At 34.7% G+C, this 72,089-nt stretch overlaps 3 protein-coding genes across 3 annotated transcripts; 2 read left to right on the top strand and 1 right to left on the bottom strand.

The window, feature by feature from the left end:
• The first annotated feature begins 7,807 nt into the window (after positions 1-7,807).
• LOC112802009 (sodium transporter HKT1) lies at positions 7,808-13,406 on the top strand. The gene is made up of 3 exons (XM_025844988.2): positions 7,808-9,094; positions 12,181-12,396; positions 12,996-13,406. The coding sequence occupies exons 1-3, from the start codon at positions 7,908-7,910 to the stop codon at positions 13,192-13,194; spliced, it is 1,602 nt and encodes a 533-aa protein (XP_025700773.1). The 5' UTR covers positions 7,808-7,907; the 3' UTR covers positions 13,195-13,406.
• A 29,163-nt stretch (positions 13,407-42,569) lies between these two features.
• Positions 42,570-46,775, top strand: LOC112799771 (sodium transporter HKT1). Its single transcript, XM_025841801.2, has 3 exons — positions 42,570-43,720; positions 43,852-44,067; positions 46,456-46,775. The coding sequence occupies exons 1-3, from the start codon at positions 42,570-42,572 to the stop codon at positions 46,652-46,654; spliced, it is 1,566 nt and encodes a 521-aa protein (XP_025697586.1). The 3' UTR covers positions 46,655-46,775.
• A 305-nt stretch (positions 46,776-47,080) lies between these two features.
• On the bottom strand, positions 47,081-51,556 carry LOC112802008 (ethanolamine-phosphate cytidylyltransferase). Its single transcript, XM_025844987.3, has 10 exons — positions 51,359-51,556; positions 50,518-50,954; positions 49,651-49,886; positions 49,418-49,569; positions 48,894-48,965; positions 48,695-48,762; positions 48,476-48,596; positions 48,293-48,352; positions 48,075-48,197; positions 47,081-47,472 (listed from the first exon to the last, which is right to left on the bottom strand). Exons 2-10 carry the CDS (start codon positions 50,835-50,837, stop codon positions 47,398-47,400), a joined length of 1,227 nt encoding a protein of 408 aa, XP_025700772.1. The 5' UTR covers positions 50,838-50,954; positions 51,359-51,556; the 3' UTR covers positions 47,081-47,397.
• Between the last annotated feature and the right edge of the window lie 20,533 nt (positions 51,557-72,089).

Here is a 72,089-nt window from a genome sequence, read left to right as displayed (position 1 = left end):
TTGGAAAAGAGGCATCTGTGTCTCTTATATTTGGTGAATCTTGATTCTTTGGCTGCCAAAGGGATCAATCTGCATCCTCTGTTTGAAAATCTCAAATGGTCCCCATTGCTTCTCATTCACAAAATGGTTTATCCAAGGTTGGTAAGGTAGTTTTATGCTAATCTGCGACTGATTGATGGTAGTCTTCACTCCTATGTAAAGCGTATGCACATCACTCTGAACGCTGAGACCATCGGTGCTGCACTTGGCTACACGAATGAAGGACCAAGTATTTACATATCTGACAAATGGGACTCACACATTGGGTTTACATACAAGCAGGTTCTCTCTCGTATCTGTGCAAATATGTCTGGATTGGACGGTACTGTTCCTACTCACAAAGTTCTTAGACCAACCAACTCACTACTGCACCGTATTATAACTCACATCTTGACCATGCAGAGTGGTTCTCATAACAGGGTAACAGTATCTGATTCTCTCATCTTATTTGCTCTTGTTACTTCATCTCCTATTTCATTTGCCTACCTCATGAGTAGACATATGTGGGAATTTGTAAAAAGTACCAAGAAGGAAAATTTACCTTATGGAATGTTTCTCACGTGTATTTTTGAGTACTTTAAGGTAGATTTAACAAATGAGGATGTAAAAAACAAAATCTCTATGATCAAAGGAGGCGGAGCTACAGGAACCAAGGGTAAGAAATCAATGCCAACGGATAGCGACTTTGAGAGTTAGCCTGAATCCTCCAAAGCAACCAAATCAATAAGGAAAATTCTCACCGAATTCTCCAATATGTCTAAGCTAATGGTGCAATCTCATAGGGCGGCTCGCAAGCTAGCCTATGAGAATAAAAGGACTTGGGGGAGATGTAAAGATAGAGTGGGACTAATGCTGGAAAACTTGGAGAAGGATCTGGACATTGGTAGCAAAGAAGGCACTGAAGATTGATTTTAATCTTTCTGATGATTAATTACTGTTTTCTTTGATATTGGCACTCTTAGACTCAATCTGATACTCTGTTTTGTTAGGTTGGATACTGTTAGTACCATAACCTTGTGATACTTTGTGGATACCTTTGAATTATACTTTGCATATTCTGTTCTCTATATCCATATCTGTTTTGCAGGTGCCCCTTTGATGATAAAAGGGGAAGAATAAATGTTGAAAATTGAAACTGGAAAATAGGGAATGAAATTCTCTTTGAGAATTCATGATCACCCCTGTTAGAATGATACACTTGATAATGCATGGTTGATTATCATTCTGATGCATCTGTTTTGATATCATGGCTGCCTGGTTGTTAACATGAATTCTTGTGGTTTGAAAGTAATGAATTTATCTTGATGAATATGCTTGCTATTAGTGGAATAGGAATACTCTGATTCATCTTGGTAAACATGTTTGTAGAATACTTTATTTTTGGCAGTTCCTTTAAACATTGGGTATGAAAAATAAATGTTAAAAAATTTGCTGTGATCATGTCATGATTAAAAATATTTTCTTTCCATAAGTATGTTGCTCTGATTTGATTGGAAAATATTTTAAACAGCAATTTACTTTCAAAAGATTTTTTGATTGATCATTGTTTGAGCAGAAAATCAAATTATTGATAACAAATGAGTTTTGATTATCATCCAACTCTGCTCATAAATCAAGCATTCAACATTTCAAAATTAATATGTTGAATAACATTGTTACTTCAAGCTTGATTTCAAAATTGTTATAGGTTAGTGCTTCCCTTGGTAAAAACAGTATATATTAAGGGGGAGCTATGTGACAATTAGAAAGGAGAAGAAATTCATATTCAAAGGGAGTACTTTATACTCAAATCTTTAAATTTCTTTCCATTTCAATTTTAAAAATGTTTGTCATCAAGGGGGAGATTGATGAGTTTGGAAAACTCTAAATTAATATTTGTGATGACTAAACTTTATTAAAATAATTAATTATAAAATTATTAATTTAATTTTCATGTAACATATATTAATTAATAATTTTGTGTTGCAGGTTTCATAATTGGGTCGAAAATGAAATTCTGGTGCAAGCCCAATATGCTTATAAACTTTCAGCCTTGATGTTAAATTATTGTGATCATAGTGGCTGAAACAATGTGTTGTTAATTGGGCCAAATTAAAGCTATTATTGTTACAAGCCCAAATTAATATTGATGCTACAAGACCCAATGCATGATCCGAATCCACTAAGCATAGAAAGCAAAGTTCCATTGCTTCCAACAGAACTCATTTACTCATCAGGAAGTGGAATTCAAAACTTTATTAAGTAGAGATAAGAAATGCATGGAAAATATGAGAGAGAAAGTGTGATTGACATGATTGATTGCATTGAAGATACACGCTACTCGGTATAGAGGAAAAGCAACTCATTACAATTAATTTATTCTATTTCATTTAATTGCTTTCCTTTCAAACTCCATCTTCTCTCTCATTTCTTTCTTTCTTTCGGTCAATACCCACGAAACCATAGAAGCAAAAATGAGCTACCAAAAGAAAGGAAGAGTAAGTATCAAGACCATCATGATGATGGCAAGAAAACATAAAAAAACATAAAGTATGCGGTGGCTGAGATCTTCAACCATGAATGGTAAGATATGGTGATGAGATCTTGGATTCTTCATACCAAAAAAGGTAGAAGGAGATTCGACCAGTAAAGAAAAGATCATTGGAGGCATAGCTTATCTCTGATTCTGCTCAACTACCACATGAAGTAGCTAGAGTGGCGAAGTGATGGAAGAGGCAGAGATTGGAGCAGATAAAGTCATAATCATCATGAAGCATCAAAGGCCAGAAATCCATCTTGGAGAGCAAGACAAGGATGGAGAGCTCGGATTGATGAAGAGTGATGACCAAGGAAGAACTAGAGGTATTTGCATGTTGGGTTTTGCATGGGTTACCTCCTTTCTTTCTTTGGCCGAACCGGTTTTGTGTGAAGGAAAAGAAGTTAAACTTGGTTTCTGTTTCAACTGTGAAGGCTTCTCCTCTTCTATAAAAAGGGTGAACAGTCACAGTTTGATTCAAGGAGTTAGAAGTAAGTAGTGAGAGTGCAAGGCACAGGATTCTCATAGCTACCTAAGCTTACAGATTTTCTTCTCCTTCAATGTATTCTATTTAGTATTTTTTTGTTTAATTTTGTCATGTCTTGAGCCTCATGGAAAAAGAAAAACAGTGAGGTTTGTATGAAAAAGCCATAGAGCGGAAAAAGGCAGAGAGTGCAAAATTAAAAGAAAAAGCCATAGATGTCCTTAGAGTTCCTTTGTTCGTCTATGTTGTGTTTCATGATTCTGTAGGAATCCCCTTGTAAGTTGGGTTAGCACTTTACAGTTTGTAATCAGGTTGATTATAGTGAAATTCCATCATTATTGTGATGGAGACTGGATGTAGGCTGCATTGCACTTAGCAGCTGAACCAGGATATATCTGGGTGTATTTTTTTTCTCTACTACTCCATTTCTATTTCTACTGTACAGGAGCTAAAACCAAAAATATCTCGTGCCAAGTGACGAGACAAAAATAAAAGTCTCGTGATTAGGGACGAGACAAAAACAGAAAAGTCTTCTCAAAGACCAGAAAATGTAATCAAACAAAAAGGAGGCTAAGATTCAACCCCCTCCTTCTCTTAGTCACTGAAACCATCAGTGTATATGTAATATGATTGTTGTGCAAATCATAGGTTTGGTTAACATCGTCTTTCGGTGTTTGATCTGTGAATTTGTTAGTAATTTATTTCTAAATGTATTGGAGTTTAATTTGTGGTTTAGTTGGGTTTGATCAATAGCTCAAATCCTGAGTTTTGATAGGGGGTTTAGTTAGAGCTCGCGCCATCAATAGTGTGAATCATGACTTTGATAGTAAATGTTGAAAATATATATATTATTTTTTAGTTATGTTAGTTTTTTTTTTTTTTGAGTTTATTGGATTTCAATTCAGGGTTTAGCTGCATGGGGTTTTTTTTGGGTTTAGTTATTGTCATAAAAGTATTTTTTTTAAAGTTTAAGAAGATAGAAAAAAGTATATAAATGATTGTATTTTTAATATTTTCTTTCACATAGAGTCGCTTTTGGATTTATATTTTTTTTGGGGTTCAATAAGAATTGAACTGTATATTTGTTGGTCATAAAAATTTTGATATCATATTATGAAATTATTTCTTTCAAAAATTTAAGTTAATAAAAAAAGAACATAAATAATTATATTTTTAATAATTAAAAAATTTTCTAGAGTTTGATTTATGAGTTTGTTAGTATTTAATTAGAAGTGTTGTTGAGTTTGATCAGTAATGTGGATCATGGTTTAATGGTAGGTTTTTTTTTGTTTTTTTGGTGACTAACGGTAGGCCTTTTGAAGTTTGATTTATGGATTTATTAATATTTAATTTCTGGATAGGTTTTGCTAAGAAGTTTAATTGCAGTTTGATTAGAAAATTATGTAAAATATATTTTAGGATTTGATTTGGGAATTTGATAGTTTTTAGTTGAGAATTTTATTAGATTTCATCCGTGCAAATTATAGATTTGATAGTAGATTTTTTGGAGTTTGATTTGCTAGTTTGTTAACATTTGATTTCTAGATTTATTATGTTCTTGTAGGAAGTTTCTTTGGGGACTTGGGATTTTGACTTATAATTTTGAAATTTTAATTTTGATTTAATTTTAAGAGAGATTTAAAGAGAGCGTGTGGTTTGTGTATCAATAAAAAAAATTAAATGAGTTTGTTTTTCATGAATTAGTTAAAAGGGTATATATATGTAATGGGATGTTATAAAATTTACATTTAGTGTAAAAAAATTTAAAGAGCTACTACATATTTAAGTATTTTTGGTAATTAAATTTAATTAAATTTATTTAAATTTAATAAAAATTATTTTCATTATACATATAGCGTGTATACAGTGACTGACTCACAAAATTTTAAAAGTGAAAACAAAAATATATACATTAAAATAAATTAATGAACACTTTTATTCTTAAAATACTATTCATTATATATAATTTATAAAAAAATATTTTTTATTTCTAAAACTTGAAATTAAAACATTTTAATTAAATTATAGATAACTTGTTATCCTAACTAATTTTTTTATACACATTTAATAATAAAAGATTAGATCAATTGACACATTAAAAATTATTGATATACTAGTATTTATAATTTAAAACTAGAATTATATATAAATATTAAAAAATTAAATATATATATAAAAAGTATGTTTATATAAGATAATAGAAACTTAATTTATAATTTTTTCTTTCTTTTTAAAATAATTAAATTTGTTATATATTTTTTAATTTAATTTTGATATAATGTTAGATACAAATTTTATTTATTTGTTTAATTATGTATTGTAATTAAAATATGTTGTCATTACTATTTCTAAAAATAAAAAATATATTCTAAATTAGTAAATTAATTAATTTATTTTAAAATTTTATATGCAACATAAGTGCATATAGTAGAATAAAAGATAAAAAATAAGTAATAAAGATGAATAAATTGAGAACAAAATAAAATATATAAAGTCATGAAGAGAATAAAATATTAGATTAATACCTAAACGGTAATTGTTTGAATTAAAATTTACAATTGAAAATATCAAAAAGAAAACCAATGAAATTGGAAGATACATAGAGTTATAAAAAGCTATATAAAAAAATATGGAGAATTTAAAATTTACCTTTTGATGAACAGAAGATAATTACTAGACATGAAATAAAAAAATGTTAAAAATATAAAAAAAAGAGGATTTAAAGGAATAAAGGAGTGATGACACAAAAATTAAATTTAATTTGGTTAAATAATACTCAAAATAATAGAGAAATAAAAAAGTAAATTTGGGACTTTAGCCAATTGAATTTAATTTATATGTAGTAGGATAATTTAAAATTTGAAGTGGAGACATATTATATATAATTATTTTTTTAAAAAATATTGAAAACCCGGTGGGGGCAAATGCCCCTCATGGTTGTTATTGGGTCCGTGCCTGCATGTACACATGCCGCACTTCATTAATGCAAATGAAATCCCGCTTTACTTAACGTTTGTTTTTCGTGCACCTCCTTTTTTTTTATTGGTGATGTTGTTGCTGTATTTTATTTTTATTTCTTCTTCTCCTCTTTTTCATGTTATTCCAGTCATTTATTTATTTACTTATTATTTCTCAAGAGAGTAAATCAAGAAGAATTTGAGAAAATAAAATAAGAAGAAAAAATAAAAAAAAGAAATAAAAAAATAGAAGAAGGCGCAACAAAAGATGAGGAGGAAGAAGAAAAAAAGTTTTGAATTATGCAAGATAAAGAGACTAAAAGCATCGAAATTAAATATGAAGAAAAAAGATGAAAGAGAAGAAAAAGATGAAGCAGAAGATGAAAAGGAAAAGGAAGAACAATTTTGAATTATGCAGGATAACAAGACCAAATACACTAAAATTACTTAGTAATTGCAACATAATTAACTCAGAAATGCACCGAAATTATAGGAGTTTCTGAGTTTACAAAATGCACAATTTTGGTTTATTTTTTATTATGCAATGGTGTTGTTATAATAATATTTCGGTTCATTTACAATCCACGTATGTTGTTGATAAACAATTTGTCCCAAAAATTGAGATGACTTTCAAGGCAAATTGAATGGAATGGAATCTAATGCAATTGAATAAAGTGATAATGAATAATTCTATTCTTCTTTGCTAAAAAATTTGGTCAATACTTACCAGCAGCATAAAGTGAACTTTAATTAACACACAAATGAATCGAAATTAGTTCAAATTTAAAAAAGCAGTAAAAAAGACTTCATCATCAACAAAAACATATCGAATTCATTTTTGGATCCAAATGAACCGAAATTAGTTCAGATTTTGAATAAGCAATAGAAAAAGACTCAATCATCAACAAAAACACATCGAATTTATTTTTGGATCTAAATAAATCTCAATTAAACTAAGAAATGAATCGAAATTATTTAAAGAATAAAAAATTTGGTCAATACTTATCAGCAGCATCAAATAAAGCTCAATTAACACACAAATGAACCAAAATTAGTTCAGATTTAGACAAGCAGTAAAAAAGACTCAATCATCAACAAAAACACATTAAATTCATTTCTGAATTCAAATGAACCTCAATTAAACTAAGAAATGAACCGAAATTATTTAATGATCACACCAGAAAAAATCAGAACCAATAAGTATGTTAGCAAAATGCTGGTGTTGTTGATGATGACGATAACGAAAGAGAAAGATAATGAAAAAAGAAAAGAAGAAACGACGGTAATAAAACTTGCGTGCGTGAATTTAAAATACTTGGTTAAACTTAGTTAGGTCATGACTTAAATATAAAACTTTATTTAAAAAATTATTAAATATATAATTATTTATGTACTTTTACTTAACAGCTTTAATTAAAATTTTAAGACATTTAAAATAAATAATTTTATAACATAATATCATAATCTCTACCATCAAAATATCTTGAATTTGATTTTTATTACCATAAAAAAATTGATTCTAATATAAGATAAATTGAAAAAAAAAACTCTTAAACTTACAAAAACAAGTGGTTTTAAGATAAATTTCTCTCCCCATCCCTTGTGTATAAGCATTGTAAGCATGTCAACATTACATTTTTGCACTAAGATGCACATTGATGATGTTTAAGATTTTTTTTTATTATTATTCCATGAGGAATTAGGAATTTATTATATACTTGCATGTTTACAATATGCTTCTTCTTTTTAAAGGCCTATCACTTGCTACCAACAATGGAATTGGAGAGCCCCACATCATGAACAGGAAAGAGCACATACCATTGCTCCTTCCCCAATGCCTTTATAAATTCCTTCAATTCCCACTCCAACTTGCCATCCAAAAGTTCCCACCTTCAATTTGAAGAAACACAAAATGATGAACTTTTCCTTGTTTGGTAGAAAGTTACAACATCTTTGTAGTAGCCCTTATTTTCACCTCAACTTCAGCTCATTTTTCATTCAACTTTGTTATTTCATGATCCTTTCTCTTTTTGGTTACTTGGGTCTCAAGATATCAAAGACAAGAACTCATGTTAAGCCCAATGATTTTGACCTTTTTTATACTTCGGTCTCTTCCTCTACTGTGTCTAGCATGACGGCGGTAGAAATGGAAGTTTTCTCTAACTCACAACTCATTCTCATGACCTTTCTTATGTTTGTTGGTGGTGAGGTTTTCACTTCCTTATTAGAACTTATGTTTGCTAGGTTCAATAATAATAACAATTATAATAATTCATCCACTTCGATGAAAAATAGTCTTCCAATAAAAGTGGTCAATGATCAAATTGAGCTTGGCTTAGTTTCTAGTCCTAATCATCACTCATCACAAGACCATAAACAAATCAATGATGTCAATGGTATCAATAATAATAATAACAACAATGTTCCAAGTGGCACAATAGTCTCCTATAATAACAATAAAGATATGCTACTTAGGTCTAACTCCCTTAAGTATTTGAGTCAGGTAGTTTTAGGTTACTTTTTGGTGCTTCAATTTGTTGGCACTTTCTTGGTTTCTATGTACATGAGCTTCATACCTAGTGCAAGGCAAGTACTTAGAGAAAAAGGTATCAAAACCCTAACATTTTCTTTATTCACCATAGTTTCAACTTTTGCAAGTTGTGGCTATGTCCCCACAAATGAAAATATGATAGTTTTCAAGAAGAATTCAGGCCTTCTTATTATTATTCTCCCATATATCCTTCTTGGTAACACCTTATATGCACCATGCTTGAGGTTTGTGATTTGGGTTCTTGAGAAAATTACCAAAAGAGAGGAATTTTCATACTTGCTTAAGAATTCAAAGGAAATAGGTTATGGTCATTTGCTACCTGCCCTTCATTCTTGGCTACTTGTTGCTACCGTTTTGGGGTTCAATATAATTCAATTTGTGATTTTTTGTTCCATGGAGTGGGGAACACAAATCATGGATGGTTTGAATCCTTATCAGAAATTTGTTGCGTCTTTGTTTCAAATCACAAATGCTAGACATTCTGGTGAATCTGTTTTTGACCTCTCTACCATCTCTTCAGCCATATTGGTCCTATTCGTCGTCATGATGTAAGTCTATTTCTTTTCATAAATTATTAAGGCCTTATTACTTATATATTAACTTTTTCATATAAAAAAATTCAGAGGTGTTGCGAGAAAAAAATTAAAATAAGATAAATGTAAATTAAATAAGACTATTTATTTTTAACTCAATATCTTTGTATTTCTATTTAGGGGTGGCAACACTACCCGAACTCGTGGGTACCCATCCCGCCTCTACCCGTTTGGGGCGGGTAATTACCCGCACCCGCACCGAAGCAGATTTTAGCGGGCTGGGTTCTTGGGCGGGGCGGGGCGAGATCGGGTTTACGTTAAACCCGTCCCTACCCGCCCCAATATATATAATAGATATATAAATATATATATTTTTAATATATAATATATGTAATATATATAAAATAATTAGTAAAATGATTAATAATATTGTATCATATTTAAATTTTTATTTTAATTTATGTTATGAATGTAAATAATGGTTATATAATTTTTAAAATTTTATTTTATTTTTTGGATTTAATAATTATTGGGGCGGGTAGGAGCGGGGCGGGTTAGGGTTTAACATTTTACTACCCGTGAGTAGAAGTAGAGCGGATTCGATGTGGGTTTTTGTTGAGCGGGGCGGGATTGGGTAGAGCTAAAACCCGCCCCTACCCGCCCCGTTGCCACCCCTATTTCTATCTTAAGATGAACTTATTAAATATAACATTATAAGACTATTGAAGGAGATAATAATATAAAATTATCTTATTTAATTTAATATCTATAATTATATAATATTTATAATTATATATTTATTATATTTAATATTTTTTAATTATTTTAACTATAATTAAGATATATAAAATAAAATAATTTTAATGTATTTTAAAGATTTAATTATTCTGTTGTTCCTTATAGTTTTGTAAAATTTTTAATTAGATTTCTATACATTTTTTTTAATTGAGTTCTTACATCATTTTTTCTTAATTAGATTCTTATACTTTTTTTCCTTTTAGTTAAGTTCATACACTAATTTTTTTTAGTTAAATTCCTATAAAATTAAGTCAGTTATTGTTAAGAGGGATCTAATTGAAAAAAAAATTAGTGCAGGGATCCGATTAAAAGAAAAAAAAGTATAAAAACTTAATTAAAAATTTTGCAAAACTATAGAGACCAATAAAATAATTAAACTTATTTTAAACTAATATTTTATTATTTCTCAAATATTTTTTATATGAATATATAATATAATAATTACCATCATAGATGTGATTCATATATATATCAACATACTATTTCATTTATCATTGAATTTTATCTGAACTTTATTTACACTGGAATTCGTATATGATTCAGTAATAAGTAAACACTATATTGATCAAGAATCCAATAATAACTATACTCCATACAATGAGCTTATTAATTTATTATATCTCTAAGAGTCTAGAACACATGCTTTTTTTAGCTTATATATTACCATTGGTGTTTAAACTATATTATTATATATTGATAGATTGAGTACCTAACTAAATTATCTTCTACACGAACCGAATCCAATGGATTGATATTTTCAAAACCTTAACTTATTAATTAAAAACAATAACTTTGGCCTATATTGTATAAACTCATTTCTTATATAGACAAAAACTAACATATTTATCAAAATTATGCAAAATTTGTATTATATTTTCTGTTTTTCGTGCCTTTTTTTTCATATTGCCCCTTTAATAATACTTAGTATTCCACCAAAAAGTAAGTTGAAAAAATGGTAGTATCATGTTTCAGAGGGAAAACATATTTATTGAGTTCCTTTGTTTAATACTGATAAATACATAATTTTTAAAATTATTATATTCTAACCAATAATTTAGTCTCATTCTAACGATTCTATTAGAGTTTTCTTATAACAATAATAATAATAATAAAAAAGAACAAAACATATTGGTGTTACAAGATAAGTCACACTGAGTCATTGAAATGAAAGCACTACCCTTTCTTCCCTATGCAGAGAGATAACATTAGAATAGTAGTATTCATTATATGTGTTTTCTATTGACATTAATTATATATTGCTTGATTGGACGTGAAATTAATGAGAAAAACTTATACCTTTTTTCCCCCCTTTAAATTGCAAACAATTACATGATTAGTTACTTGCCACCTAATTTTTCTCTTACCCAATGCTAATATAATGTGTGGAAATTGAGTTAGATTTTCTAGAAACAAAATTAAGTGATCTCAGCATTGCCTCAGATATATGTCCTTAATTATACTAATATTCATGCCCACAGCTCAATAGGTTTATTTCATTTTTCTTTTAGTTTTCTTGGATTTCTTTACTAGTTTGATACAAAAACTTAAACATTAAATAATCTGTTTATTAAAGATATATACATATAGAGGAGATGATGTTAAATACTCAAATAATTAATATAATGCATATATCATATTATTAGCTTTCTCCTTAGGACAAATGAAGAATATTCAAGGGTTTCTTAGCTTTCTTCATCAACAAGATTATTGACCAGACCAGATATCCCTAGTAAATTATTATTGTGTGCTAATCAACAAGATTCTATAACCGTAGCTTCCTTTTTATTGCACTTAGCAATATTCCACACTTGATTCGATTATAGAGCCTTTTTTTTTCCATTCTTTTTTCTTTTTCGTTTTTTGGTGAAAGCATATGAGAGCAAAAATATTATGGATATATTCCTTTTATTTTCTCTATTGATTGTTTTGCATAAATTCTATCCTCCCACTTATGTGGAATTGGAATATATTTTTAGATTTGGTGACTACTCAGTATTAGAATATATCTAAAGAAGCTTACTTAAGATATGATTATTGACCATACGCACATAAATTTATTAAAATGGTCAATATTCAGTTTGTGAAATTAAGGCGGTGGGAATTTTATAAATTATCTTGAAAATCTATCTCTTCAGTCTTCATGATTTCTTTTTTTTAAAAATCAAAATTGATAATGCAATGTTAATTGGCTTTTCAAGAATCAAGAAATATATAAAACTATGAACATGTGGAGGGGTTTTTTTCAGGTTAATTAAACTTATAATAATAATAATTTGATATTGATAGATTGTTATGTGTAACAGGTACCTTCCACCATACACAACATTCTTGCCCATAATGGACCACGAAACCGAAAATGATGCCAAGAAAGACAAAAGAAGCCTAGTGGAGTGCCTTGTGTTCTCTCAACTTTCATATTTGGTTATTTTCATTATTTTGATTTGCATCACTGAGAACAAAAGCCTCAGAGACGATCCTCTCAACTTTAATGTTTTCAATATCACCTTAGAAGTCATCAGGCATGCCACTTTAATTTCTTTAATTTCTCTCTTCACTTATATATATTCTTTCTCAACTATTAATATTTTTTTTATTGAATTCCTTTATTTTGTTTATATTATCTAATCAATTTTAAATGGTTATGTTAAGTTATCCTGAACAACCCATTTTTGCACTTTATTTGGATTATAGTATAATATTTGTCATTTTAATCATTTGCACACTAATAAAAAATTTAATATTGATTATAAATTTGTTTACTAAAATATATTTATTTAATAAATCAGTTACTAAGTCTTAATTTTTAGATTAATTATTTATTGTACTTAAAATTATATTGAGAGAAGTTGAAAATAACATAATGAACAAAATATAAAATACAAAAAATAAAGTAAATTACACTAGCCTCTTATTAAATTATTTGAGGATAATAATATAAATTTTTTAGTTCAACTGGATATATATTTCTACAAATTAAGAAATATTATGATGATAAATAATGCTTAACATTGAACAACAGGGGAAGTAAACGTAATTTTTTTTTAATTTGTAAGTCTATTTAAAATTTATTAATTAAATATTAATTAACAAGTATTAAAAATTGTTTGGAATGGTGCAGTGCGTATGGGAACGTAGGTTTCTCAATGGGATATAGCTGCGCAAGGCGATTGAAAGCGAATGGTAGTTGCAAAGATTTATGGGTTGGATTTTCTGGGAAATGGAGCAACAAAGGCAAGTTCATCCTTATTCTTGTCATGTTCTTCGGAAGGCTCAAGAAATTCAACTTGAAAGGTGGCAAAGCTTGGGACCTATCCTAGCTAATAATTCCTAGGTATATAGCACACCACAATTTAATTATTAATTTGCTCCAACATGTGCCACATACATTATCATAATCATCATAATACTATACTATATACTCGTTTATGGTAGAATCAATAAAGAGCTTCTAGAACTTGTACGAGATTTTGTGATAGTTGCACAGCGTCAGATTCCATGTAAAGTAAAAGAAGCATCTCTATTTGCTCAACTTGTATGTCCTAGTTTTAATGTCCTTTTTCTGTTTTTTTTTTCCACAAAACTTCTCTTGTAAAAAAAAAAAAAAAAAAACTTTTGTGGAATGCATAGCATGTATGATTTTTCTACTCAGCTATATTTATTTCTATGAAAAGACATTTTAAAAATAAAGAAATTAATACTTTAATTATTAATTAACCTTATTTATTATTATAATTTCCAATTTATAAAAAATAAATTAACAAACATATTAGTGCCCATTAATAAACTATTAAACCATAAATTGCTCTATTAATTTACAAACTTGATCAAAATTTCCATTACAAAAATAAGAGGTTAGTTGTTTCATATAGACAATTTTATTCAATTCGCCATTAAAAAAAAAAGTATTTTTGAAATTATATCAAAGAATTAGCCACTTATATAAGATAACTAACGTTAAAAATATCGAAATTATTGTTGATTTTATCATTGGACTAAAAACCTCAGTAAAATTCACTCTCTTTATTTGATGATTAACCAATGCTACTAAAAGAGTTTTGTATCTAGTAATATTTACTAGTGACTCTTTTTTATTACAAATACCCCACTTTGAGCCAATTATGATGCTATTAGAGGGAGGTGTGACTATATCTCATGTTTGAGTATTGTGCAAGGCACCTAACTCACCCAACATGGCTTGCTTCTAATGTGAAAATTGAAGTGCTTTCTGAGTAAAAGATGCTATATCTGCAAAAACTCAAGATCAGGATTAGTAGTAGAAAGTATTGTACGAAAAGCTTTTGGTTTAGAATATCTAGATTTTCATCTGATTATCATAGGATGATCTTTTTCAGAGAGAGAGAGAGAGAGAGAGAGAGAGAGAGAGAGAGAGAGAGAGAGAGAGAGAGAGAGATTAATTATTGTTATAATTGTGTGTGTGATACAATGCCTCACTCAACTATATAAAGCTATATATATTAGAAGTTTGCAACTGAATGTTACTAGATGAGAAATCTTCTAACTACTTAATAACAGAATCTGTTGAGTTGTTACTCCAGTTAAATTCAAAGAGATTCATGTCCAAGTCCTTCCCACCAAGCACCCAAATTAAACTTCAGGAAGTTACTTACTCGTTCATGGGTGGCATTTTCACTTTTTCACAAGAATATATATCTAACAGCAGTGGAGTTTTTTTTTTCACTTTTAAGTTTCTCTCAACAAGAATGTGGCTTTTTTTTCTCATTAATTTTTTAACATCAACTTCTATTATATTGACTTGTATTTTTTAGCGGGGAATATTGTGACGATAAATTTTAGAAGGTTAAATTTAACAGTGTTTGAATAATTTTCTGGAGTGTTTGAGAATGTTCTAAATAGTTCTGGAACGTTCTAGAATGTTCTAGAAGGTCCCGAAATGTCCTAAAAGATTCTAGAAGACCCTGGAAGGTCATAGAATATTCTAGAAGAGTGTATATGTATATAGAAGTATAAAGAGTGATATGAAATAATCTAAAAACATTTAGAAAGTTGTGGTAGGATAGATATTTGTAAAGAAGGTTCTGGATGATTAATTTAAATCGTTGATTAGATTTAATCCTAACCATCCAATCATCCATTGAGGAGGTAGATGGCTATAAATAGGGGTGAGAGCTAGAGTTTGTGTGTGTGAATCACTTGTAACAAACACTTGAGTAATAAAGTGCTCTTTCCACCAAAGTTTCATTTCTCTTGTATTCTCTTGTGTTCTTAACTTTCTTGCTAAGTATTTGAGGGTTAGGCTTACTTGGTCTTAGCTCAAGAAGTTGAGTAAGTCCGAGTGCCGACACGGTAGCGTTGGAGTGTGTCCAAGGCCGTGACAATTTGGTATCAGAGCAAGGTTTGAGAGGGAGCACAAGTGGTTTGTGGGTATGACTTCTAGTGTAACCATGGAGCATGTTGAGTCTCAAAGGGGAAGAAATGCTATTCCTTCTCAATGGGGAGGCAAGAAGATTCGTTCTTCAAGTGAGCCTAGAGGTAAGGACTCTAACTTCCTAGAAGAGAGAGTTTCTGTGTTGGAGAATGTTTTATCCTCTATGGATGAGTATTTCCAAAGGATAGAACATGATAAGGAGACCCTCGAGGCTCACGTGTTGGGAGAACTAGATGCTTTCAAAGAAAGCATGCACCAAATCGAAGAGAAGCTTGAGAATTTCTTGAAACTATTTGAGGAAGTTCGATTTTGGTTCGAGAAGGCAAAATCTCGACCAACCATTATAAGGGAAACGACAAAGATTGATCTCCCAAAGCCAAAGGAGTTCAAGGGCGTGAGGGACGCTCGAGAGGTGGAGAACTTCCTATGGCAAATGGAGAGGTACTTTGAAGGCCAAGGGGTTGTCAAAGAAGCAATAAAGGTACGCACTGCATCTCTCTGCCTTTCTGATAATGCTACTTTATGGTGGAGGAGAAAGTGCGTAGATATGGAGAAGGGTACTTGCAACATAACCACATGGGAAGATTTCAAAAGGGAGTTGAAAAGACAATTCTTCCCTGAGAATGTGGTTTATGAAGCAAGGAAGAAGTTGAGGGAGTTAAAGCACAAGAGTACGATTAGCGACTACGTAAAGGAGTTCACTACTCTCACGCTTCAAATCCCCAACTTAGCATCAGAGGATGCATTGTTCTTCTTCATTGATGGACTCCAACCTTGGGCAAACAAGAACTACAATGAAGAAATGTTAAGGATGTCGATGAGGCCATCGTCGTGGCCGAATCACTCACTGAGTATCATAGGGGAAACTCTAAACCCAAGTCTTCCTCTAAACAAGTTAGGTGGCAAGATTTCTTGGCTCAGTTTGATTTCGAATTTGAATACAAGTCAGGCAAGACTAATATGGTAGCAGATGTGCTGAGTCGCAAGGCTGAGTTAGCGGCCATTTCTATGGTTGAAGGAGATATTATGCATACCATCAAGGAAGGGTTGCATCACGATCCATTAGCCAAGAAGTTGGTGGAGTTGGTTAGAGAAGGTAAGACCAAAAGATTTTGGTTAGAAAATGACATTCTCTACACTAAAGGGAGAAGACTATACGTCCCTAAATGGGAAAATCTAAGAAGAAAATTAGTGAGAGAATGCCACGACATCAAGTGGGCTGGTCACCAAGGTCAGCGAAGGACCTTAGCACTTATTGAATCTTCTTATTATTGGCCTCAAATGAGAGACGAAGTGGAGAGCTATGTGAAGACTTGTCTTGTGTGCCAACAAGATAAGATTGAAAATAAGACACCAAGTGGGTTGTTGGAACCTCTGCCTCCATCAGAGCGACCGTGGGAAAGTGTCTCTCTAGATTTTATCTCTGCCTTACCGAAGTCCGAGGGGTTTGGATCTATTCTTGTGGTAGATCGATTTTCAAAGTATATTACTTTTATACCCGCCATTACCGACTGCACTACAGAGGAGGCAGCACGACTATTCTTCAAGAATATGGTGAAGTACTGGGATTGCCTAAGAACATCATTAGTGATCGAGATCCACGCTTCATAGGACGACTATGGATAGAGCTGTTCAAACTCCTTAGGTCGGAGCTTCATTTTTCAACAAGCTTCCATCCTCAAACCAATGGACAGACTGAGAGAGTGAATGCCTTACTCGAGTGTTAGTTGAGATTTTGTAAGCACTAATCAGAAGGATTAGACAAAACTCCTAGACATTGTTCAGTTCTCATACAATCTGCAAATGAGTGAGTCTACAGGGAAGATCCCATTCGAGATTGTGATTGGACAACAGCCGCTTACACTTCACTCTCTTTCTTCCTCTTACTCAGGGAAGAGCCCTTGAGCTTATCAATGATTAAGTCATGGGAAGAAAAAGCAGATGTCACTCGTTTTTACCTCGACAAAGCTGCCAAGAGGATGAAGAAATGGGCAGATAAGAAGAGGAAGCATGCAAGCTATCAAGTGGGAGACAAGGTAATGATCAAACTTCTTCCACAACAATTCAAAGCCTTTCGCAAAATTTATAAGGGTTTAATCCGCAAATACGAAGGGCCATTTAAGATCATTGGAGTGTTGGGGAGGTTGCTTACAAAGTAAAACTCCCTCCCTCTATGAAGATCCACCCGGTCTTCCATGTGAGTATGCTTAAACCATATCATGAAGACCAAGACGAATCAAGTAGAAGTGACTCGAGTCATGCTTCGCCCGTGGTGATTAGATCCTTTGATAAAGAAATCAAAGAGATCTTAGCTAATCGCATCGTGCAACGAAGAAGAGTACCACCAAGTATCCAATACTTGATCAAGTGGAAAGAACTCCCGATAACCGAAGCTAGATGGAAAACTCGTGAAGATTTGTGGCAATTCCAAGAACACCTACGACGCTATCATGAACAGAACGCAACGAGGACGTCTGCGCATTAGGTGGGGGAGAATGTCACGGTAAATTTTAGAAGGTTAAACTTACCAGTATTTGTATAGTTTTTTGGAGTATTTGAGAATGCTTTAGATAGTTCCAGAACATTCTAGAATGTCCTAAAAGGTCCCGAAATGTCCTAGAAGATTCTAGAAGATCCTAGAAGGTCATAGAGTATTCTAGAAGAGTGTAGATGTATATAGAAGTATAAAGAGTGGTATGGAATAATCTAGAAACATTTAGAAAGTTGTGGTAGGATAGATATTTGTAAAGAAGGTTCTGGATGATTAATCTAGACCGTTGATTAGATTTAATCCTAACCATCCATTAAGGAGGTGGATGGCTATAAATATGGATGAGCGTTAGAGTTTGTGTGTGTGAATCACTTATAACAAACACTTGAGTAATAAACTGCTCTTTCTACCAAAGCTTTCTTTCTCTTGTGTTCTCTTGTATTTTTAGCTTTCTTGCTAAGTATTTGAGGGTTAGGCTGACTTGTTGTTAGCTCAAGAGGTTGAATAAGTCTGAATGTCGACACGGTAGCATTTGAGTGTGTTCAAGGCCGTGACAATATGATGACTAGAAAAGAAAAAATATGTTAACTAAAGTAAATATTTAAAACTTGTTAAGTACGTAGATAAAAACTTACAATATAATTAAAAACATAAAAAATTAAAATACATTTTGATTGGCACTGCTAGGGAAAAATAATTATATCACTTTGTTTGCTTAGTTTATAGTAGTGCTAGCATTTTTTGTTGAAGATTTTAAGGGGATTTGATAGCTCTTAAAAATCAAACGTTATTTAATTATTGTAAAAAAAAATAAAAGGTACAAATGGATTTTTTGGAATGAATAGCACTATAAATTTATACAATAAAAGAATTTCAAATTCATTTTAAATTTTTTTTGGACTTGATTGTGTTTTTATTATGTGTTTAAATGGGACACTGAAATAAGAACATTAAAATACAAAATCGTATTTAACAGTGAGATTGAACATAGACATTATGTTTATCCTGATAAAAAAAATATAAAAATACTAATAAAAGATACAATTTATTTTTTATTTTTTATTATTTTTATTAATTTTATAATTATACATTTTATTATTATATTTTTTAAATTTTTTTAAATAAAAAATAATATAAATTAAATTTTTATAATTTGTTTTATTTTATTATTAAATAAAATACAAAAACACTAAATTTTATATCTCTATCTTTTATCTCTTATTATTAATATCTTATCAATGAAACATACAATACAAAAACAAACACAACCTTATCTCCCTCCCACGTTTCTGATCGGCTTATTCAATGAAATTTTCATTCAGAAACAGGAAGTAGGGGTGTGCATGGATCGGTTGGAACCGAGTTTGATGTGATCCAAATCCGATTTGAAATATGTACCGGGCCCATTTTTAAGACCCGAATTCGACCCTAAACCCGATGAAACCTATACCCTTTCGGGCTACAATTATACCGGGTGAAAACCGGGCCGTTAACATTATATTACCTTGATACCTTTTTGTAAATTAGCATGTAAAAATATTCAAATTTTCAAGACTCCAATCATTATTTGACATGGTAAAATTCACTTAGAAAAATATAACAAGAACTAACTCTTCTCTAAAATTAAAGCATAACCATAATCAATACTAATATTGCCTAATAACACTAAATATTTAAATCAATACAAATAACACAATATTATGCATTAGTCTAAAGTCTTATGCATTTTAAATATAAAACATTAACTTATAATCTTATATATAATGACTAATAACACAAAATATTAAAGTTTACAATACTTAAATTCCACATAATAATAGCCATTATTCATCACTAATAATACAAAATATTTATTGTGTATGGTGATCAGACCACCGGGACGATTTCGAGTGACCCGAACTATGACCCGAATCCGACCCGAAACAATGATCGGATCTATTTTTGAGATCCTTACCCAGCCTTAGACCCGATGAAATCACACCAAGTTAACCCTTAAAGTGTTCGAGATTGGACCAGATCTTCGAGACAAATCGGGCCATGCTCACCCCTAACAGGAAGACAAGGCCACCGCACAAAAATTAAAAAAATAAAATAAATAAAATAAAATGGAGAAGAAATACTCATTTTTAACCGCTCCAAAATGATAAAAATAAAAATACTAATCCCGAAACATCCCCTAAGAAAATGCTAAAATTTGGAGTTTCATGTAGTTTTGATATATAATATTTATATTTATATTTTAAATTAATAAAAAATTATTTTTATTTTTTTGTTTTATTTCATTCCAATTAAACAAAACAAGGACTTAAACGAAAAATTAAAAAGTGCAAATAGTTGTTGAATTGTTGTTAACTTTTTTGGTGACTAGACTTGTTGTTAACTTGTTCGTGTGTTGTTGGCACTTGGAATTTTATTTAAGAAAAAGTATATGAACCAATTACAAATTAGTAAAAAATGGAATAACTTAATTAATTATAAATATAGTAATTAATTTTATTTATTTAAATATTAGTTATTAAATGTTTTACCACATTCAAATTAAAAAGAGATACGTTCAGTATTATTGCAACGTGAATTACAAAAACTGATTTAATTAGTTTTCGTTTCTTCACCTTCCTTTTCTTTTTAAATGCTTAAAATATGATAAATTTAGAATCATCTAATTTACAAAAAAAAAAATTTTAATACCTAACATAAATACTATCTACATAAAAATTTTAGATTCACCCAAAAATATTTAACTAATTTTTGGCTAAAACTATCTTAATTTCCTAACATTATTATTTATTTAATTATTTTGTTGTCACACTTTCTCCTATTTCACAAGGCCAGATTCTGCACGAGATATTATAAGAATAATACAATGAATATTAAAAAATTTCTATTATAAAAAATATTGACTTGCTTTATTAATTAGGAGTGGAAATTAATCGAATAGAGTCAAATTTTAATTTAAATAAGTCTGATTTATGTTGTAAATATATAATTTGAGTTTAAGTGTGTTATCTTTTATCATTTGTTTTATATTCGAGCTAATTTAAATTTAACAAGTCCATGAGCCTAGTTAAAAATTCTGTTTTATGAAATATAATTTAAAATAAATTTAAAAAATCTAAATTGATACTAAATACACTTTAGAGTTTATAACTTATAATTATATATTAATTGTTAGTCATATATTATAATTATACCTAAAATTCATAAACATAATTTTTTTTAAAAAATATGCAATTTTGATTATTAGTTTGACTATTGATTTTTTAATTTTATTATGAGTAAATATTTAAAAATTCAAACTAAAAATAATTTATTTTTAGAGAAATAATATTTTAAGGAGTTGGCTCAATAAATTTCATAGACTTTTTTTAAAGAATATGGTATGTACCAACAAAAAAAAAGACTATGACATAAATATTTTAAGAGTATATACTCAAATAGATTTTTAAAAAATTTTATATTGGACGTCTTGATTTTCAAAAAATTTTTATTACATAAAGGTCATTCTTAAATTTTATAAAAGTAAGACATATAAATTTTTTTTATTATACTTTTAATGATCTATTTGTCTAAATAAAAATAATGAATCTAATTAAAATAGAGACTTATTTGTCCTAATTTTATAAAATTTAGGAATCTTAATATAGTAAAAAAATTTTTGGAAATCAAGACGTCCAATATAAAATTTCTTAAAAACCTATTTGAGTATATATTCTTAAAATGTTTATGTCATAGTCTTTTTTTTGTTGGTGCATGCCATATTCTTAAAAAAAGTCTATAAAATTTATTGAGCCAACTTCTTAAAATATTATTTCTCTAAAAATAAATTATTTTTAGTTTATTACATAAAGGTCATTCTTAAATTTTATAAAAATAAGATATATAAAATTTTTTTATCATATTTTTAATGATCTATTTGTCTAAATAAAAATAACGAATCTGATTAAAATAGAGACTTATTTATCCTAATTTTATAAAATTTAGGAATCTTAATATAGTAAAAAAATTTTAAAGACAAAAATATTTGACATAAAATTTTTTAGAGATCTATTTAAGTATATATTCACTTTTTAACTAATTAATAGACTACTTTACAAAAGATTCAAACTTAATTTATTTAATAAAAAGAAAACGATGTTGATGAGTCATGAGTCCATGTTGGGTAATCTGACAGGCCCAATTCCACTCCTATTTACAACCATGCTGTATAATTAAAATATTAATCATCAATTAATTACGTATATATAAAAAGAATTATTCTTCACATTCAAATAATTTTAGCATCTAAGTTTATTCAAATGATAATTTAGAGCCACACGCATCTTCTTCTTTTTCTTCTTTTTTCACGTTTGTTTCAAATTCATGCATATATTCTTTTCCCGTTGATGATAATCAATGGCTAAGAAAAAAAATAGTTGAATCTTAGCCCCTTCTTTTTACTGAATATTAATTTCTGCCTTTTCAAAAAAATTTTCGGAGATATTTTTACTTTTATCTCATAACAAGTTAAGAGACATTTTCTTTTTGTCTCGTAACGAGTTAGGAGATATTTTTTATTTTTGTCTCCAACACAACAGAAATAGAATAGGAGTAGAAGAGAAATTAAAGAGAAAATCACACCTAGATGTATCCTGGTTCAGCTGCTAAATGCAATGCAATTTACATCCAGTCTCCATCACAATAGTGACGGAATTTCACTATAATTATCGGATTACATACACCAATTCTTGCCTAGGATCTACCCAATCCTATCTGGGACAAATCCAGATTCTATCCCCAAATCTAAATTTGACTTGGACTCCTACTAAACTTTCAACCGCAAAGTACTAACCCAACTTACAAGAGAATTTCCATTGGATCATGAAACACAACATATAGATGACAAAAAAATTCTGAGACATCTATGGCTTTTTCTTTAATTTTGCTCACTGTCTTTTTTCTCTCACTGGATTTTTCTTACAAACCTCACCACATTTGCTTTTTACCATGAGACTCTGACAGACAAAACTAAAGAAAAGAAAACAAAATAAAACCCATTGAAAGAGAAGAACTCTGTTAGCTTAGGGTAGTTATGAGAACTCTGTGCTTTCTTTTCTTGATCTCAACCCTTGCCCATTCACCCTTATTATAGAAGAGAAAGCTTCCAAGGTTGAAACCGGTTCAACCAAGCAACTTCTTCTCCAACCTAGAGTAGCAACGGTTCAGACAGAGAGAAGAGAGAGGAAAAACCGAAACAAAACCAACATTCATGTATCTCTCTCAACCCTTTTCATCAAGTTCCTTCACTCTGAGCCCTTGATCTTGACTTTGGTGTAACACCCTACCATACAGAGTCTTATGCTTAAGTCATAATTCAGAGATGGCAATGTATTACGACCTCTAAAATAAAAATTTAGTACAAATAGTATTGTGAAAAATGATTATAACTAGGAGCCTTTTTAAGAAAAAGGGGTAAAACAAAAATCGTAACTCGAAAAGCGCAACACTCCGATTGATAACGTAACGAACAAGGATTAACCAACGCGAGATTATATATATACAAAAGAGTGTCAAAATCGGGAATATCAAAACTCAAAATCCGGTTGGGAAGATAACCGGTCCGAGCATAGCAGCATATAGATATACAAGTAAATAAAATAGGAAACCCCAAGGAAAACCCAAAGGGACACAAAAACTGAGAACCTATTCTCCAAAAAATCTCCTATAAGAGGAGTCATCACAGTTGTATTATTCAATGGAGATAAAAGTATCTAAAAAAATCATAAAATCAAAATAGAGTCCCGAGAATAAAGGATCTTCGCTAATCCAGAAGTCTCCAGCATGCTTCAGCGAGAAACCTCACGTCCTGCATATGAAAACCACAAAATCCACATGGATGAGAACCAGAGGTTTCCAGCATGGTAACAACTTCCACATATATAACATATAATAATAGAGGAAAGCCGAAGGCAATCCTAGAACTTTCTCCAGATAAAAATCAAAGCTTATAAACAAGCTAAACCATAAAGGGCATCTGACTAAAGATCCTTCAGTCTAACTAATACTTCTCTTTCCAATTTCTTCAGACCTCCCAACCACCAGTAGGAGTATAATATAGCAAACACAGTTATATCAGACAAGAGATATACAAATAGGAACAAATAAGGCATTTAGACAAATAGCAAGTAATATGCAGTCAAATAGGCAATCTCAATCAATTCACATAGTATGCATATGATTAATGCCTGTCCCTAATGGCTGATGACGTCATCTGTCGGTTATAGAGCCAATCCGACAAGTCCTGGTAGCTAACCATTGGACTGTCCCTCTGTCGTGTCTCCCCAACTCGAGTTATACTCAATATAAGCTTGATCATAATCATGATCCATATCCATCACCCTCACTGGTGAATATTTATGGGGGTGAGCTCATCTGGGGCTTTCACAGTGCCCGGCCACCCTGACGACATAGGGTCAAAAGAGTTTCGAGTCTCAACCTGGTGCACGTGGTGGTGAGCCACTGCTTCCTCCTAGGGAAACACTCATTTCCGATAGTGGAAGTGCAAACATTCACAATTCATTCAACAGCATATATGCATTTATACTTAGCCATAATCATGGCTCCGCCGTAACACGGCAATAATCTAGCCATCCGGCTCACGGTTAAATCAATAACCAGCCAATTCATTAACAATTACGGCCTTTCGGCCCATGGCATAACAAGCACTTCCACCGTCATCCTCCGTATCTCACATAATCATCTTTGATCCTCATTGATCATTCATTTTTCCCTTGCTTCACTCGCAAGTTACCACATTCACTAGCTCTTTTCCTCATTGCTAGGCATATCATAATGATTTAATACACAAGTGGTGGATCGGAGGCTTAGAAGTATGAAATTTGGCTTTTAAAACTCAAAAATCAACTTTGGGATGAAAACAGGGCAACGCGTACGCATACTCCACGCGCACGCGTGGATGGCCACAAAACTCATCGATGCGCAAGTGTCATACACGCAAACGCGTGGATTGAAAATAGCTAAACGACGCGTACGCATCAGCCGCACGTACGCACGGGTACATTTGTGCCCCAGGCACAAAACAAGCACAACTCTGGCACAACTCTCAGGAAAATGGCTGGGCATTGGGTGCATCACATCGACGCGCCCACGCACACCACGCGCACGCGTGGATGGTGCCTTCTTGAAGAACGATGCGCACGTGCCAAGTGAGCCTACGCGTGGGGGTCATTCTGCTAAAAAAAATTTTCTAAGTTAAAAGTTGCAGAATTCATAGATTCAACCACCAATCTTCCGATGGACATAACTTTCTCATTTTAAATCGTTTTTTGCCCGTTCTTCGAACGACATGGACATCCCGGATCAATTTCATTTCTAAACAAGTTTGGTACAAAACGGGGATCTGTAGTCCAAGTTATGTCCCATCAAAGTATGTCCAAAAACTATATTTTCATACAAAACCACAAGGTGTCATTTTCAAAATAAGCCATTTTCAACTCTTTTCAAAATCAACCAAAACATGCCAATTTCAACCCTTTTTGAAATCAATCAAAATGTACCAAAATCAACATTAAGCCTCCTCAACTCACACATCAACACTTCACTGCAATTCACAAAACATCATCCCACCATTTTAACACTTCTCAATCAAATGGCTAAGAGACAAACACATAGACATGTCATACATACTTTCTCATCCCAATTTTCAATAATACCATTTTCAATCAACCATCATTGTACATAATCAATAACATACTCACCATCAACATGGTTTCACCCACAATTCAACCTTGATCAACCATCAAGCATATATCACAACATGCATATTTCTCATACAACATACCATCAAGGTATCAATAATCATCATCTCATATATGACCACATCATATATCTCAACCATTCAACAACATCAACAATTCAATGCATATCTTAGGACCTCTAGCCTAAGTATTTCCTACCACATTACATATTAGATACGAGAAACTAAGACCATACCTTAGCCGATTTTCCAAGCTCAATCGGAGCACTTCCAAACCACTTTTTCTCAAGCTCTCAAGGCCTCAAAACCTCCAAGAACATATTTTTGCATACAAAACCCTCTTCCAAGCTTTTTCAAATCACCAATCAAGCTCCGATACACATATATAAAATGCCTAAGCCACAACATCATACCAAAATACAAGAGCTCAATACCCAAAACCACAAATTCAACATTCTCACTAGAGTTTGAGATATCTTACCTTACCCAAGAACCAAGGGATCAAGAACAAGCCTTCCCTTCAAGCTAATGTGATCCTATAACACAAGGGAGCTCAAAACCTCAATATTTTTGCCCATGAAACTCGAAAACAAGGGCTGGAATTCAAAGAGCAAAACGTGGCTTACCTTAAGATTGATGGTATGGGTTTTGTAGAGCTCTTCGCGATGAACACGTGACTGTAAATGGTGCGGCAATCGGAGCTCTAGATCAAAAGTTATGGTAGTTTGAAGATCAAGTGAGAGAAAGAACTTGAGAGAGTGTTCTTCCCCCTATGGCCTCCATTTTCAGCGTGTAAGAGTGTTATATGAGGAGAAAGAGTGCTGAAAACTAGGGTTTTGGTTTATTTTAGTTGGGCCAAGGGCCTACTTTGGGTCCAGTTGGCCCGGTTTGGCCCGTTCGGTCCAATCTTGGTCCGATTTCTATAAAATTGGTACTGAAATTCTCGTCTCAATCTCCTTTTTCATATTAAGCCATAAAAATAACATTTTTGGCTTTCTAGAATGAATTCTCATTTATGGGTTAATTAGCCATTAATTAACCGGGTCTTACATTCTAACCACCTAATTGGGAATTTTACCCACAAAATTCAAATTCAATTACCTGAGAATAAGTGCGGATAATCCGTTCGCATCTCCGACTCAAGTTCCCAAGTGTGTTCCTCAACACCGCCTCAACTCCATGCCACTTTGACTAATGAAACCTCTTTTCTACGCAACCGTTTGATACTAATTTCATCAATTCTGACTGGAGCCACTGGAAGCGTCAAATCTTCTATTAACTGAACCGATTCAGGTTCTAACACATGGCTAGCATCAGAAGTGTACTTCCGAAGCTGTGACACGTGAAACACGTCGTGCAGGTTCGAAAGATGAGGTGGTAGAGCCATCCGATACACCACCGGTCCGACCCTCTCCAGGATCTGAAATGGACCAATGTATCGAGGATTCAACTTCTTTGCTTTAATCGCCCTACCTACTCCCGTGGTTGGAGTAACCTTAAGGAAAACATGGTCTCCTTCCTCAAATTCCAAGGGCTTTCGCCTCTGATCGGCGTAACTCTTCTGATGACTCTGCGCTGTAAGCATCCTATCTCGGATTTTCTTGACTTGTTCAATGGTCTCAACTATCATCTCCGGCCCCAACAAGCCTTTCTCTCTAGCTTCATACCAGCATAGCGGAGATTGACATTTTCTCCCATACAAGGCCTCATACAGAGCCATTCCAATGCTCGCATGGTAACTATTATTGTATGCAAACTCCACTAATGGCATATACCGATCCCAACTCGCCGGTTGGTCCAAAACACACGCTCTCAACATATCCTCTAGTGTTTGGATCATCCTCTCGAATTGACCATCTGTTTGAGGATGGTAAGCTGTACTCAAGCTTAATCGGGTTCCAAAAGCTTTCTGAAATGCACCCCAGAACCTCGAAGTGAAACGAGGATCTCTATCAGAGATTATAGTAGTAGGTACACCATGAAGTCTCACAATCTCCTTTATGTATAACCGTGCTAGCTCCTCAAGGGTATAAGTCATCCGAATGGGCAAAAAGTTAGCTGACTTCGTCAGTCGGTCCACAATCACCCAGATAGCATCAAAACCAGCCCTAGTCCTTGGCAATCCCGACACAAAGTCCATTGCAATACCTTCCCACTTCCATTGCGGAACCTCTAAAGGTTGCAACATTCCGGAAGGTCTTTGATGTTCAATCTTTACCTTTTGACAAGTTAAGCACTTTGAAACATATTCCGCCACATCATTCTTTATACCTGGCCACCAAAACATCGCCTTTAAATCATGGTACATCTTAGTACTTCCCGGGTGAATGGAGAATCCATTTTTGTGTGCCTCCTTTAAAATATCTTGCCTCAAAGTGCCAACATCCGGCACAATGATCCTACCTTTGAATCTCCATAACCCATCTTTTTCTTCCGACACTCTCCACTGTTTTCCTTGCTCAATAGCCGGTAACACCTTCCATAACGCTTCATCATTTTCATGAGCCTTTAGGAGTTCGGACTTAAAGTCACTTGAGATTTCTAATCGGCTCAAACACAGAGTTCCAGATACTTCTCGAGCACAAATTTTTAGACTTTCAAATTCTTCGAGCAACTTCTTTTCTTGAAGCATCATCCAAGCCGCATATAACGACTTCCGACTTAACGCATCCGCCACTACATTCGCCTTTCCCGGATGGTAATTCAACTCAAAGTCGTAGTCCTTCAATAATTCCATCCACCTCCTCTGCCTCATATTAAGCTCTTTCTGATCAAAGTGATATTTCAAGCTCTTGTGATCGGAGAAGACTTGGAACTTAACCCCATAGAGATAATGCCTCCACACCTTCAAGGCAAACACAACTGCAGCGAGTTCCAAATCGTGCGTAGGGTAACTAACTTCATGAGGTCTCAACTGGCGTGAGGCATACGCCACCACATTATGATGCTACATCAGCACGCACCCTAGACCCTTTAATGAGGCATCATAGTACACCTCAAAAGGCTCGTTCGGTTCAGGTGACACCAACACAAGTGTAGTGGTCAACTATTTCTTCAATGCCTGAAAGCTCTCCTCGCACTCAGGAGTCCAAACAAACGGAGTGTCTTTGCGGGTTAACTTTGTCAACGGCAAAGCTAATTGCGAAAAGCCTTTGATGAACCTTCGGTAATAGCCAACTAAGCCCAGAAAACTCCTTATTTCAGTTACCGTAGTTGGTTGTTTCTATTCCATCACTGCCTCCACCTTAGAGGGATCTACCGCTATCCCTTGTTTGCTCACTACATGCCCCAAAAACTTTACCTCACTCTTCCAAAATTCGCATTTAGACAGTTTTGCATAGAGTTTCTTTTCCTTTAGTATCTGCAACACGGTCCTCAAGTGTTCCGCATGCTCCTCTTCAGTCTTAGAATAAATTAGTATGTCGTCAATGAAGACAACAACAAATTTATCTTGAAACGGACGGAAAACTCTATTCATGTAATCCATAAACACTGCAAGAGCGTTCGTTAACCCAAAAGACATTTAGTGTACTCGTAATGACCATAACGAGTCCTGAAAGTGGTCTTAGGGATATCCTCATCCCTCACCCTTATCTGGTGGTAACCGGATCGTAAGTCGATCTTGGAGAAAATCCCAGCTCCTTGTAACTGATCCATGAGGTCATCAATCTTCGGCAACGGGTACTTATTCTTTATCGTGACCTTGTTCAGCTGCCTGTAATCCACACAGAGCCGCATGCTCCCATCTTTCTTCTTTACCAGTAGCACTGGCGCACCCCACGGTGATACACTTGGTCGGATAAAATTTTTACCCAACAGATCCTCTAACTGAGACTTTAACTCATCCATTTCCAGTGGTGACATCCTATAAGGAGCACTTGAGATTGGTCCAGCCCCAGGCACCAACTTGATTGCAAACTCAACCTCTCGGTTAGGTGGAAATTCATCAATATCATCGGGAAACACTTCCAGAAACTCGCATACAACCGGAATTTGCTCCAGTCTTTGATCATCACCCGAAACACCCGCGGTCAACAACAGAATACCCTGACATTTGGTCCCAGAGCAATTCACCATCATAGAGTTTAAAAATAATAACTATTTACCACAGCTGGTCCTTCTGTACCTTCCAGCATGAAGCACACTATTTTTGTAGAACAATCAAGCAGGACATGGTTCTCAGACAACCAGTCCAATCCCAAGATAAGATCAAGATCGATCATCGGTAAGCAGATTAAGTTATGGACAAAATCACACTGCTTGAACCTAAAGCAAACTTTCGAGCATCCTAGCCTAGTTACCATGGCTTCATGGGTAGCATTATACACTTTTAAGTCATAACCTAAGGTTACAATCTTCAATCCTAACTCATGGGCTATCTCAAATGCTATGAATGAATGCGATGCTCCCGAGTCAAATAAAGCATTTTAAAGTTTGACCAGCCATTTCACAGTTACCTCGGATAAGTGCCTCAGATCCCTCAACGCCTACATCTGAAGTAGTGAACACTCGACCAGTCTGCTGTGCCTTCTCGGCACCTTGTTTCTGCTTCTCCGAACAGTTTGCGGCTTTATGCCCCACCTTTCCACAATTGTAGCACAAGCCCTATCCAGCCTTGCACGGGGTTCTTGGATGGTGACATCCACACCTAGCACAAGCCTGCTCATTTTGTGGCTGCTTCCCAAACCTTTTCCCTTGCGAGTTGTTGTTATTGGGCCTCCTGAAAGAGCTTCCCCGCTTGAAAGGTGGACCTCTAGGTGCAAAGCTCTTCCATCGGTTCTGTGGGAATGATCTTTTGTGACTTCCTCTCTCAGCGGCTGCCTTCTTCACACACTCTTCAGCAACCCTACACTTGTTCACTAACTCGGAGAAAGTCCTAATCTCTATTGGTCCCACTGAACTGAAAATATCGCTCCGGAGTCCTCCTTCATACTTAATACACTTCCATTCTTCATATTCCACCGGAGTCCCTTGAGACATACGAGAGAACCTGAACAGCTCCTCAAACTTGTCAGTATACTCAGATACGGACATAGTACCCTGCTTCAGCTACAGTAACTCAAGCTCCTTGGCCGTCCTAGCAAAAGTCGAAAAGTACTTCTTATAGAACTCCTCTCGAAAGACATCCCAGGTGATATAGTCATCACCCTGCTGTAGGAGACGTCGGATACCTTGCCACCAATGCAACGCCTCACCAGTGAGCAAATAGGTAGCAAACTCAACACGTTATCCTTTTGGCACCACTTGCGCTTGTAGTGCCCGCTCCATAGCCTGAAACCATGTATCGGCTTCAGTCGGACTAATAGTTCCCTTGAACTTAGGAGGATTAACCTTCAAGAAGTTTTCCAGTGTCATTGGGCCCTGAGCTCCACCTCCGTCATTACCATGGTTATTCATCTGTTGACCAAGAACCTCAGCAGTAGCTTGCATAGCAGCAGCCATGTTCTCCAACGTAGTCATAAAATTCACCGGGTCATTAGGGTTATTCTCCGACGCACGAGCATTCGTATGACCTCTCCCACGGCCTCTACCGCGTCCACGAGGCGCCATCTGGTTCCTATACACACCAAACAATCGATATTAGTTGATCAGTCTCAATACCGGAAGTTTAGTGCTTCAAGGTTCCAAATGCATGCTCATGAACGTTTATGTCAATTATATCAACTAGATATACTAATAGCACATAACACACATACAGAGAATGCACAGAAGCATAGTCAGTCCGTCCCTCAGGCTCTACAGGAATGAACTGCTCTGATACCATAATTTAACACCCTACCATATAGAGTCTTATGCTTAAGTCATAATTCAGAGATGGCAAGGTATTACGACCTCTAAAATAAAAATTTAGTACAAATAGTATTGTGAAAAATGATTATAACTAAGAGCCTTTTTAAGAAAAAGGGGTAAAATAAAAATCGTCACTCAAAAAGCGCAATACTCCGATCGATAACGTAACGAACAAGGATTAACCAACGCGAGATTATATATATACAAAAGAGTGTCAAAAATGGGAATATTAAAACTCAAAATCCAGTTGCGAAGATAACCGGTCCGAGCATAGCAACATATAGATATACAAGTAAATAAAATAGGAAACCCCAAGGAAAACCCAAAGGGACACAAAAACTGAGAACCTATTCTCCAAAAAATATTCTATAAGAGGAGTCATCACAGTTGTATTATTCAATGGAGATAAAAGTATCTAAGAGGAATCATAAAATCAAAACAGAGTCCCGAGAAAAAAGGATCTTCGCTAATCCAGAAGTCTCCAGCATGCTTCAACGAGAAACCTCACATCCTGCATCTGAAAACTACAAAATCCGCATGGGTGAAAACCAGAGGTTCCCAGCATGGTAACAACTTCCACATATATAACATATAATAATAGAGAAAAGCCGAAGGCAATCCTAGAACTTTCTCCAGATAAAAATCAAAGCATATAAACAAGCTAAACCATAAGGGCATCTGACTAAAGATCCTTCAGTCTAACTAATACTTCCCTTTCCAATTCCTTCAGACCTCCCAACCACCAGAGAGAGTATAATATAGCAAACACAGTTATATCAGACAAGAGATATACAAATAGGAACAAATAAGGCATTTAGACAAATAGCAAGTAATATGCAGTCAAATAGGCAATCTCAATCAATTCACATAGTATGCATATGATGAATGCCTATCCCTAATGGCTGATGATGTCATCTGTCGGTTATAGAGCCAACTCGACAAGTCCTGGTAGCTAACCATTGGACTGTCCCTCTGTCGTGTCTCCCCAACTCGAGTTATACTCAATATAAGCTTGATCATAATCATGATCCATATCCATCACCCTCACTGGTGAATATTTATAGGGGTGAGCTCATCCGGGGCTTTCACAGTGCCCGGCCACCCTGACGACATAGGGTCAAAAGAGTTTCGAGTCTCAACCTGGTGCACGTGGTGGCTAGCCACTGCTTCCTCCTAGGAAAACTCTCATCTTCGATAGTGGAAGTGCAAACATTCACAATTCATTCAACAGCATATATGCATTTATACTTAGCCATAATCATGATTTCGCCGTAACACAGTAATAATCTAGCCATCCGGCTCACGGTTAAATTCATAACCAGCCAATTCGTTAATAATTACGGCCTTTCGGCCCATGGCATAACAAACATTTCCACCGCCATCCTCCGCATCTCACATAATCATCTTTGATCCTCATTGATCATTCATTTTTCCCTTGCTTCACTCGCAAGTTACCACATTCACTTGCTCCTTTCCTCATTGCTAGGCATATCATAATGATTTAAGACACAAGTGGTGAGATCGGAGGCTTAGAAGTATGAAATTTGACTTTTAAAACTCAAAAATCAACTTTGGGATGAAAACAGGGCCATGCGTACGCGTACTCCACGCGCACGCGTGGATGGCCACAAAACTCATCGACGTGCAAGCGTCATACACGCGGACGCGTGGATTGAAAATAGTTAAACGACGCGTACGCATCAGCCGCGCGTACGCACGGTACATTTGTGCCCCAGGCACAAAACTGGCACAACTCTGGCACAACTCTCGTGAAAATGGCTGGGCATTGGGTGCATCACATCGTGGCGCCCATGCACACCACGCGCACGCATGGATGGTGCCTTCTTGAAGAACGACACGCACGCGCCAAGTGTGGCTACGCGTGGGGGGTCATTCTGCTAAAAAAATTTTCTAAGTTAAAAGCTGCAGAATTCACAGATTCAACCCCCAATTTTCTGATGGACATAACTTTCTCATTTTAAATTGTTTTTCGCCCGTTCTTCAAACGGCATAGACATCTTGGATCCAATTTCATTTCTAAACAAGTTTGGTACAAAATGGGAATCCGTAGTCCATGTTATCTCCCATCAAACGACTCTTTTCAAAATCAACCAAAACATGCCAATTTCAACCCTTTTTGAAATCAATCAAAATGTACCAAAATCAACATCAAGCCTCCTCAACTCACACATCAATACTTCACCACAATTCACAAAACATCATCCCACCATTTTAACACTTCTCAATCAAATGGCTAAGAGACAAACACATAGACATGTCATACATACTTTCTCATCCCAATTTCCAATAATGCCATTTCCAATCAACCATCATTGTACATAATCAATATCATACTCACCATCAACATGGTTTTACCTACAATTCAACCTTGATCAACCATCAAGCATATATCACAACATGCATATTTCTCATACAACATACCATCAAGGTATCAATAATCATCATCACATATATGACCACATCATATATCTCAACCATTCAATAATATCAACAATATCAACAATTCAATGCCTATCTTAGAGCCTCTAGCCTAAGTATTTCCTACCATATTACATATTAGATACGAGAAATCGAGACCATACCTTAACCGATTTTCCAAGCTCAACCGGAGCACTTCCAAACCACTTTTCCTCAAGCTCTCAAGGCCTCAAAACCTCCAAGAATAGATTTTTGCATACAAAACCCTCTTCCAAGCTTTCTCAAATCACCAATCAAGCTCCAATACACATATATAAAATGCCTAAGCCACAACATCGTACCAAAACACAAGAGCTCAATACCCAAAACCATAAATTCAACATTCTCACTAGGGTTTGAGATATCTTACCTTACCCAAGGACCCAAGGAGCAAGAACAAGCACTCCCTTCAAGCTAATGTGATCCTATAACACAAGGGAGCTCAAAACCTCAACATTTTTATTCATGAAACTCGAAAACAAGGGCTGGAATTCGAAGAAAAAACATGGCTTACCTCAAGATTGATGGTATGGGTTTTGTAGAGCTCTCCGCGGTGAACGCGTGGCCATAAACGGTGCAGCAATCGAAGCTCTAGATCAAAAGTTATGGTAGTTTGAAGATCAAGTGAGAGAAAGAACTTGAGAGAGTGTTGTTCCCCCTATGGCCTCCATTTTCAGCGTGTAAGAGTGTTATGTGAGGAGAGAGAGTGCTGAAAACTAGGGTTTTGGTTTAGTTTAGTTGGGCCAAGGGCCCACTTTGGGTCCGGTTGGCCCGGTTTGCCCCGTTCGGTCCAATCTTAGTCCGATTTCTATAAAATTGGTACCGAAATTCTCGTCTCAATCTCCTCTATCATATTAAGCCATAAAAATCACATTTTTGGATTTCTAGAATGAATTCTCGTTTATAGGTTAATTAGCCGTTAATTAACCGGGTCTTACATTTGGCTCCAAAAAAGAATTCTGATCCTTGATGAACCTCTGATCCTTGACAGCTCCAAGCTTTCCATTTTTGCTTCTTCCTATCTTGTAGCTCCAAAAGCTATCTTCTTTCTTTGATGAATAAAAAACGAAAATGAGCTTTTACAACTAAGATCTTCTTCTCTTACCGAGGCGGATCTTTTCTTTTTCTAGCATGGAAGATCTTAAAGCTCTTCTTGAAATTTTGTCTTCAATGACAAAAATCTAACCATGGCTTGCTTCGGATCTTTCTTCTTCATAGACTTTTTTTATCCAACCTTTTTTTTCTTTCATAGCTTCACTGTTTACTTTCTCTGATAGCTTGTTTTCTTTTTTTTTTAATTGATTGACAACCGAAAGTAAGAGAGAGAGAAGAGAAAAAATACAAAGCTTTCAATGCTAAATTAACTCAATTTAATTTTATGTTTCAGTTATCTATACAAACAATTAATTCATTTGAATTTTAAATTCCATTCTACAATATAGTAGGTAACACTGGCTTGTTTGGAGTCCTTCTCTCTTTTTCCAATTCGAATCCACAATGCTATAGGACCAAGAAAGGTGTTTGGTTGGGCTTAACAAATTGTTGGGCCAGCTTTAGACTTCTTAATTTAAAATTCAGCCACACAAGATAAAAAAGATTTATACAAGGCTTTGATTAACTTTAAATAACAAGTTGGGCTTAAAATGTTTTTGACCCATAATCAAAATTTGCACACTAACAAAAACAATTGGAAGCAAATATTGAAATAACAATTTTTTAATTAATATTTTTAATTATGTTTGATCATCATAATAATTCAAGTTTTCCAAACTCAACACCCGTGCTCGTTTCAAATTCACGTATACGTTTTTCTTCTTCCCTGATGTTACGTCTTTTTCTTCTCCTCTTTTTTATTATTTTTTATTTTCGTTACCGTTATCACCACCTCCTCCTCCTCCTCCTCTTCTTTTTTCTTCTTTTTTCATTCTTCGTTGATGATTCAATTTTTGTTTGTGTGCTTGTTTTTGAATTGAGTTTGTGTCGCAATTATTAAATAATTTTGTTTCATCCTGAATTTAAATAAAGGTACACTTGGTCTGTACTTGTTTTGAAACGAGTTTACATTCTGAATTTAATTTTTGGTTCATTCTAAATATAATTTCGGTTCATTTCTGAATATGATTTCGGTTTATTTATGAGTTAATTATTTTGTTATGTGCTTGTTTTGAAACGATTTTACATTCTGAATTTAATTTTTGGTTCATTCTAAATACAATTTTGATTCATTTTAAATATAATTTCCGTTCATTTTTGTTCTGCACAATTCAAAACTCTTCATTCCCACCTTCTACTGTTTCTTTACCAGGGAGAGAAGGAGAAAAAGAAAAAAAATATAGCAGTAACAACAACAAAAGAATGACGATAAGGAAAAAATACGTGAAGAAGAAGGAACGCGAAAAAAAAGGAGGAGGAAGAAGAGGAGAAACGCGAAGAAGAAGGCGAAGAAGAAGAAGACGCTTCGTGCGTAAACGAGCGTGAGAAGAAGAAGAAGAATGCAAAGAATTAAGAAGAAGAAGACGCTACGTACGTAAACGAGCGTGAGAAGAAGAAGAAGCTGCATGAGAAGGAGAAGCAGCTGTGCGTGTAATCACGCTCTTTTAATGAGAATAATTTTTATTAGTGTTGAGCCTACTTGAATGGATTTAGATGAAAAAATACTTAGATGTGTAGCAATTCTGATATAAAAATACATAATAGCCGTACAATATACAAAAAATTACGAACTAGATATAAATTTATAATCAAACTTTCCAAAAGTAACAATTTAACTTACAACTACTAATGAGATATATTTTCAATCAAATATTGCAATCATAATAATCGAATATTTTGGTACGTCTATTAATCAGTTAATTAAACCTTTCATACGTTATACATAAACCTTTCATTATTGGATCACTTGGGTTATTTTGTGGTGGTATAAGATTTTGTATGATTTTCAATATATATATATATATATTTTTGGTAAAGAATTTGGTTATATCGGTTACAAATATTTGATTACGCATATAAAAAGGTTTGATTATTTCAAAATGTTGTTTATCTTACGTGGATTGTTGATTATTATATGCTAATATAATTGTTAAAGGTTTGATCAATTTGGTTAGTATAGCTTTGATTGTTTAATTATATGTGTGAAAAATTACCTTATAATTTAACATTTTTGTCTTAATATCAAATTCCTCTGTACAATTAAACGTTTTTTTTTATTTTAATTTACATACCATACATATTTTTATCAAATACGTATATACATATTATTCTTATTATTATCAAATTCATTCCATTAAAATTTTCAATTATTCATTGCATGTTCATCGAATGATAAAGTAAAAATACGAATAGTTTTATCAAAATGATAGAATTAAGAACTAACTTGTCAACACACATTTTATTAAGACTTCTCAATATTTTGCTGAATCATTGGATGAACGTGTATAAAGTGAGTGCATTTGAACTTAATTTTTTTTTTCTTTCTTATTTGATCAATGGTTAACATTACGGTGAACATTGTAAAACCCACCAAGCTTTTTATTTTAGGAAAAATATAAGTAGACAATAAAAATATTAAATAATATGAATAATAGATATATTGAATGTTTAATTTATTAGGTGTGTGGATGGTTATTCTAATATTAAGATTTAGGTAAATATTTTGAAGTATAGTATGTTTTACTTGAATTGGATCAATTTTAGGGTCCGTTATTTATGTTATTCAAGAAAATCATTGACTACCTAACATAACCCTTTATTTTATGCTATGTAATCTCATCTTTCAATTTTGTAGTTCATATATATATAATCATATGTGATTATGTGTGAAGTAATATTATGGAAAATAAGAGTGAAAATATCATTTTTCTATCATTTATTTATTGGAAAATTATCACGTCACACTCAACTTCAATTTTGTATTGCTTGCCCTAAACCAAAAAAAAAAAAAAGAAATCAAATTAAATAATTCAAGATTAACCCAACTATGCCAAAGATAAAACACTAAAAGGAATATTAGCCATTCAAATGTGAAAATAACCATTACGCAAAGAAATATTCTAAACCACATATATGTGCTATTAAAGTCAAAGCATATAGAAGCCAATGCATTGTTGTTCAAGGAATTAATGACATATATAGCTTCACCCAACTTACCAAAACACCTTCCATCGTTTGAATTTGTTTGATTTGTACGAATTTTACTTCAACCACAAATCAAAAAGTTATTTCATCAGCATAATTACTCGAAATTGTGATGCTTAAGTGAATATCTAGGACTATAGTCTTTATGATGATATCATTAGTATTTAAGGTTATTGTTATCGTCCAAATTGATAACCCAATTTTCATACCACTACCACAAAAACGGTGTTTAGCCATCAAATTTTAACTACGAACATTAAATCGTGATAAAAATAAATGAATGTATCTTCTATTTATCACGAAACATTACGGCTAAAATTTAATCTTTTGCTACAAACAATATTTTTTGTAGCTGTATTTCTTTCTTATATTAACGTACCATGGCTATTCTGTCTTGAATAAATTAATTTTTTAAATAAATTTATTAATGTATAGTATCATTTTTTTAATATTCTAACATTAACACATATTTATGAAATTAAATCTAAAAATATAAAAAAATGAATTTAGATAAAATAAAAAATTATAAAAATAAAGATAATATTCTAATATTTGAGTTAATTATAAAGATAAAATTTATTTAACTAAAATAATATAATTTGAATAGATAATAAAAAGTTCAATAATTTGTAAGTATAAAAAATTTTTTGGTTTTTATTAAAAATAAATTATTTATCATTTTTTGAATTTAAAAAAATGAGAATAAGTTAAAAAAAATTAGTCTTTATTTATATGATTTAGTACATACTATATATTTTTGTGAGTACTGTACTCTTATTATTATATGTATAATTATCTTTTTAAAAATTATTTTGTGAAATTATGAATTAAATTTTTTATTTTTATTATTATTTAATTGGTATATTTCATTAATTAATTATTTTACAATTATTTTCAGTTATAAAAAAATTAATACTAATTAATTTATGAATCACTTGTATAAAAATTTGAAATTTTATTAAGTAACAAAGAAATTAATTTATAAAATTTCTTATAACAATTTTATCTGATAATTAATTTGTCTAATGTAATAAAATTTTAGTAATTAATTTAGTAATTAAAATTTATTAAACATTAAAATTTTCAGGTAAAAGTATTTACAAAATTTACTTAATGTATAACTCTTGTTATATTATTTCATGTATAATAGGTAAATAATTAAATAATAGTATATTGTTTAAATCATCAACTATCAACTATATGAAATGAGAGATTGTGAGGGTCATATATTTATTAAAGTAGTTTTTTGGTTATTTATTGTTATTGTAATAAAAATTAAAGATAAAAATATTACAAAATTAAAATTTAAATTTTTTATTATATTTGACCATTAAAAAAAATAAATAACTATTGTATTAAAAATAAAATAATTTAAGGTATATTTAGTAGATAATAACATGAAAGAAATATTCTTAAGATTAAAGAAAGTTAAAAGACAATTTAAACAACATTGGTCAAGCTGAATTTTTAAAATTTAAAATTTTAATGTGCGCTTAACTTCTGAAATAGTTTTTGGCGAAAAGTTAAAATAATCACGGACAAATTTTAATATAACTTCCCATCATTCACGGGTCTTTTAACTCCTACTTTTCTGCAGCACCTTAAAAGCACTCTCTTTAACCACACTATATGAACCCTATCATATGATAGGGTATCCTCCAAACTCAAAATACCGATTTTTTTTTGTTATTTGTTAGTTTTTTTAGTAGATTTTTTCGTGAAACAAAAACATAATAATTCAGAAGAGACCCTTTTAGCAGAATTACGATAACACATAATATCAACAACAATGAAGAATTTGCAGAAGGTTTAGGTGAAATAAGTCTCAACTAGTACCTACCAGAAAAGATTATAATGACCCTTTAGTTGTGAATGTCAAAGGTATATGAAATTTTAATTTTTTTTACGTAATTTTTTGAATTTTAATATTTAGTTTATTTTTTTTATTCAATTTTATATTCATTGCAGACACTTCTATGGGAGAAATTACAACCGGCAAAAGGACGACAATTTAAGTTTGGCATTTAAAAATGGATGAAAAAGACTATAGAACTTGATGGGCATGAACAAAGTCGAGATAATGACGTAAATTTATTGATACGATTTCTGGGTGTAATGGCTCGTAGAGCAACACTGTAAATTGGAAAGGTCTTTGGTGTTGAAAATGTATGATGTGTGATAAATTTAGAAAAACTGAATGAAACTTTAGAGAAAAAGCTATGGATATGACAGCTCTGTACAAATTTTTGTTATCAAAATACAGTGATAAAGTGCCTAGTTTATCCAGTGATATGTTAGACATTTAATTAATATATTTAATAAGTAATAGTTGAAATTTTAAATATATTTAATCTAGAAGGGATTAGAATTTATTTTATTTATGTTAAAATTTTTTTATTTCTTATTATATATAAGTTTAGACTTGTATTATTATTATTATTATTATTATTATTATTATTATTATTATTATTATTATTATTATTATTATTATTATTATTATTATTATTATTATTATTATTATTATGGAAAAATGTTAGATATTATATATTTAAGAAGTTTGATTTTTGTTATTAATGTAATATATATAAATATAATTTTAATTTAATAAAATTGTTCAATTAGAGTAAATTAGCATAAATTAGCCCTGAATTGTATGTGAAAAATATAGTGAGTTAGCCACAAAAATAGTGTGATTAAATAATTCAACATTAGCCACAAAAAAAATGTGGCTGAAAAACCTGACCTGCACAAATTAACTACGGATGAAGTGTAGTAGAATTATACTTTTTTTATTTAATTATTCTTATTTAGCCACGGCATTATGCGTGGACAATGATATACAAATCGTAGCTCTTTGAAGGTCTCCACGATGTTTAAAATTGTGGCTAATAACGCTAAAATCGTGGCAAATTGAAAATGCAACCTCCCGATTAGCCACAAATATTCTTTCGTGGCCAATGTATAGTTGCTACGGTTAACTTAGAGTTTAGCCACAATTTTTTTCGTGGCTAAACCCCTTATTTCTTGTAGTGACCCCAGTCTTCCCGCAACTTAATTTCTTTATTGTTTATAACTAAATATGATAAGTGATTTGAATCAGTTTGATGATTTACAGTAGGGTGGGTACCGATCGGGTTAGTTTGGGTTTATGATAAAATTAGAATCGAATTAATTGAATTGTAATTAATTTGATTTGATTCGAATTTATGTTTTTTTGTGTATATACCGGAACCAAACTAAATCGATTAAGAACGGATTGGTTCAGTTCGGGTAATTGGGTACCCGATGAAACAGAAATTTATAAAAAAAGATAAAAAAAAACAAAATTTTTATCTTGAAAATTTTGTAAGTACAATAAACATGTAATATCAATAGAAATAATCCATACATGTTAAATATCAAATACATTAAAAACTAAACACATTAAAATCCAAACATATTAAACACCAAACACATTAAAATCCAAACATATTAAACACCAAACACATTAGATGCTAATTACAAAAGTGTAATAGAAATAATCTTTCAAAGGAATAATCTTTTGATTAATATATGGTCGAGTTTACGGGTTGGTTCGGGTTCCGCACCACCAGAACCGTTACCCGAACCAATTATTAGAGAGAGTCATTGATTTGGTTCGGATTGACCCGATTATTCATTGGTTTCAGAACCAATTTAATTGGTTTTGTTCAGTTCGAATTCAGATGGATAATCAAATATCCGCTACCCGTGCTTATCCTTAATTTTTAGCACAATCTCAAATTCAAACGTCTGTGAATTTTTTGCAGCAATTTAAAAACATGACAGTTTAAAATTGTCACAAATACCATAAAAAACCGCCACTATTTTCCATATTTTATATAGTATACTAAATTATTATTTGAAAGAACTAAGAAATTTATTAAAATTTTTTAAATTTTAAATTTACCTTTTTTTTATGCTAACATTGCTGCTTAACTACTAGCTTTGACCATTAATTAAGACGGATTATATTTAAAATATTTTAAAATAGCACATGTTAAAAGAAATAAACATATAAGTAACTAATAAGTAAGTAATACTACTTAATATATTAATTATATCATCCAAAAAAAAGTCAATATAAATAATATTTTTATATATAAAAAATAAATTTTTTTATTTATTAATATACGTAATTTATGAAATATTTATCAATTTAAATTCTGAAACGTATCTCAAATATAATAGGTATTAATATACAGGTATTCCAGATGCAATCATCCAATATATAAAAAAAGATTTAATATGTTAATATTGGATGCTCCCAAAATTCAATTTGTTTGACAAACTTATTGTATTTCGAATGTATAATATCCGAGATAAGTTAAGTCATCTATGAGTCATTGTATTCTAAATATGAAAAAAAATAAAAATTATATTAATATCTAATTTTTGAAATTTAAGACAAATCTTCCATCAAACTATTTTTTTTAAATCACTTTGTTTTTTTTTTCCAAAATATATTATTAGAAGAGATTTTATATTTTATTTAATAGAGATGAATTTATATTTTATTTAAGACAAAAATGACTTCCCAATGCCTTTATAAATGCATGCCTCCAATTCCCACTTCACGTAATCATCCAAGTCCCCATTCAATTTTTAATCAAATTAAATGATGAACCTTTCCTTCTTTGGTAGGAAGCTACAACATCTTTTTAGCCCTTATTTCCAATTCAACTTCAACTCATTTTTCATTCAGCTTTGTTATTTTATGATCATGTCTGTTTTTGGATACTTGGGTCTCAAGGTATCGAAACCAAAAACCTATGTTAAGCCTAAGAACTTCGACCTGTTTTATACTTCTGTCTCTGCTTCTACTGTCTCAAGTATGACGGCCATAGAAATGGAAGTTTTCTCTAACTCCCAACTCGTCCTCATAACTTTTCTTATGTTTTTTGGTGGTGAAGTTTTCATTTCCTTACTAGAACTTGTCTTTGCTAGGTTCAATAACAATTCATTCACTTCCATGAAAAATGATTATAGTGTCAAAGTTAGTACTAATAATAGTCTTCCAATAAAAAAGGTCAATGATCAAATTGAGCTTGGTTTAGTTTCTATTCCTAATCATCACTCATCACAAGACCAAAACCAAGTCATTGATGTCAATTATGATATTAACAATAAAGATATGCTACTTAGGTCTAACTCCCTTAAGTATTTGAGTCATGTAGTTTTAGGTTACTTTTTGGTGCTTCAATTTGTTGGCACTTTCTTGGTTTCTATGTACATGAGCTTCATACCTAGTGCAAGGCAAGTACTTAGAGAAAAAGGTATCAAAACCCTAACATTTTCTTTATTCACCATAGTTTCAACTTTTGCAAGTTGTGGCTATGTCCCCACAAATGAAAATATGATAGTTTTCAAGAAGAATTCAGGCCTTCTTATTATTATTCTCCCATATATCCTTCTTGGTAACACCTTATATGCACCATGCTTGAGGTTTGTGATTTGGGTTCTTGAGAAAATTACCAAAAGAGAGGAATTTTCATACTTGCTTAAGAATTCAAAGGAAATAGGTTATGGTCATTTGCTACCTGCCCTTCATTCTTGGCTACTTGTTGCTACCGTTTTGGGGTTCAATATAATTCAATTTGTGATTTTTTGTTCCATGGAGTGGGGAACACAAATCACGGATGGTTTGAATCCTTATCAGAAATTTGTTGCGTCTTTGTTTCAAATCACAAATGCTAGACATTCTGGTGAATCCGTTTTTGATCTCTCTACTATCTCTTCAGCTATATTGGTCCTCTTTGTCGTCATGATGTAAGTCTATTTTTTGGTAAATATTTACTTACAATTCTTAAAGATTACAACTGCACGTGAGTTTTCGCTATATTTCTTTTCATAAATTATGTGTAATAATTTGATATGATTGTTATGGGTATGTAAATCAGGTACCTTCCACCATACACAACATTCATGCCCATAATGGACCACAAAACTGAAAATGATGCCAAGAGAGACAAAAGAAGCCTAGTGGAGTGCCTTTTGTTCTCTCAACTTTCATATTTGGTTATTTTCATTATTTTGATTTGCATCACTGAGAACAAAAGCCTCATAGAGGATCCTCTCAACTTTAATGTTTTCAATATCACCTTAGAAGTCATCAGGCATGCCACTTTAATTTCTTTTCTCTCTTCACTTATATATATATATATATATATATATATATATATATATATATATATATATATATATATATATATATATATATATATATATTCTTTCTCAACTATTATTAATAATTTTTTTATTGAATTGATTCCTATTTTATTTATATCAATTTTTTAGGTTTGAGTATATACTCATTTTGGTCCTTAAAGAATTTCAATCTGGACACTTTAGTCTCCAACTAAAATTAATTACTCGATTGGTCCTTAACAATTAACTCCATCAGTCACTTAGATCCTTTACTCCGTTAATTCTAACGGAGGACAAAATAGTCCCCGACAACTCTAACAGGGGACAAAATGGTCCCTGATTTCCTCTGTTCGGAAACGACACTGTTCTCTCTCAATTTCTATCATATCTCGCATAACACTAACAATTTAACACTGTAACTTCAAACTACACAATGCATACTCTATAAATTCAATGTTCACAAGAAAAAAAATCCTCGTTCTCAACCAATTCATACTCAGGAAACTAATGCCTATATTTCTCAACTAATTGTCGTCTTCAATGGATCCCATGAATCTATATAGCAAGTCTTATTTCTTAAAACTCGTCGTCGTCGTTGCCATCTCCCTCCTCCTCTGCCTTAACATCTCCATAACCACATTGTCTACCACTCTGATTGCTTCCTTCAGCTTCTCCTGCGAACCAATGTTCAATAATCGCTTCAGTTTCCATATGAGCGGCAACGGCAACATTGCTCGTTGTAATAGCTTGGATGCGAGGTCGAAGCTGTCTTATCCAACTTGGACTCCGTGAAAGAATGAATGAAGCACTCGGTATCTATTTCAAATGAGAATTTGCATATGATGTTGAAGGAGAATCTTCTCATGATGTCCTAATGTCCAACAATCTATATTTCTTGTCGGAGAGTGGGGAAAGGCGTGCCCTTTGAGTAGTTGTAGAACTTGGTCTTGAGGATGTCGTGGACGTTGTCGGGGTTGGAAGTGATGTTATTAAAGACGTGGAAGTGAATGCTTTTGGTGGGTGAAATGCAGAGGAGGTGGATGTACCAGTCACAAAGATTTAGGAAGTGTGTGGTCCATGACATATTGAGGTAGGTGCGACACGTGTGACAATTACACTATAGCTTAATCTTGGAGGTAAAGAGGAGGAAGAAAAAGATGAAAAAGAAAACCGTAAAGGTGAAGAAGGAGAGTATGAATGTTTGGGTTATGCGAGATATGATAAAAATTGGGGAAAAACAGTATCGTTTTCGAATAAAGGGGTCAGGAATCATTTTGTCCTTTGTTAGAGTTATCAGGGATCATTTTGTCCCATGTTTGAGTTTTTAGAGACCATTTTGTCTTTCGTTAGAGTTGATGCAGACGAGGACCTAAGTGACTGACGGAATTAATTGTTAGGAACCAATCGAATAATTAATTTTAATTGAAAACTAAAATGTCTGGTTTAAAATTATTTGAGGACCAAAATAGGTATATACTCTTTAGGTTATGTTAAGTTATCTTGAACAACCCATTTTTGCACTTTATTTGGATTATAGTATAATATTTGTCATTTTAATCATTTGCACACTAATTAAAAAATTTAATATTGATTGTAAATTTATTTACTAAAATATATTTATTTAATAACTCAGATACTAGTTCTTAATTTTTAGATTAATTATTTATTGTACTGAAAATTATATTGAGAGAAGTTGAAAATAACATAATGAACAAAATATAAAATACAAAAAATTGAGTAAATTACACTAGCCTCTTATTAAATTTGAGGATAATAATATAAAATTTTTAGTTCAACTGGATAGCTAATATTTTTTCATTCTAAATTCTAATACTCTAAATTTTAAATTCTAGACCTTAAATCATAATTTTAAACACTAAATTCTTAAGTCACCAAAAAAACACTAAATTCTTAAAAAAATTAAAATTAAAGTTTTTTTACAATAATAAATTAATTAATACTAACTAATTAAAATTAGTTCCCTATTACTTATTTATTATCTTGTCATGCCTATACAAAATTATAAAGAAGACCATTGTAACAATTTATAAAACACACGGGAAATTAAATGTTACCTAACTTAAATAATATCAGAGAAAATTAGTGTTTATATATATATACTAATTTTCTATATATATATATATATATATATATATATATATATATATATATATATATATATATATATATATATATATATATATATATTAAGAAATATTATGATAAATAATGCTTAACATTGAACAACAGGAGAAGTAAACGTAATTGTTCTTTTTTTTTTTAATTCGTAAGTCTATTTACAATTTATTAATTAAATACTAATTAACAAGTATTAAAAAATGTTTGGAATTGTGCAGTGCATATGGGAACGTAGGTTTCTCAATGGGATATAGCTGCGCAAGGCGATTGAAAGCGAATGGTAGTTGCAAAGATTTATGGGTTGGATTTTCTGGGAAATGGAGCAACAAAGGCAAGTTCATCCTTATTCTTGTCATGTTCTTCGGAAGGCTCAAGAAATTCAACATGAAAGGTGGCAAAGCTTGGGACCTATCCTAGCTAATAATTCCTATATATCAGGATTCTAAAAATCAAACGGATTATTAAACCAACAGAGTTAGAAGTTCAAAAGTTTAATATTTCAATCGTTATTCATCTAGGATTGAATTAGATATAAGAAAATAATACAACGTATAAAATACATAGTTTTTAGGAGAGAAAAAGTAATATTTTATATTTTATTATTTTTAATCAGTTAATTGCTAAAAAATCGTACCAATTTAACTAGTCAACTGGTTCTTCGACTGAATTTTCTGATTTTTTTACTGATTCATTATCAACCAATTTTTTTATCTAAAACGAACCGATCTAGTAAATAATTCTCGATTAACCCATCTGAATCGATCGGTTTGGTCCGATTCTTATAACAATGATGTATATATAATCCAATGTTAATAATTATTAAAAAAAAGTAAAAAAAAGAAATAGCAAACAAGGCAGAACCTTTGATGTATATTAAGGTCTGCACATATGCTTTGATACAATTGCCAAGTTATTAAGGCAACCTCTAATGGAGCATATAAAATAAAATACCACCCCATCAAGACATGCCAAAAAATGAGTAATAAGCAAACCATATAAGGAACCTTTCACTTAACAAAGTGGCAGATTACTTCATCAGTTATTGAGGAAATTTTAATCATATGTAGTCCATCCACAACTTATGCTATATAGATCAGCATCTCTTTACTCTTGGAGACTAGTGTAGCAAACTAAGGCTGTGACACAATTCCATACAAGGCTTATTCCCCAGAGACATATTTTTTCTCTTCTTCATAGTATCTCTTTTCATTCTGTGCCTTCTTAGCATTTCGTTTCTGCAGCATTTACACAACAAAAAGAGTAGCACAAGTCTATGTCATAAAACCTTAGACATCGGATTTTGAATTAGAATTTCAAATGTATGAAACTCAACATGGTTACAGGTCCTAATCATGATTATGAAAACCGGATCGAACAGGTCAATTCAATCGGGTTAACTGAAAACCAACCATCAAACCAGTCCGGTTCAAGATGAAAATCGGTTGTCAATGGACCAGTCAAAAATTGGTAAGCCTTGTAAATTGGTAAAAACCGAACTGATTTTTTTAACAGTTAACCAATTTAAAATAATGAAACACAGAATTCCATTTTAAAAGAAAAATATATATTTGATATACAAATATAAGGTTGAACCTCAGTTAAACCTTTAAACTTTTGAACCTCTAGCTCCACCTATTCGATGATTGGTTAGGTTTTCAGAACCTTGGTCCTAATAGTAGACCTAGCTACATCTTTCTTGGATATTTTCTTTTAGAAGGGAATTATATAATTTGTGATATACTATAAGCATACAAAAGTCACAAACACAGATTGTAAGGGCAGTTCAAATTTTCCAAAATTTTGAACAAATGAATGATGAAAAAGAGAGACACAATACCTTGTAAGCTTCATGGTTAGCTATTATCCTTTCGGCTACAGAAGTAGTTGTGGTATCTTTCGGGCTTTCGAGCAAGCGGAATATGCCCATGTTCTTCGGAACCTCATAAGGATCACTTTCAGACTGAAACAAGACAACATGCTCCAATATCAATACCAGCAAAAAAGGAAGATAATATCTTTGCCACATATGAACAGAATAGCTTTCAGTGAACTTACCTTAAGTGAGTTCTCAGCAACAGTCCCATGCACAACTTGAGAGATATTGAAAGTTGTAATCTGTTTGATTCAAAGGAACAAAAAATATGAAATGAACATAGATAATTTCATTCAATGCTTGATTAAGAATGGTTAGGAAAATGGAATAGACAAGCACACTGCACACATAAAAAATTGACATACCATATCCTTTGTAACTTTCCAAGGTGCACCGATAATGACTTCATTAGCATAACGGCAAGACAGCACGCTAAGGCTACGCTCGTGAAGTCGCATAATAGGATAGTGACTCCCCCGGTGTTCCCTAAAGGTAAGTTGTTACTTGTTACTCTCTTATCTAGTGTTAACAAAATACTTAGATAATACCAATCAAAATCAAATTTGCTAAATAAGAAACTATACCTCACTGTTTCATCTGAGTAGATACCAACTAAAAGAAAATCTCCAAGCTCCCTAGCCCTCTTAAGAATCTAAAAGAGTAGTGAATAACAGGAAATAATAAGTCAATAAGAAAATACCACCCATGAGTATTAGCTGAGATAGTGCCTTTGGGAGAATGAAATTTGGAACTTGGTTAAAATAATATGAAACTTTTATGTACCTCAACATGCCCTGCATGGAACAGATCAAATGCCCCATCAATGTATACAATTCGAGCATTCGCTCCAGGCTCCTGAAGTTAGATGAAATGGCAATGGATTATCCCAATTAAAAAGTTCCTCACAACATTATAACACAGACAAGTATCACCATTCACTAAAATTTTGCAAAGATCAAAATGTTCCATGTTTTGAAGATTAGTGATTACTCATAATGTTAGAACCTGTCTCTGAAACTATCACAGACACCCCCTTGTGCCTCCTCTCCGTGGAAAATTGCCAACATATAAAAAATTCCATGAAGCCAATGATATATCAAAACCAGTGTGTTACATCAAGTAGATCTCCAAAAATATTAATATCCTTTGCAATGGCTCTAAAAGAATTAATAAAATATAGCAAACCAAAAACAAATATAATCTAAAGATATTCAGATTAATCGGTATGCCGAACTATCAAGTTTCAAGTATCAACTAAGTATACACATACTGCAATGGGAAACTTGACTACACAAGAAATCAAATACCTTGCCATTTGAAAACTGGGAAATCCGGCGCGATGTTGGTAAGAATTGGGATATGTGGGAGTCCTCGGACTGGCTTTCTTCTTGATGTTGCTTACCATTAACAATATGGTCTTCACCATTTTCTCGACATCTTGAAGAAGCAAGTATCCTTCCTGGATTGAAGCAGAGTTAGAGCACATACACATGGTTCACAAAATTTCAGGCCTTCTAATACAAGCAGAGAAACTTAGTACCTACAATATCTGTACTGGAAACTCCTTCAGTACGTTTAATTTGTTTATAACGCCCAGCTTTCTTTGCCGCAGCATAGACATCTGATCCATCTGGAAGCAGGCAGGGATCATCGCCATGTATGATATAGTCAATTTTGTATTCATTAAAGAGACGATTCATGAACTCCTCAGAAATTGCATATGGAGCATCAGGAATGACCTCGTCCACCCACTTCAATCCGTTTACAAGGGTCAGCCTGGAAACAAACCATTTTTTTCAAATCAAAAGTTTATTTTCATAATGAAGTTTATAAAGCTGTCAATACAAGTAGAAATATATGCATATACTGTTCATATATGGCTACAATATAAAATTTTATCAAACTGCTCTATTCCTCTTTTAACTTGAATTGCTTTAATAAGCTCTTTTGAAACTTAATTCTTCCTTTCAATAGAATCCGAGTTTTTCTCTCATTGTTCCATATAGTGAAATGAACTTAGAAACTTACATGAACAAGAGCTTACAGCAGCAGAATCTGCATGGCCTTTACACTATTGTTTGATACCAGGTTCAGTAACATAATTACCTACCCATAATTTTATAACTTAAGTACACTTCTAATTCCTGGATAGCTAGGTATATCATCATTGATCGGGATACTTTTAATCATGTAAGTCAATAACTATTTAAAGAATTAAAAAATGCAACAAGATAAAAGATGCTACAACTTCAAAGCTTAAGATGAATCATATAGTTACTTACTTCTTTTGATCAATAGAACAAATCAAAAGGAGATTAACAGGAAAAGGGGCATCTAAAAGGAAACAGGATTCAAATATGCTATGCAATAAGATCCTAAAACTAACACACAGAGGCAAGCTGCATACCTCTCCTCCATGTTGAAAACCGGTGGCCCTTTGTGTTCCGCGATAACCTCATCATTGACAACCCCAACAACTAACTCATCACCAAGGGCTTTTGCTTGTCTGAGTGCATTGGCATGACCATAATGCACAAGATCAAAGCAGCCATCCATGTAGACACGAACACGCTTCTTCTCACCGGATTTCCTCTTGTGGAAGGATCCAATCCCACCAAAGTAGCTTGTTGACAAGCCCAGCAAAGCAGCTGTCACCATTATTCCACCAAACAGGTGAGGGTAGTAGTATACCCCATCCCAAATCCAGCTATTATTTTCATAATCCATGAATTTCTATCTCTATCTTTGTCTCTATTCTCACTTATGATCTATGTTGGGATTTCCAGGATTCTCAGCAACTAACTTGCTATTCCTAGTTGCTACTATACACAAGGAGACACAAACCTGCAATGAACTCATCATATCAAAAGGGGCATAAAAAATGCAACTTCTTTTTCACCCTAACAGATTCATATAGCATCATTTTCAAGCAATTAAAAACAACACAACTTCACAACGCAGGGGAAGAATGCCAAAGATCCAAGTAGCTAGCTAGTAAGAGGAAAATCAAAGTAACCATAGCATGTAAATTTGAAAATGGAAAGCATGAATTAAGAATTGAGCATACTCCTGGCACAAATCTAAAGCTTCAAAAAGAAAAGGAAAGGACCAAAAATGAAGCGTAAATAGGAAAACCAGAATGAAAATGATGCTCTGAGGTGAATGGAATATAGCATGACTAGAGAGATTCAAAAGGGTAAATTCCACAAGAATGGGAATTGAAGAAGAAAGAGAAAGACAAAGCAAACCTGACACTAGAAATCTCCCAAGAAGAAAAAGAGTGACAGATTCTGAGTTTTGAAGAGCTAAGTATCATAAAGTAGAGAGAGAGAGAGAGAGAGAGATGCGAATCTTATTCTTCTTTTTCGCGTTTGATTCGTTATGTTTCTGTGTTGAATTCGCATGTTAGAAAAGCTCCTTTCTGACCGACTTGAATAGATACATTCATCAATTCACTTGTCCCCTTATTTAAATATTAAAAATTTAAATATAATTTAATATATATAATAATTTATTAATCAATAATTTAAATTCGTAACAAATTAATCTTTCATTTATTTATTATAAAAAATATCATAAATAACCAAAAAAAATTTTACTTTTTTTATTTAAAAATAAAAATTAATGCAAAGTCATTATCTAATTTGTTTCTATACAGAGCTCCTATTCTTTTAGAAGATTATTTACTAAGGTATTAATTTTACTGGTATTGCAATATATATTAAAATTAACTTTATAAGAACAAGTCATATTTAAAAAGAAACTTCTGTTAATTAAACTATTAAAGTATTATTTTGATTTTACAAGATTAAGCTTTTAACCAAAAAAAAAACAATCAAAAGAAAAGAATGATATGATATCTCCTGCATAACTAATTTCGAAAATAGAAAGTATAAGAACAATTTTTTAGTTAGTCAACGTTAATTTTTCTTTTTAAATTTTAAATTTTTTTATTTTTAAAGAATTTAAAATTTAAAATAAATAAAATAATTATAAAAAAAGTCACTGTATATACATATTGGTTAAATTATTTTTTATATATATTTTATATTTTAATATGTATTATATATAAATAATTAATTTAATAATTAATTTTTAGTATCTATGATATACCGTTAATTTCTTAAATCTATCTATAAAAGTATTTTAATTTAAAGGACCGATGTTTCATAATGCGTAAAATATCTTTTTATAGAGATATTTATGTGTCACATTATTATTGAACGTATTAATAAATTAGCGACAATAAATTATAGTTTAAATAGTATAGTCTCCTCCATATTCATGTAAGAGGTTGCGGGTTCGAGTCTTCTATCTTTGGTAAAAAAAAATGAATTGGTTATTTTTAAATTTCTTAATAAACTAGAATAAAAAATCGATTTTTTTAAAACAATAACAATAAACTTAATTGCAGTCGAACCGACCAATTTACATAACCCACTGGATCATATTTTTTTTAAATAAAAATTAGGGATATATTTATCTTTTTATAAAAAAATTTAAACATGATTCAGTTTAGATTATATAAATCGATTGGATTAAATCGGGTCTAATAATTATAATGCGGACAATTGGGTCTATTATTATTGCTATAATAAACCGATTTTGTTCTGATTTATTAAAAAATAAATTATTAACGGATTTAATAAAGATATCCAATAACATCATAACACATATAATTATTTTAAAAAATATATATTTTTAGTGTCTTTATTAAAATGATATCCTAATCTAAATTGGGTTCGAATATATTGAAAATGACTATTTTGCATGAAAAATAATAACAAATATTGACTAATTGGAATTTGGACACAGACGTGATATATGAATGTCCTATAAAATGAATAATTATGCTATAAAATGTACATCAAAATATAAAATGTACATTTAAAATTAGTTATCAAAAATAAAATAAATATTTAAAACAAAATTAAATAATATATATTTATTTATATATAAATATATAATAACTGATTTTAATATATAAAAATAAAATAAAATATCACACCCTTTTTAGGTTTATATAGTCGATTCTTTTCCTCCACGTCTGGGATGGTCATGGCTCCATAGCTTAGTTCATTCTTGTAGGGAACATGTTCATGAGCCCACACGTATTGAACCGTTTATTTTGTTTGGCTTCCGTATAATAATTTTATTTTGAATTATTGGTTTTTGTGACGACACATGTTTGTTTCTAATCTTGTTAAATGCCTATCATATCAATCATCTTTATTAATCGAAAAGCACAACAGAAGCTGAGGTTTATCTATTCTTTGGTATTTTTGTTCACTTAAAATATTTGTATTAACTCCAAATCTTCAACTACTAGTCAAACTACTATCGTCAATATCTCTTAGCTTTAGTACCACGTAGCACAAATAATATTTCGATTTTCTTGTGCCGATAGCACCAAATTCATCTCATCACTAAGATTTTTTTTTTTCTTTTTTACGTGTGCATGAATAACCCGAGACTTAGGAGTGGCAACTTGATGGATTTTTACTTTATTTGACTCCGTTCTGTTCATAGAATTCACTCTGCCTGCGAATAATAAAAATTTATATTTGATCCATTATCTTAAAATCGACCTACACCAACAATTTTGGAATCAGAATCAGTAAGATAAAATAATTTTTTCGCAAATTTTTTCACACTTAAATTCTAAAGCTCCAAATATCGGACCACCAATAAAAGATTCTGTCAAAATCAGTAATAAAAATACGAATAACGGTCTAAAAGTAATTTAATATATAGATGACTCATTCAGTCACAGATACGCAATTCATTTCGTTTTACTCTAAATACTCACACACTCTTACTTACTTGAGTGTTAGAGTCCCTTTGTAGGTACCCAACGCCACTTCTCTTATTAGAAGACGACGTTCCACACTCCTTTTCCAAGGAAAACTAGCTCGAGCGACAGCAAGACGAGCTATACATCGGAATATCCACATTCACGCAGGAACATTTGGCGCCCATCGTAGGGCTCAAAATTTTCTAACCCCACAGTTCTTTACCCTTTGTACCTCTTAATCTTTTTTGCAGGTCACGACGCATGGCGGACGAACATAGCCACGCTCCCTCGAACCCTAACCACGCCGAGCTGCTGGCCATCAATGAGACCCACAGGGTCGAAAATTAGAAAATGGCCGAACTCTTACGCCAAAGGCAGCACAGTCATAGCAAAGGAGGGGAGCACAAGAACGCTGAAGACAAAGATAAGAATGATGAACACACATCGAAGGCAAAACACACCATACCTAATCCCCCCAAAAACAACCACCAAAAGAACCAACCCCTTCACAAAGGAAGTCATGAACTTCGAAATGCCCAAAAACTTCACCCTACCAACGACTTTAAAGCCCTATCTAGGAATAAGCGACCCAAACATCCATGTCACGAAATTTTATACGATGATGTTTATGAATAAAGAACACGACCTAATCCTATGCCGAACTTTCCCCACCTTCTTAGATGGAGCCGCTTTGATCTGGTTCTCCAATCTCCTAGAAGGCTCCATCTCTAACTTCGATGAATTGGCCGACCAGTTTGTCAACCACTTCGCCGCATCCAAAATATGCGTGCACAATTCCGACTACCTGAACCCTATTAAGCAAGGGCCGAATGAAAGCCTGAAAGACTACATGACTAGGTTCGCTGAAGTAACCAATGAAATACCCAACCTAAACCCAGAGGTCCACCTCCACGCTCTGAAAAGCGGCCTTTTGATGCCAAGGCATCTTGAATAGTTTTACTAGCCATTATTTGTATGCTTTAGGTTGGTTTCATGCATTTTCTTAGACAATAAGCAATTATTTGGATGAGAATTGTATGCATGCCTTGATTCAATCAAACATAGTTAATTATGTGCATTTTCATGAGATTTATGCAAGAATTGTTTGATGTTATGAATGATGCAAAATCTTGTGATTTAGCAAGGCTTTGAGGCATGTGTTTGGTTAATGATAGGTGATGAAACAAGAAGGCAATGGAGCAAGAATTGGAGCAAGAAGGCTTGAAGCTACATCAATCTTGGCAAGGAAACAGGGGATTGCACGTTGCCAACTCCAGCATGTTTGTGGACAACACCAGGAGCAAAATGTTTTGGCCCAGGGGAAGAAGCATGCATGTTGCCAACGCCAAGTTCTATGGGCGTGGTTAGCAACAACGTGGCATGCAATCTTGGAGAGCTAGCCTCAAGCACGTTCCCACACTTGAGGAAGGCTAGCGTGTTCCTTGACAACGCTGGCAACAACGCCAGGATCTTGGAGCAGAGCAAGGAAGAGCTCGAGGACGTTGTTGCCCTGAGGATGAACTGGCGTGTTCCTTGGCAACTCCAGCAACAACACCAAGGCCAAGAATTTGGGCTAAGGGAGTCACTAGCACGTTGGCACTAGAGTGTTTGATGGCAACTTCACCAAAAACTCCAGCAAAGTTGGCAGCTTGACCTTACCTTCTTCAAGGATGCATAACTTGAGCTACAAAGCTCCAAATGAGGTGATTCCAGTGGCATTGGAAAGTAGACATCAAGAGCATTCCGACCATTTATCATAGTATGAGGTTGACATTCATTTGAAGCTTAAAAAGCTGGCTTCATTTAGAGCCTCAGAAACTGAGAAAGTTGCCAACGTGGAAGAATGAAGGCGTGTTTGCTAAAAATGCCTGCGATACTGGAAGGCTGACCATGTTCTCTTCAATGGAGCATCACTTGAGCTATAGAGATCCAATTTGAGTGCTTCTAGTTGTGTTGGAAAGCTGACATTCAGAGCTTTTCAACCATATATAATAGTATATAGTGTAGCATGAAATGGAAGCTCAAATCAGAGTTATCTTTAGGCCCCAAAAATAAGAACATGAAGATTGAAACTCAAGGAAGCATGAATGAGCCCAAAAAAAAGGCTCGAACACGTTGCCAAGGCAAGGATGGACTGGCGTGTTCCTTGGAAACTCCAACAACAACGCCAAGACCAAGAATTTGGGCTAGGGGAGTTCACTAGCACGTTGGCACTAGCGTGTTTGGCAAAAAGGCCCCAACCAAGGCAGCCTGACCTTGCCCTCTTCAATGGAGCAAAACTTGAGCTAGGAAGATCCAATTGAGATGATCCCAACTGCATTGGAAAGAAGACATTCTGAGCTTTCCAATGATGTATAATAGTCCATATTGAAGCAAAGGAATGAAGCTCAAAGTTCAGGCAACATCAAGCATGAAAAGTGAAGCTAAGAAGGAAGAATGAGCCAAGTGTTTGGCAACAACTTGGGCAACAACTTGGCAACAACGCCCAAGCACCAAGCTCCCAGCCCAGGAAATGCCATAGCACGTTGCCAGTGTGTAATAAGGCTGGCGTGTTTGCCAGTAACGCCCAACCAATGGGCCAGAAGCAATGTGAATGAGCTCTGCTTTCCTCTGCTCTCTTCAAAGTCCAACAATTCCTCTAATGAGCCAGCCAAATTAACAAGGACAAAGCCCAAATTGCTAACCCAATTGATGAATCTCAAGGGGCTCTTAGAACTAGTATAAATAGAAAAGAGTTTTGTACTTCAGAGAGACTTTTTGAGGGTTGAGAGGGGGACTTTTGGAGGAGGAACTCTCTTGGCGGAACACACACACACTTCATTGGCACACTCCACTGGAAGTGGGTCTTCGGACCCCTCCTCTCATACACTCTTCTTCCCTTTCTCATCTCCTCTTCCTTGGTAGTAGTAGTTTAGTTTAATTTGTAATTTTCATTTATGAATTCTTGAATTTTAAATTTTTGTTTTGAATTCTCACTCTTTATTTTCATGCACTTTAATTTCATGCAATTTAGTTTTCATCTAAGAGCAATGACCACTTAATTTCCTCTGCATTTGGGAAAGGAGCTCTGTTTCAATTTTGATTGAATTTATATTTATCTCTTTTTCTCTTCTTCACTCTATCTTCATACTTGGATATCTATTAGAATCCTTGCAAGAGAGTTTTGTTCTTCAAAGATCCTTGGATCTATTAGAATCCTATTGTGAACCTTGAGAGAGGGAACATAGGATTCAGTTTGAATTCTCTTGGCATAATAAAGTTGATTCTTGATTTAGAGTTGGTACGTGACATATAACCACTCTAATATTGGGGTCTTTGGATTTATGTAGTATGAGATTAGAAATCATGTTTGTTTATCTAAGAGAGAGTCTTTGTGCTTCATAGATCCAATTACTACCGAGAGGCAGATTGGATCTACTTGAATTACATGTGAGCCTTGAGAAAGGGATCATGGAATTCAGTTTGAGGCTCTTCTCTCATAATCCTCTTGATCAACACATTCTTAGTTGGTATGTGAGATGTAACCACTTTAAATTGAGGTCTTGAGGGTTGTGTGATTTTTGGATTAGGAATTGAACTTCACATCTTCTCATGAGCAATTAGATCAAGAGATTGGCAATTAATTATGTGAAGAGAAATTAAATCACCAAGAGATTGGAGTTTAATTACTCATAATCCGCCATGGATCTATCTTACATGATTGAGAAGGAGTGAGACCCATTGATTCAAGAGGAATCAACATCTCCAATCCCCTATGCTTTCCATCTTTACTTTCCGTCATTTACTTTCTAGCAATTTACTTTCCTGCACTCTACTTTCTTGTACTTTCTATTCCTTGCAATTTTACTTTCTAGCACTTTACTTTTACGTCATTTACTTTCCTTGTACTATATTGCTTTCTTTTAATTTTCAGCCATTTATATTTCCGTTTGCTCATCACTCCAAAATGATTGTCTAACTAGAATAATCAATTAACTATTGATTGCTTAATCCTTTAATCCTCGTGGGATCGACCTCACTCTAAGTGAGTTTTATTACTTGATGCAACCCGGTATACTTGCCGGTACAGTTGCGCGTTAATACTTAATTTTCGCGTATCAAGTTTTTGGCGCCGTTGCCGGGGATTAATTATGATTAACAATCTACCGGTGGTTGATTACCTAGATTAGACACTTTTTCTTTCTCTCTGTTTTAGTCATTTCTCTGTTTTTAATACTTTCTTTTATGATCCCCAACTGTTTGTGTTAATGCCTCACCAAGAAAACCTTACTCGTGACAATCTTTTCTCTTGGTGATTGTGTTATTAACATACAACAGTTTCTTTTGCTTAGTTTCATTCCAAATAAATGGGCATATGATTGCATTATAAGTTTGGTGTTGCCTTGCAACAAATTGATTTTCAATCTTCACTGGGTACTTGCATTATTTTTAATTGAAAGTGGCATCCTAAGTTTGGTGTTGTCACTTATTTTTCATGCTATGTACCATACACAGCACTTATTAATGCAATCACATTGTCTTTGTTTTACTTCTTGTGTCTTTATTGTATCCTTAATTTTGCTTGCTTAAGCACATGCATTACTCACATTTCATTGTGTAAGACATTCATGATCCATCATAGTCCCCATCACCATTATTTTAATTATTGCTTAAGGACAAGCAATCATTCTAAGTTTGGTGTGGGAAGGGAAAGAAAAGGAGGAAAAGGACAACAATAATGAAGATGAACTATAAGATGGTAAAGTTCCTTTCTCCTCTTACTTATTTCAGCGCCTTAAATTGCATAATTGTCTTCTATTTTCTTTGTATGCATGTGTAATTACTCCTTGTGAATAAGCATAATTTGGTATTTGATTTGTAACATGTTGCTATGATATCATGATTATCATCTTGAATTTTACTTGCACCCAATATCTCTAAGAATGCAACAAAGAAATAATTCTTTTGAAAGGAAAATATTGAAGAATTTTATAAATCTTGGGGCAAGTAAAAGATTAAGAGGAGTGGAGGTTCTGATTGTATGATTGTGTATTGAGGTTACATGTTTGTGAAAACTTGCATAGGAGCCCATAGATAGAAAATGAAGTTTAGAGAAGTATTATAGAATTTCTCAAATATCTATTGATCCAAGAAGCAGTAACAAAAGAAAACAAAAGAAAAAGAAAAACAAAGAACAAGCCCAAGGCTCTAAGCATCAATTACTAGGAAGAAAAAGAAAGAAACAAGAACTCAAATAGTTATTGTCCTAGTTAAATGCTTGTGGTAGATTTGTGTCAAAGAGAGAGGCTTGAGCAAGTAAATCCTAAGGGGTGCTTCAACACCTAATACCTTAGACCAATTGGTTTGGACGTATTGATTGAAAGCTTATCTAAAGAGCCGCTTTGAGACATGACACTTAGAGTCAAGGTCAAAATCCAAAAAGGAAAAATTGTCAAAAAATAAGTGCGGCTTCAAGGTGATTATCTATAAAGAGACTTCCATAATATCATTTGAATGAAAGTCTTAAGATCTAAAACTTCCAAAATGTAAGGACTAACAAGCACTAGAATCCTTGCATAAGCATATATATTGGAGTTCACCCCACAATCTCTTATTCACTTCACCCACTAAGGCATCATAAGCAATTCTTCAATATACTCCAATTAAGAAATTTCTTTATGCATAGTTCTTTTCTTGCTTGGGGACAAGGAAGATTTAAGTTTGGTGTTGTGATGTCAGGACATCTTGGCTGGGTTTACTAGCCATTTTTTGTATGTTTTAGGTTGGTTTCATGGATTTTCTTAGGCAATAAGCAAGTATTTGGATGAGAATTGTATGCATGTCTTGATTCAATCAAACATAGTTAATTATGTGCATTTTCATGAGATTTATGCAAGAATTGTTTGATGTTATGAATGATGCAAAATCTTGTGATTTAGCAAGGCTTTGAGGCATGTGTTTGGTTAATGATAGGTAATGAAGCAAGAAGGTAATGAAGCAAGAATTGGAGCAAGAAGGCTTGAAGCTACATCAATCTTGGCAAGGAAATAGGGGATTGCACGTTGCCAACTCCAACGTGTTTGTGGACAATGCCAGGAGCAAAAGTTTTGGCCCAGGGGAAGAAGCATGCACATTGCCAACGCCAAGTTCTATGGGTGTGTTTAGCAACAACGTGGCATGCAATCTTGGAGAGCTAGCCTCGAGCACATTGCCACACTTGGGGAAGGCTAGCATGTTCCTTGACAACGCTGGCAACAACGCCAGGATCTTGGAGCAGAGCAAGGAAGAGCTCGAGGACGTTGTTGCCTTGAGGATGAACTAGCATATTCCTTAGCAACTCCAGCAACAACACCAAGGCCAAGAATTTGGGCTAAGGGAGTCACTAGCACGTTGGCACTAGAGTGTTTAATGGCAACTTCACCAACAACTCCAGCAAAGTTGGCAGCTTGACCTTAACTTCTTCAAGGATGCATAACTTGATCTACAAAGCTCCAAATGAGGTGATTCTAGTGGCATTGGAAAGTAGACATCAAGAGCATTTCAACCATTTATCATAGTATGGGGTTGGCATTCATTTGAAGCTTCAAAATCTGGCTTCATTTAGAGCCTCAGAAATTGAGCACGTTGCCAACGTGGAAGAATGAAGGCGTGTTTGCCAAAAAAGCCTGCGATTTTGGCAGGCTGACCATGTCCTCTTTAATGGAGCATAACTTGAGCTACAGAGATCCAATTTAAGTGCTTCTAGTTGCGTTGGAAGGCTGACATTCAGAGCTTTCCAACCTTATATAATAGTATATAGTGTAGCATGAAATGGAAGCTCAAATCAGAGTCATCTTTAGGCCCCAAAAATAAGAACAAGAAGATTGAAACTCAAGGAAGCATGAATGAGCCTAAAAAAAGGCTCGAACACGTTGCCAAGGCAAGGATGGATTGGCGTGTTCCTTGACAACTCCAGCAACAATGCCAAGACTAAGAATTTGGGCTAGGGGAGTTCACTAGCACGTTGGCACTAGCGTGTTTGGCAAAAATGCCCCAACCAAAGCAGCCTGACCTTGCCCTCTTCAATGGAGCATAACTTGAGCTAGAAAGCTCCAATTGAGATGATCATAAGTGCATTGGAAAGAAGACATTCTGAGCTTTCCAATGATGTATAATAGTCCATATTGAAGCAAAGGAATGAAGCTCAAAGTTCAGGCAACATCAAGCATGAAAAGTGAAGCTAAGAAGGAATAATGAGCCAAGTGTTTGGCAACAACTTGGGCAACAACGCCCAAGCACCAAACTCCCAGCCTAGGAAATGCCATAGCACGTTGCCAACGTGCAATAAGGCTGGCGTGTTTGCCAGCAACGCCCAACCAATGGGCCAGAAGCAATGTGAATGAGCTCTGCTTTCCTCTGCTCTCTTCAAAGGCCAATAATTCCTCTAATGAGCCAGCCAAATGAACAAGGACAAAGCCCAAATTGCTAACCCAATTGATGAATCTCTAGGGGATCTTAGAACTAGTATAAATAGAAAAAAGTTTTGTACTTTAGAGAGACTTTTTGAGGGTTGAGAGGGGGACTTTTGGAGGAGGAACTCTCTTGGTGGAACACACACACACTTCATTGGCACACTCCACTGGGAGTGGGTCTTCAGACCCCTCCTCTCATACACTCTTCTTCCCTTTCTCTTCTCCTCTTCCTTGGTAGTAGTAGTTTAGTTTAATTTGTAATTTTCATTTATGAATTCTTGAATTTTAAATTTCTGTTTTAAATTCTTACTCTTTATTTTCATGCACTTTAATTTCATGCAATTTAGTTTTCATCTAAGAGCAATGACCACTTAATTTCCTCTGCATTTGGGAAAGGAGCTCTGTTTCAATTTTGATTGAATTTATATTTATCTCTTCTTCTCTTCTTCACTCTATCTTCATACTTGGATATCTATTAGAATCTGTTCTGAGGGTTACCTGAAACTGTAGGTCGATCTCGGTAGAGATCTTCTGTGTTGGTCGGAGTCGACGTATCCGGCAGGTGTATAGCGGCCGGAGCTAGTGTGTCCGACTTGTTGGACTTGGTGGTGGGGTTGATCCTTTGTTCCCGGAGGGTGGGGGGTACCTGCAAGGGACTCCGATGCTTAAGTTAGCAAGGGTATTAAGCAGGTATTGAGTAGAATCAGAGTATGAGTTATACTTGGGTGCTCCAGTGTATTTATAATGGTGAGATGTGGCCTCCTGTGGATAAGATAAGTTAGTTATCTTATCTTTATCTTTATCTTATCTTTAAGTGAGGTCATATTTAAGGGAACCGCCTTTATCTCTATGGGCTTAGGCTGCCCTTGGATTTGGGACGTGTTCCTCTATTTGGGCCCTTTGTTTGGGCTTTCCTGTGACTAGGCCAAGCTCTTTGAGAAGAGGTCGGGTTGTCCTGACCTGAAGAGGTTGGTCGCTTTGTCTGTAAAACATCCCGGGTTGGACAGCTCGACCCAGGGTATGAACAGTGCCCCTGCTTGAGCTCGGTCTTCTTGTTTGAGGCCGAGTCCTTGACTTCGGTCCTTCTTTGGTGAAGCCGAACTCAAGCATTTTGTTGATTCTTTTTGTAGCAGCTTTGAATGCAGAACATTTCCTCTAAAAGACGCGCGCTTTTATATCGGCGCTTTTTTGGGAACGTGCGAGGTTTTAATGCCTTCTTTAATTTGAGCATTAATTGCCCCGTTTCCCCTAGGCTCTTTGCTTTTGATTTTGAAAACTCAGAAAATAGTTTCTCTCCTTTTATTTTCCTTGTAACCTCTTCGCAACTTTTTCCTCTTCTCTCTTCGCTCTCTGTCTTTCGCTTGTGCTTCTGCTTCCTGGCGTTTATGGTGTCGCTTGGCGGTTTCCTGGGCAACTTTCATTCTTGCACTTTTTTTTTTCGAAGCTCCTTCCGTCTCCAGGTTAGTCCCATTTTGTGCTTTCTCGCCGTTTTCACATTTGTGATGAGGTTTTGATTTTGATCCTCCCTACCAAAAAAGTTTGGATCTTTCTGTTTTCATTGTGCTTTCTGAGAGTTTCTCTATCTTCTGCATGGTCCTTTTTGCTTTTGCTGGGTGCCTTTAGGGCTTTGCATTTTTTTTGTTGTTTCTGTTCTTGATACCGCTTGTCCACGTCTGTTCCTCGTTTATTTGAAGGTTGCTTTTGTCTGATCTTGAAAAAAGGTTGCATCTTTAATAGTCTCTGCTTGGCGTGCTTTGATGTTCGGGAATGCTTTTTGCTTGGTAGACTGTAATGGCTTATGCTTTCTGAAAATGTTTGCTTTATTTGAAGTCTTTTTCTTGCTTGAGAAATGCTGGGGTAGGAGCTGTAGATTTTCCTAGAAACCTTACTTGATTATTGCCTCCAAAGGATGCCCCAAGACTTTTGGTTTGAGTCTTGGAGTTTTCCTTTTCTGTTTGTTTTGCCTGTATCATATTAAGTTGTTTTCTCCCTTGTCCGAGATGTTTTTAGTAACCCCATATTTTTTTCTTACTTGTAGGATTAGTTGGCATCATGTCTACTCGCAATAACATTGTAGAGATGCCTTCCAAGTTCCCGAGGGGATGTCTGATTGGCTGGACTCCCTTGTTTTGTTGTGTGTTTCTGTTGTGGATGCTGAGTTTTGCACAGAACTGAGGAAGCGCCATAGGATTTGTGGTAACAATGCCTGTGAGGAGGATTACGAGCTTGTTGCTCCTGATTCTAATGAGAGAGTCTGCTTTCTGACTTCTGTTGAGGGAGAGCGACCCTTCTTTTATGCTTATGAATACTTCTTCAGTCAGTTGAATGTTTCTTTTCCTTTTACTGCTTTTGAGACCGACCTGTTGTGGTCGTGTAACAATGCTCCATCCTAGCTTCACCCAAATTCTTGGGGTTTTATTAAAATTTTTCAGTTTCTCTGCCGAGAATTAAATGTAACACCCTCTCAAGCTTTTTTCCTTTACTTGTTTGTTTCCGCCAAGCCTGGCAGTTCTTTGAAAAAGAAAGCTTCCTGGGTTTCCTTCAGGTCTGCCCAGGGCCATAAGGTTTTTGCTATGTATGACGAGTATTTTAAGGACTTCAAGAACTACTTTTTTTAAAGTTCGTGCTGTTAAGAGGGCCCGCCCCTTTTTTCCTGATGAAAATGATGAGCCCTCTTTCCCTCTAGAGTGGCAGAAGGATGTAAGAGTGTCTCGCTATACTTGGGAGATGCTTGATAATGTCGAGCGCGCTTTTATAGTTGTTCTTGAGGATCTCTGGGGGAAACCACCCCATCTTGATACAAAGAGATTTTTGAATGACCCATCTTTGGTTCGGGCTGTTTTGGGTATTTGTCTGACTTGTTTCCATACTTGTTTTCCTTTTTCTTCCTCTTATCGGATTTGTAATTCTTTGTTGTGGCTGGTTTTGTATTTGCAGAGATGTCAAAGAATAGTGACTCCATGAAGGCCTTCAAAAGGGCAAAGAAGGCAACTGCTGCTCTGAACATCTCGGTCAAGGTGGCCGGTGAGGGATTGTCACAGGTCCCAGTTAAACCTCCTGTACCTAGTTCTTCCGGGCCGAGAAAAGCAATTCCTACTCCTCGGGTTCGTCTGGTCGATCCTTCCCAATCTTCTGCTGCAGCTTCTGGTGCCCCTCCTAGTAAGAAGCAAAAAACATCCGAGCCCTTCAACCTGGATGCCCCGGATTTTGATGCTATCGAGTTTGTTGACCAGCAAATTGCCCCCTATGGTGGGCTTTCCATGGACGACGTTTCTCTTCTTCAGCATCTGGATTTTATCACCAAAAGTAGTGTGAAGATGGCTCATATGGGTGCGGCTATATTCCGAACAGTTCAGGGGATTCCGATTCATGCCACAAAATCCTTCATGGAAGAGGCCAAGTCGGAATTTGATCGAATCAAGGGGCTGAAGAAGGAGTTGGAGGTGAAGTTGGCGAAGGTGGAGAAGGAGCTGGAGGGTGAGAAGGCCAGTTCTATTGCCTTGGCTGCTTCTTTGAAGCTGGCCGTGGACATGGTACTGAAACATAAGGATAGCTATGTCTCGGCTTATAGGGAGTTGATGCATCTTCGGGAGGATTTGGAAACTGCTCGGATTAATTATGGTGAGCTTCAGGGTCACCTTGTGGGTAGCGTAACTGCTGTCTCCGAGAACCTGATGGAGCAGTTCCGGGTTGTTGCTCCTGATGCCGACTTGACTCTCATCAGCCTGGACAATGTCGTGAGGGATGGTAAGATTGTCCCTGATGACCAGGATGATGATGAGACTGATCCTCCCCCCGTGCCTTCTCTTAAGGTGTCGACCTCCTCTGTTCCTCCCGTTACATCTGATCCGGATTGCCAGATTCTGAACCGGGATGATGGAACCGTAGATGCTGTGCCCCTTCAGACTCGCCCTCCTTCTCCCCGTACTGATGCTGCCGGGAAGGCTCCTGATCTTAGCTGATCTCTTTTCTGAATATTTGTGTAAATAGCCTGATTTGTGGGCTTTTGAACTTTGTTTTTGTGAATGATGTTTTATTGACTGTTGATACTCTAGTTGCTTAGCAACTTATTTTGAAAACAAAATGGTTTCTCTGAGGTTGATTTCAGTGGCCTCTTTGAAGCTTTATCATACTATGCTTCCATTGTGCTCTAGTAGGGTGTCTGTTGGAATCTCGCTGCTTGGCCTCTTTAGATCGCTTTTATAGTTTTTGTTTGTAGCTTGGATCCTTTTGAGGTTGAGACTTGTGGGGGATCCAACTTGTTTTTCGGTTTCCTTGTTTTTGTTTTGTATTTTAGCACTTTATAACCGATTTCTTTTATGTTGGTCCCCTTCTAAGTTATTTTTGTAATCCTCTTTTCTGGGCCTTTGCCATGTTTCTTTAAGGGATTACTTTTATAACTTATCTTTGTAGGAGACCGACTTCGTTAGGCCGATCTCTTCTAAGTTGTTTTTGTAATCCTCTTTCTTGGACCTTTGGTAGGTCTCTTTCAGGGATTATTTTTACGACTTATCTTTGTAGAAAACCGACTTCGTTAGGTCGATCTCTTCTAAGTTGTTTTTGTAATCCTCTTTCTTGGACCTTTGGTAGGTCTCTTTCAGGGATTACTTTTACAACTTGTTTTATAGGAAACCGACTTCGTTAGGTCGATCTCTTCTAAGTTGTTTTTGTAATCCTCTTTCTTGGACCTTTGGTAGGTCTCTTTCAGGGATTATTTTTCCAACTTGTTTTGTAGGAAACCGACTTCGTTAGGTCGATCTCTTCTAAGTTGTTTTTGTAATCCTCTTTCTTGGACTTTTGGTAGGTCTCTTTCAGGGATTACTTTTACAACTTGTTTTGTAGGAAACCGACTTTGTTAGGTCGATCTCTTCTAAGTTGTTTTTGTAATCCTCTTTCTTGGACCTTTGGTAGGTCTCTTTCAGGGATTACTTTTACAACTTATTTTGTAGGAAATCGACTTCGTTAGGTCGATCTCTTCTAAGTTATAGCAATTCCTCTTTAATAGGGTTGGCCAGACCTCTTTCTAGGGATTTGCTGATAACTTGGACTGGTTTGACCCGATTTTTTAATATTCGGCCAGTCTTTTTTAAGTTATTATATAGCAATCCATAAGACCTCGTCAGGTTCTTTTTTCGGGATCACTTTCGATAACTTCTTGCATTATTCTATGTTCATCTTTTGCCAATTTGTAGATTGTGGTTTCTGTCCTGGTTTAATCGACCTTTAGGTGAATCGCGTTTTCACCTTTGTCGGTCGATTATTCCTATCAAGATCGTATAGTGAATCTGTTCTTCACTTCTTGTTCGATCTGTTGCTTTATAATCGGTCGATGAATGCTTCAGATTAATGCGTCTTGAGCATTTGTAGAGTATCTGAAATGTATTTTTTATTTAAATAAAGTGCAAATATATACAGGCGGGAGTTTTTTACACCCTTAAGTCGGATTAAATCTCAATCTTGACGCCTCATTAAAAAACCTTTTCAGGAAAAAGAGTGCGTCTTGTGATGAGACTTTTATCTAACTATAGTACCTTCTCATGTTACAGGCGTGCCATGATCTGAGGAGTTCTCATCCCTCGAGTTCGGACAGTCTGTAGTAGCCCTTCCCAAGTACTTCTGTGACTCGGTAGGGTCCTTTCCAATTAGCTGCCAGCTTTCCTTCTCCAGGTCGAGTTGTTCCAATATCATTTCGGATTAAGATGAGATCGTTATCTGCGAAATCTCTTGGCACTACCCTTTGATTATACCTGGAATCCATTCGTCGCTTTAATGCCTCTTCTCTGATCCGAGCTTTTTCTTGGATTTCTGGAAGTAGGTCGAGCTCTTCTCTTTGGAGTTGAGAATTTGTTTGCTCATTGTAGTGGACTACTCGGGGAGATCCTTCTTTGACCTCTATTGGAATCATTGTCTCCACTCCGTATGCTAGTCAGAATGGTAATTCGTTTGTGGTGGAATGGGGGTCGTCCGATACGCCCATAGTACTTGTGGACGTTCCTCGGCCCAAGCCCCCTTTGCTTCTTGCAGTCTACGCTTCAACCCGGCCAATATGACTTTGTTGGCCGCTTCGGCTTGTCCATTGGCTTGGGGATGTTCAACGGAGGTGAACTGGTGTTTTATATTCAAGTCAGCCACTAACTTTCTGAAGCCTGCATCTGTGAATTGGGTGCCATTGTCTATGGTGATGGAGTATGGGACCCCAAACCTTGTAACGATGTTCCTATATAGGAATTTCCGGCTTCTTTGAGCAGTAGCATTGGCTAGGGGTTCTGCCTCGATCCATTTCGTGAAATAGTCTACTCCTACTATGTGGAATTTTACTTGTCCTGATCCCTGTGGGAAGGGTCCGAGAAGATCGAGTCCCCATTTTGCAAATGGCCAGGGTGAGGTCACGCTAATGAGTTTTTCTGGCGGAGCGATGTGAAAGTTGGCATGCTTTTGACATGGTGGACATGTCTTTACAAATTCTGTAGCTTCCTTTCATAGAATTGGCCAATAGAATCCTACCCGGAGTACTTTTTTGGTGAGAGCTTGTGCTCCGAGATGGTTGCCACAAATGCCGCTGTGTACTTCTTCCAAGACTTCCTTTGTATTGGATGTCGGGACACATTTTAACAATGGTGTTGAGATCTCTCTTTTGTATAGGATGTTGTTTATGATAATGTAGTACTGTGCCTCCCTTTTTAACCTCTTTGCCTCCTTTTCATCTGTGGGAAGCGCTTCTGTTTTGAGGTAGTTAATTATGGGGTCATCCATCCTTGATCCCGACCTGTTATAGCTAGGATTTTTTCTTCTTCCGCTATTGATGGGTTCTGTAGTATTTCCTGGATGAGGCTTTTATTGTTGCCCCCTGGTTTGGTGCTGGCTAGCTTTGAGAGCGCGTCAGCTCAGGCATTTTGCTCGCGGGGTATGTGGCAGATCCTATATTCTCCAAGTTGTCCGAGCTGTTCTTTTGTTTTATCCAAATATTTTTTCATGGTAGGATCTTTGGCTTGGTAGCTTCTCGTTATTTGTGAGGTAACAACTTGTGAGTCACTGTAGATGTTGAGTTTCTGAGCTCCAACTTCCCTAGCTAGCTTCAAACCGGCTAATAACGCTTTTTATTCCACCTGGTTGTTTGAGGCCGGGAATTCGAATTTTAGGGAAAGCTCAAGTTGGGTTCCTTGGTTGCTTTCGATTATCACACCTGCACCGCTTCCGGCTTTATTTGAGGAACCGTCCACGTATATGTTCCACTCTATGGGGATTTCTGTGGTGTCTGTGAATTCTGCAATGAAGTCGGCTAGGTATTGTGATTTGATGGCTGTCCGTGCCTCGTATTGGAGGTCGAACTCGGACAACTCGATTGCCCACTGTAGGATTCTTCCTGCTAGATCTGTTTTCTGCAGTATCCCTTTTGTGGGCTGGTTGGTCCAAACTTTGATGGTGTGCACTTGGAAGTATGGGCGAAGTCGTCGGGATGTGAGTATCAAAGCGTAGGCGAACTTCTCTATTTTTTTGTAGTTCAGCTCTGACCCCTGTAGTGCTTTACTAATGAAGTAGACGGGTTGTTGTCCCCCTTCATCTTCTCTGATTAGTGCTGAGGCTATTACCCGACTTCCTACAGCGAGGTATAGTATGAGTGGTTTTCCCTTTCGTGGTCGAGATAGGATGGGGGGCTGTCCCAGGAATTCTTTAAAGTCTCGGAAGGCTTGTTCATATTCTGTTGTCCACTCGAAGCTTTTTCCCTTCCTTAAGGTAGCGTAGAAGGGGAGGGATCTTATTACTGACCCTGCTAGGAATCTGGACAAGGCCGCCAGTCTCCTATTGAGTTGTTGGACTTCTTTGCCACAGGTCGGACTTTTCATGTTGAGTATGGCCTGGCATTTATCTAGATTTGCCTCGATTCCTCTTTGTGTGAGCATGAAGCCCAGGAATTTTCCTGCCTCTACTGCGAAGGTGCATTTAGCCGGGTTGAGTCGCATGTCGTGCTTCCGTATGGTGTTGAACACTTTAACCAAGTCGGTTAGTAATGTTTCTTCTCTTTGTGTCTTTATCAACATTTCGTCCACATAGACCTCCATGATTTTTCCGATGTGGTCTGAAAAGATTTTATTCATTAGCCTTTGATAAGTGGCTCCCGCATTCTTAAGGCCGAAAGGCATTATGATATAGCAATAATTTGCTTTTGGTGTAAGAAACGAGGTCTTTTCTTGATTCGGTGGATACATTAGAATCTGGTTGTAGCCTGAGTATGCGTCCATGAATGAGAGACACTTATATCCTGATGAGGCATCGACTAGAGAATCGATGTTTGGGAGTGGATAAGGGTCTTTTGGGCAGGCTTTGTTGAGGTCGGTGTAGTCGGTGCACATTCACCACTTCCCATTTGACTTTTTCACCAAGATGACGTTTGCTAGCCATAGTGGGTATTTAACTTCTCATATGAACCCTGCCTCTAGTAGTGCTTGTACTTGTTCTTCTACAGCTTGGGACCGGTCTGGCCCGAGTTTTCTTCGTCTTTGTTGTACCGGCCGAGATCCCGGGTAGACTGCCAGCTTGTGGCTCATTAGTTCGGGATCTATGCCCGGCATGTCGGCAGCTTTCCATGCGAAGAGATCAACATTATCTCGTAGAAACCGTATTAGCGATTCTTTTGCGTCTCCTTTCAGGATCGTGCCAATATTAGTTGTTTTGTCCGTGGTATCTCTGATCTGGACTCTTTCTATTTCTCCTTCGGGTCGTGGGCACAGTTCTTCTCGTCTCTGATCTCCACCGAGTTCGATCGTGTGGAACTCTCCTCCTTCGCCTCGGAGATTTAGACTTTCATTATAACAGCGACGCGCCATCTTTTGATCTGCTTTTATTGTAGCTATCCCTTCTGTAGTTGGGAATTTCATACATAGATGTGGAGTTAAAACTATTGCTCCGAGTTGATTTAACGTTGTCTGACCTATTAAGGCATTGTAGGCTGAGCTTACGTCGACCACGATATAATCTATCTTAAGTGTTCTGGATTGGTTCCCCTTTCCGAAGGTTGTATATAATGATACGTATCCCAGTGGCTGTACTGGGGTATCCCCAAGTCCGAACAGGCTGTTCGGATATGCTCTTAGCTCTTTTTCTTCTAAGCCGAGTTTGTCAAAGGCAGTTTTGAATAAGATGTCGGCGGAGCTTCCTTGGTCAATTAATGTGCGGTGGAGGTTGGCGTTTGCCAATATGATTGTGATGACCATGGGGTCGTCGTGTCCTGGGATGATTCCAGATGCATCTTCTTTGGTAAACGTGATTGCTGGGATGTCTGGCACCTCTTTCTTGCCTTCGACATGATATATTTCTTGGAGGTGTCACTTGCGGGATGATTTGGAGATTCCTCCTCCAGCAAATCCACTGTGTATCACGTGGATATGTCTTTCCGGTGAGTGGGGTGATCGTTCAGATCGTCCGACATCTTCATCCCTTCTTCTTTTTCTTGGTTCTTCGTCCCAGTTGGCCAGGAACCGATCTAGTTTTCCTTCCCTAACTAATTTTTCTATGACGTTTTTCAAGTCAAAGGATTCGTTGGTGGAATGTCCTCGGACTCGATGGTACTCACAATATTCGTTCCGATTTCCTCCTCCCCTTTTGCCTTTAAGTGGCCGAGCTGGGGGTATTTTTTCCGTATGGCAAACTTCTTTGTAAATATCTACCAAGGATACCCTAAGAGGGGTGTAGTTTTGATATTTTTTCCGGAGTGATCTTCTTTTTTCCTGGATTCTTTATCTTTATCTCGGTAGGCAGAACCGAACCTCGAGGCTTCCCCAAGTCGAGAATTCTCCTCCATGTTGATGTACTTCTGCGCCCGCTCTTGTACTTCGTCTAGGGATGTCGGGTACCTATTTGATATAGATTGGCTAAATGGTCCTTCTCGTAGGCCATTTATGAGACCCATGATGGCAGCTTCTGTTGGTAGACTTTGTATATCCATGCATGTTTTGTTGAATCTTTCCAAGTAGTTGCGAAGACTCTCCCGATCTCCTTGCTTGATCCCTAGTAGACTGGGTGCGTGCTTAGCTTTGTCCTTTTGTATGGAAAATCGGGCCAGGAACTTTTTGGCCAGGTCGTCGAAACTCGAGATGGATTTTGGAGGTAGGTTGTCGAACCATCTAATGGCTGTCTTGGTAAGAGTTGTTGGAAAGGCTTTGCAGCGAACTACATCTGAGGCGTCAGTGAGGTACATTCTACTTCTGAAGTTGCTGAGATGGTGGTTGGGATCCGAGGTGCCGTCATATAGAGTCATATCCGGAAGTTTGAAATCTTTTGGGATTTTGGTCTTCATAATTTCTCTGGTGAATGGATCTTGATCTTTCTGAAAGCTATCCTCTGTGGAGGGTCGTGTAGCTTTAGTTTTGAGATCGGCTTCGAGTTTCATAAGCTTTTCTTCTAATTCTCGGCGCCGCCTTATCTCCCGACGTAGATCCTCTTCTTTTTCGCGTTGATGTTGGGCTTCTTATTCAAGTTGCTTCAATCGATTTTGAAGTGCTTCTATCGCCCCAGGATTTGATGAATTTTTGTCTCCTTTGGATTCCGGAGTATCTTTAAGTATAGCATCCTGTTTTTGTTTGGCGTTCTATCTTCCAAACCTGAGTCGTGGTCGTTGTCATGGTTGTCCACCATGGTGTTAGGATGACTTCCAGGTTCCCCGGCAACGGCGCCAATGTTCCGAGGGTTACCTGAAACTGTAGGTCGATCTCGGTAGAGATCTTCTGTGTTGGTCGGAGCCGACGTATCCGGCAAGTG

Source organism: Arachis hypogaea, chromosome 5 (genome assembly GCF_003086295.3).
Source record: "Arachis hypogaea cultivar Tifrunner chromosome 5, arahy.Tifrunner.gnm2.J5K5, whole genome shotgun sequence".
Lineage (NCBI taxonomy): Eukaryota > Viridiplantae > Streptophyta > Magnoliopsida > Fabales > Fabaceae > Arachis > Arachis hypogaea.
The sequence above is the reverse complement of the archived record's forward strand: the minus strand, read 5'-3'. Positions and strand labels throughout refer to the sequence as shown.

Excerpts from the sequence above, each read along its gene's own strand:
- LOC112802009 (XM_025844988.2), top strand. The coding sequence starts at position 7,908 with ATGATGAACTTTTCCTTGTTTGGTAGAAAGTTACAACATCTTTGTAGT. Across the intron at positions 9,095-12,180 it reads GTCCTATTCGTCGTCATGAT|GTACCTTCCACCATACACAA; the intron begins GTAAGTCTATTT and ends TATGTGTAACAG. Across the intron at positions 12,397-12,995 it reads ATCACCTTAGAAGTCATCAG|TGCGTATGGGAACGTAGGTT; the intron begins GCATGCCACTTT and ends GGAATGGTGCAG.
- LOC112799771 (XM_025841801.2), top strand. The coding sequence starts at position 42,570 with ATGATGAACCTTTCCTTCTTTGGTAGGAAGCTACAACATCTTTTTAGC. Across the intron at positions 43,721-43,851 it reads GTCCTCTTTGTCGTCATGAT|GTACCTTCCACCATACACAA; the intron begins GTAAGTCTATTT and ends TATGTAAATCAG. Across the intron at positions 44,068-46,455 it reads ATCACCTTAGAAGTCATCAG|TGCATATGGGAACGTAGGTT; the intron begins GCATGCCACTTT and ends GGAATTGTGCAG.
- LOC112802008 (XM_025844987.3), bottom strand. The coding sequence starts at position 50,837 with ATGGATTATGAAAATAATAGCTGGATTTGGGATGGGGTATACTACTAC. Across the intron at positions 48,763-48,893 it reads TCCATGCAGGGCATGTTGAG|ATTCTTAAGAGGGCTAGGGA; the intron begins GTACATAAAAGT and ends CTACTCTTTTAG. Across the intron at positions 48,597-48,694 it reads TACTCAGATGAAACAGTGAG|GGAACACCGGGGGAGTCACT; the intron begins GTATAGTTTCTT and ends ACTTACCTTTAG.